Consider the following 66,660-nt stretch of genomic DNA (forward strand, 5'->3'; position numbering starts at 1 on the left):
AAATTTGTACTCAAATTGAAGCTCCTTCCAATGGATGGATTGATTTGTGTTCCAAAGAAATAGAATAGGCTATGATTTAATTGTAAGAGAATCAATTCCTTACCTTTGCAATTGAGAGATTCGTTCCTCACATAAAAATTTTTGTGCTTGTTAAGGTTGCAAATCAAGAATGCAACCAAATCACTTGAGCATATCCTCCTGCAAATTTATTTAATTAAACTAGAAAAATGTTTGAGATTGATACAGGAGGGAAAGACTCAAGGATTCATACATTCTAGCCATGCATGTAAAATTAGCAGATCATTATAATTGAACCACACCTTTACAAAAGCTCTCAAATATTGTGCAAAGGTGAGATTCCAAAATGGGCTTCATGCTACTGTACTTGGATTGCTTGTGTTGACCTACCTTTGGAATACAAAAAAGCCCTTATATATATGTGAGTAGTAGAGACAAAATGAAGAAGCGGTTTCATTTTGGAAGGGGAGCCAATGAGAGCAAGGAGGGAGGAGGGCCTTATAGGACTCGTAGAAGCTACACTTCCAAATCAATTGTAATCTAAACTTTCCAATTTATCGAGGTTAGACTCGCTACTACATAGCAACGGGCAAGAAGATTAGTGAGGTGCATCAAGCTCAATATTGTGAAAGCCAATGCGAGTGGAGGAGGAGGAGAAAGGATGTCTTCATAGTCGTAGGATTTTAGGCACTGGAACAAGGAAATCCATTAAGTAGATAACAATGGCGTACGGTAGGATGTGAAAGAATCATGGGTTTCGATCAAGAATGGTCCATGATCTCCTTGCCTTCTTCCCTCATAAGCTACATGCTTCCCTTGTGCTTGCTAGATTCATTGGCACTGCTTGCACAAATTCATATGCTTTAACGATCATTGGCCATGGAAGTTGTTGGCAAATTTTTCTCTCCAATTATGGAGATTATCAATTAAGGTATAAAAATTTGAACGCTACTTTGTGAAGCATCAAAGCACTCACATTATCACACTAAAGAAAAATAAAATCACACTAAAGTCTCACTTAACATTTAAAAAAGATAAGGGGTCCAAATACCACTAGTACTATCTTTGGTTTTCAAGCGAGACAACAAGAAAAGATTCAAAACAAAACTAGGAAAAAATAATGTAGTGTGAATAAAGGTGCAGGGAATCATGGAGCTGAAGGGGAGAGTTAACTAATCTTCAACCTAACCACAATGCCCCCTAATCCTCATCATCCCTCCTCCATGTCCTTGACTTTCACACAAAATGCTTTGAATGTAGTATTGAAGAACCATAGACCCTAGCAAGGTTAAAAGGTTAGCTTAAACCAAGAAAAAACTAAACTTTACACAACAAGGCTAAAAAAACAACATAAAAAAACCACCGTAATCCTGTGTCGAGTGTCATATCAAATCCTTCAAGTAAAGAATAAGATAAAATCTATAAAAGGTAGCGAATTTGAGGGAGCAGAGACTAGTGACAAGGAAGGAGAGAAGAAGAAATGAATGTGAAGGGAGAAGGATCCATTAAGTAGGGATTAGGGGGGAGAAGGGAAGGTCGTAGCCACACTTTTAGATACCCCTCATCACGCATAAGAATGTATTCCCAAGCTAGCAAGGAAGGCAATCCTAGCAAGGGAAGTGAAGAAGACGGTTCTTATGGCAAAAATGTAGTAATGAAAGGAAGGAAAATTTTGCACTCGCTAAGGGAAAATTTTGGGGTTGTGTTCATTTAGGGCCATTTAAGCCAATCTAAGAATACTTGAAGCTAATTTGTGCTCTAACTCGCATTGGGGAACGGGAGCCTTGGTGAAGATTCTGGCCTATTGAGGGGAACCTTCACTAAATAAAACATTAACTATGCAATCTTCTATGACCATACATCATTTGCTACTGTAGGACACCTCAAGCAGTTCTATCACTTCTTTTGGGTTGGTAACATCCTTGTTTGTCACAAAATACTAGATTGCATCTTAACAGTTGCACTGATTAGCTTCAGTCTAGATGCATCTTCTATAGAGCATCTTCACACCCTGAGAGACTTATGACATGTCTACCTTCAACATTTTTAGCATGAAATCATCTTTCAATTGACCAATATTTTTATCTAAGCAAACATCATTCTTTTTTACATACTCCCTTCTTCCCTTCATCCTATTTTTGAAGTTTTGTTCCCATGACAAAGATGACCTATAAATTCTCAAGGGGAAACACACATTTATGTATAGGATCTACTAAGTTGTACTCATTGTGCATAATTATGTTGTGTAATCATTGTGCTCACACATTAACATGCTACTTTGATTTTCCCCTTTTCTTTTCACTTTTGGTTGCATCATATGCACTAGCAAAATCTTTAAAAAAGGACCATGTACATGCACCCTCTAATTATCACATGTAATTTAGGAGGGGTTGTTAAGGATGGTGTAAATTGCAATACTATAAGGGCATAGAGACAAGCCCTAGCCCTAGCCCTAGCCCTAATCCTAATCCTAAGGTATTCATGTATATATTCATCTTTATGTTCACTAAAACATAGTGTATTCACTATCCTGTGCACTCCATTCTCTCCCCTCAATCCTCCAACAAGGAGAAAGTTGTAACACTGAGAGGGCTCAAGTGAGACTTTTCTCCATCTAGACAAGATCTCATGCATAAGGAAGGGATGTAATGCTAGCATGGATCAAGTAGACTCCAATCCCATTAGGACATGATCTTTCTTTGTTTTGAGAAGTGATGCTAGGAGGTCCGAGTAGTAGGGACCTTCACCAATGGAGCCACACAGAGTTTATCCCATCAACGACATTTTGTTCTAGCTTATTCATCAATGACATCATTTTACTTGGGTCTTGTAAATGACATAATCAATCAGCAATTGTCTAGTACTTAAACAACGATGATAACAATATGCCATTAGATGTCAAAGCAAAAATCAAATGACTATCACCAAAGTAAGTCGACATACATCTTATGACTATGTTCAACTCATTTGGCTACAGTTCTAAAAAGCTCAAAGCCCATCCATCCAAAATATCATGACGAATTTTTTTTCTTGAATGGTTTGACTCATCGAATGATGATTTTGCTCCTAGGTTACATGTCTATTTTCTCTTTAGGGAAAACATCCATCTTCATCTTAGGTTAATTTGTGACTTAGGGTAGCTAATGAATGGACGCAGATTCCTTGAACTAAGGTATGTCACAGTTCTATTTACTCTAGAATCAATATGGATTCCTTAAATCATTGGGAGGTGTCCTCTAGTACTAATTTTCTTAAAGATTATGCTTGATCTTCCTACATGGCACTTCACAAACAACTCATGTGTAGTTGTTAGTTCCATGATTTAATAGGGAAAACTTCCCTTTATGTCTTCAAGTTTTGATTTAGTATATTCTCTCGCTTATTCTTCATAGTGTCATTGATGTTGAGAATGGTGTAAATTGCACATAGAGAGAGTTCATGAAACAAACCCTTACCATAACCCTCAAGGGTAAACATGTAAATATTTTAGCGCACAACTTAGTGTAGACCTAGTCATCTTGTGTGCACCTCTCTCTCTCTCTCTCTCTCACACACACACACACACACACACACACACACACACACACACACACACGTTCTCCATCTTCTTCTACATGGTATCAAAGCCTCCTTGTGTCATGTGAGCTCCATCTTCCTTAGAATTGTAATCCCTTGCTTTTTCAAGGCAAAAGCTCTCCCCTTCAGGCATTGTGTTCCTTCTCCTTTGATGGATGTGTAGAAATGCCCTCTCTTTGATTCACTTTGAAAATCTCCCCAATTGATCAAGAGCTCAAGTTATCGTTCTTTAAATCTTTACATTTTTGTTCATTTCTTTTTGTAATATTGTTTTGAGACTTTGTGAAGAAAAGAGGGTGCCTGTAGATACAAGGCACATTATCACAAGGAACATTGTTTTCAATCTTAAAGTAGTTGCTCTAGATTGAGCCTAGTTTGAACTGAAAATCCACACACTAGAAAGAAACATCATCAAGAAACTTTTGATACCATAAAGCAATTTTTGAGCATCATTATTTATAGCAATTAGTGCAATTGTCAACAAGTTATTTTTAGCTACTTTATCTACACCTTGGTCATTCTTTGTCAATTTGAAGAGTTGTCTTCATCAAACGGTTTAGCATATCAAATGCCAGTATTTTAAGGCCATTTTGGCTATTTTTAGAACACTTTGGGAAGTATAAGTCCAATATCACTTTTGGTCACTTTTGGCAGTTTGGTCACACATGGATCAAATTTTATTCGTTTTTAGATCCATTTTCAGTAGTATCCTTTTTTTTACTAAAAGGATAATTTTTTTGCAAGAGAGGCCCATTCCCTCAATCTATGATCGCTTCTAAATCTTCTTAAGGCATGCAGCAAGGAGGGAGACCAGCAGTTGTAGGAGCCCTTCGTCATTGAGGGGGTGCAGACCCATTGGCTGCAAACATTTTGTGACACTTTTGTACTAGATTTTGACACTTCTGTATTAGACCACTCGACATTTTGTGGAGCGTGGAAATAGACTTTTGCTAGCCTATCTTACTGAGCCATGTCCAGATTTGTGCTCGCCTTCGGTAGCACTTGTGTGCACATCTTGGGAGAGAGATCTGGGAGTTTGTGTTTGATGGGAACCCATCATTTTGCTGGGGGGTAGGGAGATGTATGCTGCCATATAATATCTGACGGTGTCTGGCCCCAAATAGATTCACCTACCTCAGTCCAAAGATAGTACCATCTACATGAGATTACAATGAGCAGGTGGTAATCAGTAACTGGTCAAAGTCTTTCACCTGCTGAGGTTGGTAATGTTGTGTATCTGGTTCAGTTTGCATCCTGTTTGGTTGTCATCAGAGGAGACCACATTGGACCAATTAGTATCAATTTCCATGGGTGGAGAAAGGGCAGCAGATAGGGCAGTTATTTAGACACGTGGGGCATTTAAGAGCAAGGTTTAACTGGGCATTGGAGGATCTCAATGGACCACATTCCAGCAGGTCACTCCTCCCCTCTCTTTTTATCTTTGAATTGTATTACAACTTTTGCTTCAATTATTTTCTGATGCAAGTTAAAGAAAACAAAATGCATAAAAAGAATACAAACTCCAGATGTATCCACTATTGATGTTTCAAGGTATTTCTTGAGAATAGATCGGAGTTTGTGACATTGATTATTGTTGCTAGGCTCAATGGTGTTGTGCTTTTTAAATCCCCTACCTAGAGTGTGCGGTGTACTTCAGTTGCCAATTCATGAGCTTTTTGTTGTATTGTATTGCACCTCATGTTGTGTTATTAGAGTTTGTTTGTACATTATATGAGAAGTTGCTGCTGGGTGCACTTCGGAAATCTACTATGTGGAGGATGTTATGTGCTCTAGTTGCCAATTTGCGGGTTTTTTCTTTATATTGCTCCACCTCATGTTGTTGTCATTGGAATTTGTTTGTACATGAACTTGTTTCAAATTTCCCTTATCAGTAACTTATTCCTTCTTTGAAGGCATTATGCTTCTTTCATGTCATCTTCTTTTTTGCAAAAAGACGCATATAGCGGTACTTGCTCTCTATGATAGTTCATTGGGGTCGCATCTAATGATTTGTGGCTTCTTTACATACATCTTTGCCTTATGGTACAATGTTACTTCAGCTCGTGATAAGTTAAGTGACTTTGGTGGGATATGTACCAAACGATCGTGGATTGGCACACATCATTAGTTGAATCATCTACTAGGGCTTGGTGCAGTATGGGAAGTTTTAGTATTGAGGCACATTGCTCTAGTGGCGATGTGTTGATGAGTTAGCAGGATTCGGTTGAATAGTACAGTGGTAGTGAAAGGATTGTGAAAACTCTTGCTGTGTTGAATTTGTTGCATATTCAAGAATGTTTTTGAGTTTTTCGATGCCAACTACTACATTTGTTTGGTCTTGGTGGCATTATGAGTAATAATTTTGTGTACAATAGCTTGCACCTGCATATGTTAGTGTTTGCTCATAACAACTTGATACTATCTTGATGTGGATGATTATACATCAAGCTATCTAGACTCTATAAAATCTTTCACAATCAGATAGCTGGATGGCTGTTGCAAAAGAGACCCAGGAGTGGAGGAGGATGTGTTTCAAACTTTTATGGTATGCCGTCAAGCAGGAGAGCCTTGAGAGTGGGTTAAGGACTGCACAGGGATACAATGCAATTGTGATGTCTTCCATTGGGGTGATGTGTGGGGTATGCATTAACAAGAATGGGTAATTATTAGGGCCTTCATATTGCAGCATCTGTGGATTGCTCATAACACTTTTCAGTTTAACAGCACTAACTTTGGCTTAACAGGACAGAAACAAGGGCAAGAGTTGCAGCAGATGACCACGGAGAGTACCAGCAACTTGCTGTTCGAGGCTGCCTATGGCAGTCAGGAAATATCACTAGACTTGAAGAAATTTTAAGAGCACAGGACAATGCCCCTGGAGGTACGTAGCAGCCAACTTATGTTACTTGTTTTGCTCTTCTTTTCAGCAGATACATGTCTTGCCAGTACCAGCCAGATCAGTTTGGAAATCCCATATTGTACAGACGTTTGTTGGTGTGCTGTTGTAGCATTACAGCTCATCTATGTCATCTTTTTGAGATGATAGATAAATGTATATACACTAGTTTTTATCAATATAACTGATCATTTTCACACGCAAACAAAAAATATTTAGCTGGTACAATGCCATTTACAAATAAGGCTACCCATCTTCATAGCTTACCCTGCTGCAAAGTCATGGTAATTGCCTAACTCTATGTTCTTGCAATACTTGATGCAAGCCTCAAAGTAAACGTCCACTGCTTTTATGAAAACTACCTACCCCGACCAGGAGACATTTCTAGACATTAGGAAGGCATGTCTGCCCTCCTCACGGGCTGCACCAAACTGAGCACCCCTGCAATGACAAAAGGCTCCTACAACTGCTGGTGTCTCTCCTCTTTGCTACATTCTTTATGAGGCTTTAGTAGCTGATCCTAGATTGAAAGAATGGGCACGGGAGCCATTTATATAGAAATTAGGAGGGGCTGTCTGCCCTCTTCCCCTTTTGGAGGCCAACCAGCCCTAGAAAGGACGGACTAAGGTAAATCGAGTTGTTCCTCCAATCAGGCTGATCCTGAAGCGGCCAGTCCAAGGCTACACGCAAACATACATACCCTACTGTCTCAAGCCTTCCAGTCTTCTTTGGATGAGCCAAATCCGTCCATGTAACAGCCTGAATGCTACCCATATGACAGCCATCCGTGACCCTTACATGAGCCGACATGTGGCCGTCCTACATGGAGAGTGCACCCTAATATGGGCTGCATGCAATGCCTATATGCCACTTGCATCTAGCCCCAACCTAAACCCATATGGTGGCCCACATTGTGAGGCATTGACTCTATACTTCTGATAGACATATCTGCCTCTCTTATTAGCTTTTAGTTGGAACTCGTCATGCACCCTGAATGCTTGCACATTTGAATACACAATCGACTACTTTCAATAATATTTGCATGTGTCATTTAGCCCTGACTTAATGTTGCAACAACGTAAGACGCAGACAAAGGTAACACTATCTGCCTCCATCTTTCCTTGTTGCTTACGCTAATAGAGTTGGAGAGGCCCTTGTCCTGTGCACGCTATATTGTGCAGTCAACACATCAAAGATGATGATATGCATACCATCCCACTATCATGATAATGATGACTTATGATTCTTAGGCTATGGTCCATAGCAGAAAAGGTTTGTAATACAAAAACTCCATGTGTAAAGAGGATCATGTAAGCAACAATGATGGGATCTTGCTTGCATTAGCTTTTATGAAAGACCGTAAAGTACTAAGAGCGATATTCTTTTTGTGAAAGACTGTAAAGTACTAAGAGCGATGTTCATGTTTAGGATTCAAAAATTCCTTACATGAAAGGACATGCATAGGAGCATTCATGCTATCCAGTCAATCTTGGTTATAGAAGGCCAGTCAATCTTGGTAGTAGAAGGCCACAGGGATCAAGGCATTGTGATTATTTAGCGACATTGTCCTTATGGTACTGTTCTGGGGTGATGCGTGTAAGATTGGACCCTTCCTCGCGGCCCGTCAAATTAAAATTGGTGGTAGAGCATTGAAGTGAAGGCCAGGGAGAGAGACTATCTATCTATCCTTGTGGGAGTGTGGTCTGGACAATATATTTGTTCTTGAGGCAGTGTGATCCCTTGCTTTCGGGAGAAGGAAGGGCAAGGCTTGCCTCCCTTGGTAGGTGAGGCCTCCATACAGCCTCGTCTGCAACGCCCCCCCCGGTAGACCCCGACTGGACTGCTGCTGCTGCTGCTGCCATCTTTGTGGGAGTGTGGTCTGGACAATATATTTGTTCTTGAGGCAGTGTGATCCCTTGCTTTCGGGAGAAGGAAGGGCAAGGCTTGCCTCCCTTGGTAGGTGAGGCCTCCATACAGCCTCGTCTGCAACGCCCCCCCCGGTAGACCCCGACTGGACTGCTGCTGCTGCTGCTGCCATCTTGCCACTTGCAGCAGTCCCGAGGCACTTTGGTGGCCAGGAGGTCGGAGTAGTTATTCACCTAATTGCTTCTGTAGACATGAGAGCAACAGACGATATAGGGTGGCTGGCAAAATATAACGGCGAGCATCTTAGGCAGAAGAAGAGAAATCTGCTGGAGAGGTTTTCCCACCGGCTGAGTTTGCAGCAATCCCCTCACCCTCTTTTGCAGTCTTGCCTATGGGATCGGATCTCTCATCGCCAAGTGTCCTTTGCTTATTCGATAGCTCCTTCCTTTGATTATTGCTTAGCTTAGACGCCTTCCCTACATGTTTAGCCCCTCCAATTATCATTGTCTATTTATGTTCACCACAGGATTGGCGAAGAGACGCCTTTCCCTATGATGGCCGGGAGTGAGATTCGATATAGGGTGGCTGGCAGAATATAACGGCGGGCATCTTAGGCAGAAGAAGAGAAATCTGCTGGAGAGGTTTTCCCACCCGGCTGAGTTTGCAGCAAGGACTGGAATGCACGTGATGTGTAGGCTTTGTTCAGCGGGGCGTCATTACAGACTCAGAGCAAAAGATTGATTGCAGATTCTGCAGCTTTTTGACTCAGTGCAGCAGAGGCTTTTATCAGAGAATGACCAATGGCAGGAAATGACGCTGGTGGTGTCTTTTGGAGCAGCTAGCAGGCGAATCAGAGGATGCTGGTAATGGCGACTGGTTCTACGGAGATAGCTGATGCAGGCTGAATCGTACAAAGGAGCAGAGTAGGCCTGGCATAGGCTGGCTGATCAGAGGCGAGGCAGGAGCAGAAACAATTGCTGGGGCAGCTGACTGTGTGGGCCACACATGACCTGGAATCAGCAGCGTGGGAAGGGATGGTCTTCAGGTGGGATTACACTGGAGTGGATGTAGGTAGCTGGGCAGGCTCATGAGGCATGGGAGAGAGGGAGCAGGTGGGCAGATGACTCGCAGCCAGGAGGAAGCCAATTCAGCATGGGAGGGAATGAGGCCAGAGGCGTCTTTTATATTAGCCTCTCCATATAATTTGCTCATGATTCAACATGCAAGTGGCTTATCCAAAATCCATGTCAGCATAACTTATAGCCACACAAACATGATCATGGGAGAGGAAGGGAGGTGAAGTGAAGAGGACGGGAGGTGAAGTGAAGAGGGAGGGAGGTGAGGTGGAGGTAGGGTCCAAACATTTGTGCCACATGCTTGCGAATGTAGGACATGCGGTTCAGTTATCCCCATGCTCCCTTTTTGTAAGGCTTTTGGGCCTTCAATCTTTGATCCCAAAAAAATGTATTTTGAAATTGTGCCTCTAGTGCTCCTTCAGAATAAAATGTTCGCCTTCTCGAGCTGGAAGCCTCAACTTTTAAACGCCCCAATTTTAATCCATTATCCTATTTACTAATTATAGTAATAAGATGCAATTGAGCTCTGATGCATCACCCAAGCTCTGTTAGTGCAATTACAGCTTTGATGCATCATAGCCTGTTAGTGTAATTGAGCTTTGATGTATCACCCAAGCTACTAAAGTAAGAGAGGAATTATAAGATGCAATTGATGCATCACCGAAGCCTGTTAGTGCAATTGAGCTCAAGTGCACTAAATCTCTACATCTACCCGTGCATGTACCGATATGGCTTGCATATGCCCATGACAAGGCACACATCGAGTCAAGCCCTGTGGTTCAGCTACATGAAAGGAACTCGGAGCAAAGCCTTCATCAGTTTTCGAGGATTCCAAAGCACCAAAACGCAAGGAGGATGAGCTTGAGTATTCCCAGAGGGTTTTGATACACCGATAGCCTGAGATCTCCACACACATGGATGCAGGAGCAAACGACATCGAGGGAGTTTCATCTTTGCTGCCCTTGTAGAAACAAGCTGACTGACTGACAAGGCCTTGTTGCAATGTGTCTCTTTCAATCTCTTTCCTGTTAGTGCAATTGAGCTCAAGTGCACTAAATCTCTACATCTACCCGTGCATGTACCGATATGGCTTGCATATGCCCATGACAAGGCACACATCGAGTCAAGCCCTGTGGTTCAGCTACATGAAAGGAACTCGGAGCAAACCTTTCATCAGTTTTCGAGGATTCCAAAGCACAAAAACGCAAGGAGGATGAGCTTGAGTATTCCCAGAGGGTTTTGATACACTGATAGCCTGAGATCTCCACACACATGGACGCAGGAGCAAACGACATCGAGGGAGTTTCATCTTTGCTGCCCTTGTAGAAACAAGCTGACTGACTGACAAGGCCTTGTTGCACTCTGTCTCTTTCAATCTCTTTCCTTGAGGTGGTCCTCCATCCATGTGTCTCATGGTTTGTGTTCAGGCATTTGTTTGCATATGCGTCTCTTCTTGCAAGCAATCCATGGAATGACCATTCCATTTTCAGCAAACCCAAATCCACTCATCCAAGAAGCCTACACCAATCTCCAGGCACCAAAACATGCAGGTGTATGAACTCTAACAAAAAACCCCTTGGATGACTTGAACCAGCTTGCCTTCTTAAGGCCTTTGTTATCCCTCCTTTGATATCCCTTGCACATGCACAAGAAATGCATCCTCTCCCCCCCACCCCCCAATTATTTGCAAATGGTCCAGCATATATCATGGAGTATGTCCTCATGAAAATGATGAGGAGACACGGAAAGCATGAGATAGGGAGCTATGGGGGCTCACTTGTCTACAATTCAAGCCACCGTGCACACTCCATTCACCCCAGGGATGTGGGCTTCCAAACTCGTCATGCAACATCTCTCCCCTATTCTTCGAGCTCTCCTCCCATCTGCATGTCCAGTCTCCAATCCACGCTTACGTGCCTCATACTATTATAGGACTAGTGGCTTGAGTAGGACTAGCATAGGACTGCCTAACTAGGCTAAATTAGTTACGGTTAGCGGACCAGTTCTGTCTCAACCAGAGCTTTGGGAGTGACGACTGATGTAACCAGCAATTTTGCTTGTCTTAATCGTCTGAAAAGATCCACCAGCTCTGCATGTGTTCTAAGGGAATCAACATAGAAATTGGCCTCATCAGGGTCCAATAAATGTGGCATCTGATGCAAATCGTCAGACAATGCCCAAGTGGAAGCCTGGGAAATGAAATGCTAGAGCAAGGGCCAAGGGGACAGCTCCCACACAGGCGGCCGAAAATCTTGGTTGGTTTTAACAACTATAGAAAGGTACCAGAGGGGCAAGGCATTGTGCTGCTGAAAAAGATGGTGAAGGTGGGAGCCATACTTTGTGCGGGTGGTGCAAGATACAAGCTTACCAGCAATCCCATCATTGTTCTCGTAGAGCTCTGCTGCATTGGACAACTTCCTGGCAGTCTGTCATTATGCTACTAGAGCTTTGCTACATTCATCAGTCTGCGAGGGTTCTTCCTGAGATTCAGCATCTTGCCAGGCAGTCTGTAAAAGTTTTATTGCAACTCAGCAGCTGCAGCGAACTTCTCTGTTGGAGAGCTAGTGCTGAGATTATGCAGGTGTGAAGGTTTAAGAAGAGTTTGAAGGCAGCATTAAATCTGTTCTTAGCAAGGGCCTCCATGCCGATGGGCATGGCAAATTGCATGGACAGTGCCTGATAGTGTTTGAGATCTCTAATGCCAAATGTGAGAACTTGGGAAGAGTTTGCTTGGAAGACTAAAAGGATGGAGCATGGTGACATGGATTGTGATTATTGTAAGATATGTCCAACATGGCCAAGGTCGTGAGGCTGTTAGACTAATGTTTGCAGGAAGGTGCAAAGCCAGGCAGCATCATATCTGTGAGCATCCTCAAGCATTTTCTAGGGAGCCTTGCACATCTCTGAAGTGTTTGAGAGTGTGCTAAAGCACAATCCTACCATTGGCCAATAAAATCCTTCATGGTATTGAATGTGTGATCTCTCCCTTCCCTACTAAATTTATTGCATTAGTGGGTGTTTTGAAGACGGTGGCTCTACCACTGTTGCAAGTTGCAGATTCAATAGTAGCATTGGTCCCCCATGTCGCTAAATAATCACAATGCCATGATCCCTATGGCCTTCTACTACCAAGATTGACTGAATAGCATGAATACTCCTATGCATGTCCTTTCATGTAAGGAATTTTTGAATCCTAAACATGAACATCGCTCTTAGTACTTTACAGTCTTTCATAAAAAGAATATCGCTCTTAGTACTTTACGGTCTTTCATAAAAGCTAATGCAAGCAAGATCCCATCATTGTTGCTTACATGATCCTCTTTACACATGGAGTTTTTGTATTACAAACCTTTTCTGCTATGGACTATAGCCTAAGAATCATAAGTCATCATTATCATGATAGTGGGATGGTATGCATATCATCATCTTTGATGTGTTTACATATTTATCCTACCATTGGCCAATAAAATCCTTCATGGTATTGAATGTGTGATTCCTTTCCTTCCCTACTAAATTTATTGCATTAGTGGGTGTTTTGAAGACGGTGGCTCTACCACTGTTGCAAGTTGCAGATTCAATAGTAGCATTGGTCCCCCATTGGTCTTGGCCTAGGGATGATCTATTTTCTTGATATGTATAATTTCCTTAGGTTGAGGTGATTGTTGATTTGCATTTATTTTAGCCCCATCACATGTCGTCCTTGTTGTAATTTGGTATATTTTGTAGTCATATTTTGAGGCACACTATGCATCATGCATAGTGATTTTGATTTGATCGTAGTTATTAAACTAAATTCCAATTTTGTTAATACGTATTACCATCAAGTTTCCTCACTAATGCAAAAGTGGATGAAGGGAGGCTTGGAAAAAGTAGATGAAGTATGATTCCTTTAGATTTTAATGTGTGGCTGTAAGAGCTATTTGTCTATATGGTGGTTTGGCACTTTTTAGTAGTCGCTTTTGTGAACTTTATGATTTACGGCCATTTTATGACTTGGCCATTTTATGACTACAAATAAAAGTTATAACAAGATAGCAGATCCTTATGGATCCTAAAACTTAAAAAATCTATAACTTTATGTGCAATACTAAAACACCATGAAATGTTATAACATGAAGGGAAAATCCATTGAAAAAAAATGTAATGATACAACATGCATTAAATTTAAGCTTGCAATTGTTGAAGTATCTCTTCTATTCAATTCAAAATCTAATACTTTTTTCTTTCTTTAGTCTTCTTTATTTTCTTATTTTGTTAAATAATCTGCTAAGCATTCCTTGTGTAGCTAAAGCTCTCTCTCTTGCTAATTATTTTGTACCTTCTTATACAATATTCTCTAGATAGATCGAGAGGATCCTGTGAAAAGAAAAAGTTAAGGAAAGCCATTGCTTTCAAGGACTTTCCTAGAAAGCTTGGAATGCATACAAAGCTTTGTAGCTTTAAGCTTTGTTACATCTTAATGAAGGGAGGAAGGAGCTTAATTTGGAACCAGAATCAATCCAAATCCTATGTGTTGTAGGTCATCTCCAAAGATAATGTGATATCATTTACATATCCCTATCAACACAATAGTGGCACCTCCCATCTACATGCATTTGCTCTAGCCAAGGACCAATGGGAAACCCTCCATGGGCAACCATTCAGAAGAAATATGTAATCTTTCGTGGCCTATGATTGGTCCATAAGTGTGTCCAAAATCTCCCTAGTAGGGCGAAGACCAATGCATGTCATGTACAACAAGGAGGACACCTCCACAACCGTCTTTGTGTGACCTACATGTGAAGGCCAAAAACACTCTCTCAGATCGCACTGCAGCTCACAAAGAGGCAAACCCTCCCATATGCCACCATAGTCCCTCCTAACCTGCTATGATTGAATTGGGTCAATGGTCTAGTCTAGTGCCCCATCCATCTTTGGGTCTCCATTCTGTCTTGGTTGCAAGAGGCCTTTAAGCCCCACTCTAGACTATAGAGAAAAAGTATCCTAGGTCTCAATGCAAAAAATAGATCCTCAAAGACATCCCTATCCTCAAGAGCTGCCCATACCAGCATGATGGGGTTGACGCTCCATGAAAACTCCCACCAAGACTCAAGGATGGTGGCGTTCGTCTCTAGAATCTAAATACATGCCCCCCCTCATATAAGATAGGGGTGTCTATTGAGAAGCCCTCTCTAGACCAAGAGCTTCCAAGGCTTCAAGCCTAGAGAAAGACCCCACACTACCAACTTGCCCAAAAGGGCTCTACTTTACATCTTTAGGTCAATGATGCCAAGTCCTCCATTTGCATAGGATTGCATCATCGTCTACCAAGAAAGCCTTGCTCTAGCGTTGCTTGTGTCATCCATTCCTATTGATAAGAAGCGGCACACTATGCACTTGATTTGTCCTAATTGTCCTTGTGAAAACACTAACACACAAGGTTATATATTAGGTTATGGCCGAGAGGACCTGGTTAGCCATGAGGGCCCCTCCTGCTAAGGACGACCTCCAATACAAAAGTTTGTGCCGCACACTCTCTAGCATAGAGCAATCTTCGGCTCTACTAAGATGCCAATGCCCACCTAGTAACCTAATTATCTTGTTGTCTACCCTTGCGGAATAATCCAATGGAAGCCAATCATGCCCTCAATCTAGAATCTCCTGACCATCCTCAATCAATATGAGGAAGCCAATTGATTTAGTCCAATGGTTCCTAGCTCTAGATGCCAAACAATACTTCTCTAGGGCTTCCTAGACCCCCCTAGGTTCTCTATCATGCCCTCCACAAGGAATTCCATGTCATCTACAAACTCCAAGTCTAGTAACTCCTCTTGGAAGACCAAGAGCCATACCAAGTGAGGCTCGCTGCTTGGGATCATAAAAATAACTCAGTGCCTTTGCCACAAAGAGAAAGAGGAAAGGAGCAAGAGGGAAGCCGTACCATACTAAGTAGGAAAGGGAGAACACCTCCCCACATGATCTCTCTCTCTCTCTCTCTCTCTCTCTCTCTCTCTCTCTCTCTCTCCTAGAGAGAGTGATATCGGTGTAATGCCTAGGCTTGGAGATCCTCACTGCTCCTCTGAATCACATTTTCTACCCAAAAAGACCAAGCAACCTAGGGGTGGCTCTCTAGCTATTGCCATATCTTTGTTATGGCCAATTGCACCTCCTCCTGTAATAAAGCACCAGGAATGTAGACCCCCTTTTGTGGGAATCCACAATGAGGCTGCTTTAGGTGCATCACAATTGAGTGATCTGACATTTTTGTCCCTTTTAAAATACATGTGGCTCCCCATCTGTGCATTGCCCAATCCCCCATGTTAAATTTGTCAAGTCTCTCCAATAGACCATCATGCCATTGTTGATTGTAGGAGTATCAAAGATTACCAGGAAGTCTAAAGAACTTGGCCTCCATGTATGAGCATTTATTGAGAAATGAAATGCTCCCAAATTACTCCCCTCCAAAGGAGGACATCACAAAGAAGGACACCCCCTCAAACTATAGGTTTTTGAAGTCTCCTCCAACAACACAAGAGCCTACATCTAAGAGGCTCTTTGTAAGCCGCCTCTAGAAAGGGGGGCATCGCTACTGACAAACATGGGCATATATATTCAAAATCTTGATCTTGGAGTCTCCCATTCATAGGCCAATCCAAACCACATGCCCTCAACTAAACTCCCCTTAATCAATCACATCTAGGGCTAGAGATTGGGCTACTGAAAATCAAGCCCTCCTACTCCTACCCATTGCTAGGGACCACACCTCAAGTCCACTCCTTAGGCAGAAGCAACGCTGTTGTTTGATGTCTGCCTACTGAAAAACATGTGCTCTCAAATCAAAAAGATATCCACTGTCCATCCCACCACAACCTCTACAAATTGTAACTCTTGACTAAGTATCAATTACTGCAGTTGTTGCTACCATCCACCACAAAGCCATGGTACCATAGCATGAAGAACACTAGATGTGATCCCAGGGAAATAGGGCTCTACTACACAAGGGCTTGGGTGATATCAAGGGAGATTAGTTGGAAAAGGAAGATGCTTCTCCAATAGATGGTGACCTCTTGAATGTGGTCAACCTCCGGCATCCAACTTGCCTAGATCCAATCTCTAACTTGGCTCCTCATGGATATGAGGGAAATCTAGATGGTCATCAAAGTTTAAGGAGCTTCCATAAGATCCCCTCTAGCCAAAACAAGGGCCACCACCATGATATAATCGGCAAAGGGAGGAATGGAAAAGAAGGAAAAAGGAGGGGACTTGTGGGCGACAACTACCCAAAAAAGGCTGCTTATGTTGGCAAAAAACATTCAATAGAGACATTTAAAAGTGGGGCTAAGGGACTGAAGGATACTAGCCTCTCGCTTCTTAGTAGAAAGCAATGCAAAAAGCCTTATTACAATCTTGCAAAAATAGCCAAGGGGCTTTCTCAAAAATAGGCTATGGGAAAAAGGGCAAGAAGAGCTGGTGACTCCAATGGCAATTAGACAACCAAAAAATTGGGGTGACAGCCTCACAAGATGTTCAAATCAGAATTGAGGGAAGGGGGAAGGGGAGGAGTGGGGGTGGAGGAAAAGGAGAGAAAAGGCGGGCGGAGAAGCAAAAGAGTGAGGAGGAGAAACATAGGGGTTGGCATGAGGAGGAGGTGAGAGAGGATGGAAAGGCAAGCAAAGGAGGAGGTGAGAGTTGGAGAGGCAATTGGTGGGAGGAGGAAGAAAGAGGAATTAGAGAGGGGGTGGGCGTGAGGTCAAGGGTGAGGGTCAATGGGAGAGGTGAGGGAGCTAGTGGGAGCAGTAGGGTCAGAGGACATGGTGTTGTATTGGGATTAGTCTTCTTAAGACAATTAGGTCTACATTGGGAGAAAGCTGATTGCCAAATCTTTTGTGCCATAAACTTCCCTTTCTCTATGTTGCTCATTCTCACTCCCTTACTTTCCTACTATATTCCCCATTTTGTTACTACCTTTTTCTCAAACCTTTAGTCCCATTTGAACAAACATGTCCCATTTATCCCTCTTGTCCCTACTTTTTAGAGGACACTTGGCTCCCATTGTAACATGTAACCCTTTTTCCCTTCAATTTGATTTGGACTTAAAATATTCTACAAGGTTGGTTTTAAGGACCCTCACCTCTAAATTAGACCTTTCTCTTGCATGATCAATTGATATATAGCCCTAGGTTTAGGCTAGTGAGAGTTTTGATAGCAAAACAAATTCATTGACACACATCTTGCCCAATGGTTGCCATGGTATATTGTTTTGTCTCTCTCATGCACACACAAAGCCAACTACGAGGGGCACACTACCCATAGTCTATGCGAGTGTTCTTGCCAAGGGAATTGAATGTGGGTAGCCTGCTCAAGTGAGCTAACTCCCAAATTTGAATGTAGGCAGCCAACTTAGGTGGGCGAGCCCAAAACCTCGTCGTATTTCCCATGGGAATGGAACGCGGGCAGCCTGCTGAGGTGAGCAAAAGTCCAAATTCAAATGCAGGCAGTGGGCAATCACCCAAAACCTCTTGCTTTATTTAATTTGAGTGATTGCCCAAAACCTGTGACGACTATATTCCTGGCCATTCAGATATCACAAGCTACGGATATGGACAACTTAGGTAGGCGATTGCCCAAAACCTCGTGTCATATTTCCCATGGGAATGGAACGCAGACAGCATGTTGAGGTGAGCGAAAGTCCAAATTCAAATGTGGGCAGTGGGCAATCACCCAAAACCTCTTGCCTTATTTGACTTGAGCGGAGCGATTGCCCAAAACCTGCGACTGTATTCCTGGCCAGCGAGATATCACAAGCTGGGGACATGGACAACAAGAGTCTAATTTGAATGTAGGTAGCCAACTTAGGTGGGCGATCGCCCAAAACCTCTTGCCGTATTTCCCAAGGGAATGGAATGCGAAACATCCAAATTCAAAAACAGGCAACCATCTCAGGTGGGCGATCGCCCAAAACCTCTTGCCTTAGGGGATGATCACGTGTGTAACTTGGTTCATGAATCTGAATCTGGAGAACGAACTAGGAGAGCTGGGTCAGTTTGGTTGGAAGTTAGGGTATGCACAGTGGGAGTTCAAGATGTGCCTTTAATGCACGTAGGGGCTGAAGGCATGTGGGGGCTTTGGGCAAGGCCAGCTAGTGGTTCTATGTATACATCCACCATCCCTTCATGAGTCATCCCCTCATGCCACTCCATGCCCTTGCATTTTACTTCTTTTCACCCACATACCCTCCTTTTGCCACCCTACAAAACATGTTGTCCCCCCTCCAATGGCTCATTTCTCACATCCCACTCCACACACTCCCAAGCTTCTTTGCTCACACCTCCTTCCAATGGCTCGCCCTCCCACTGCCTAGGTGACAAACCTCATTCTTGCCATGCTTGTAGCCCTTCAAGCCTTGTTTCGTCGTCGCCATGCAACCCTAGCTACACTTCCATTTGCCTCTTCCTCTCATTTGCATGCACCGTGGTGTAGATCCCTCCGCACAACTTTGACAACCCATATTCCCCTCTTGTTGCCCATTATTCACAATCAAATGAGGGTGCAACTCATGGACCTTGTCACGCAAGGTGGTGCTATTCGCACCATTTTCGAGTTTTACATGAAGCCAAGGAGCTTGGAGTGGTAGAATCACTGCATTCCCTTCACATGTCGTGATGATGTGTGATTTTGTAAGATCTTGCGCTTGCCCATCTCTTTGTTTCAAGACCTTTGTACTCTACGTCATGATAATTTGCAACAGGGTGACATTCCTACATCGCTCACTTCCATAAGTGCTCACCTCGTCTCTGAGGAGAAGCAAGTCACTATGGGGTTATTGTGATTCGCTTGGGACACTGGGTTTTTAGTTGAGTGAGCATTTTGGGCTAGGAAAATCGACTATCATAGAGATCACACATAAGTTTTTTGATGCCGTTCTTCGCTATCGCTCACACTGCATTTTAGGGCCTACTGACACCGCCGGACTGCTCGAGTGAGTGGGGGTTCCAACAACAACAAGGATTCCCCAATTATTATGAAGCTATTGACGTGACACTCGACTTTCCCGATGGAGAGGTGGGTCCGAATTGTGGATGTGTTTTCTGGATGGCCAGGGTCTAGCAATAACAAAAGGATTTTCAAGAATTGTTCTTTTTGCCAAGCCGCGAAGCAAGGTGTGTTTCTCAATGGTGCTAACTTTGTCGATGGTGGTGACTTTTGAATTCGAGAGTACACAGTTGGTGATGGGTTACTCCTTGTGAACTTGGCTTATGATCCCATTTGAGAGCCCACGACTTCTAGCATCACTTCAACTTCAAGCTTTCCTCCACTCGCATTGTGGTGGAGCAAGCATTTAGATGCTTGAAGATGAAGTGGCAATACCTCAACAAGGGATCCCGAATCTGAATCCATGGCTTGTGGCAAAGATCATAATAGCGTGTTGCATTTTGCACAACATGCTAGTCATGGCAACTTATGTCATGGATGACGAGGATGGAGTTGATCCTCACGCACAGGTTGACCCCCTTTGACCCATGTACAGCAACAACCCTGTGGTGCTGCTACTAGAGCTCGATCATTGAGAGAGGATTTGGCTAATTATGTGGCATAGCCATACTTCTACATTGCCTTAAGCAAGGTGTTTTGTGGTCTCATGTACTCTTGAGAATTCTTTGAAGCAACTCAGGACATATTAATGTTGAAGGAAATTGTTCACATAAGGTATGCACCACACCGTTTGTGGAAATGGAGATGTTTTTTACAACAATTTGTTCCAATGCAATCACCATGTCTTCTGTCCAACAAGTGTTCTTCTTTTTTATTGGTTGCACTTTACATAGGAAGGTAAACATTTCAAAGTGTTTTCTGACAAGCTGCACTTGTTTTGGTTGTTTTGGGAGTTTCATGGGTACTAAAATACCGCAACTTATTTCATCACACAAATTATATGTTTTAAGTTTGAAACCAAAAATATTGAAGAGAATGTGTTGTAAGAATAGATCTTCCATGCAATAGTAAGAATCATCATGTAGCAATCCTTCAAAGTATTGTTTTTTATCGTTGACATGTAAGTAAAGCTACTTGAAAAGGTACGATTCAAAGAATGGTTGTCCCCATTTGTCATGTGTGAATGTAGATGTTTGTAGAAATTTCTTCCCTTATAAGTAAACCATATTTTTTAGTGCCGCAAGTGTGATATGAAATTGCAACATATAAGATATACATGTGAATACACACTTATTTTGCGGATAAAGCTCACAGAAGAAGCTGTCAATCTGTATTTCTTTAAAATTGTTGTTTGCGAGTACTGCTTTTTCATAGCTCGTGCTTGACAAGAAGTTCGATTTGAAATATAGATGTTTTATAAGTATGAATCACGTCGTAACTATATTGGGCCTCAATGTTAGTTTTAATAGGTTGCTACAGGCTATACAGTGCATGTAGCCGCTAATGTTTCTGTGCATTGTTAGTCTTTACAGCGAAATATGAAATTGCAACATGTAAGATATACATGTGAAAACTCACTTGTTCTGTCGATAAAGCTCGCAGAAGAAGCTGTCAATCTGTATTTCTTTACAATTGTTGGAGATGCTTATCTGCAAGTTTTGATTTTCCATAGCTCGTGCTTCACGAGAAGTTCAATTTGAATATATCAATGTTTTCGAAGTACGAATCACATCATAACTATCTCGAGCCTCGGTGTTAGTTTTAATAGGTTGTTGCAAGCTATAGAGTGCATGTAGCCACTAATATTTATGTGCATTGTCAGTCTTCACAACAATGAGATGTATTTGTAGTTCAAATGCTGAGGATAGTTGTTTCTCATCTCTTACATTGCACATCATGTAGAGAGTGCTCAAGGCCTGGGTGCAATTACAAAGTTGTACATGTGAACTGGTTGTGCTTGTAGGCGCAAGTTTTGAAAACATGCAACACGGTATGAGAGGATTTGATTAACAATTACTTTGTTTGCCATGACTGTGTTCAGCTGTTGTAGAATGTGCGCATGAAGGAAGAGAGTAGGTCGCAAACAGTGTGTAATGGAGGAAGAGTGTTGGTTGCAGATATTCTGTTAGAAATACGGATTTTGTGGACGTACCACGAACGTGTGCAGTACATTTTGATTCCAATATGAAGTTACTAACGTATGATGATTAATTCTATTACAGCATGCTATCTGAAGATAACATGCTAGCGAATTTAAATTTGGAGCTATTTTACAGTGGATTAAAACCGATTGGACTTACAACATTTTGTTGTACAAGAGAAAAGCAGGATGGAAAGCTGGGAAACCATTGCAAACCTCATCACACTATAGTCAAACTATGATGAAGGAATTGGCTAACCAGTGACATTCCATAAAGGAATAAATCCTGCAATCTCGTCATGCATGTTAACTCATGTTAAAAAGTTCAGACTTCAGAAACTGTGTATCGTCTTTGAGCATTTCTATAATAGGACGAGGTAAATCCAAGACCTTGTCCACCCACATGTCCTTTAGGGTAATGTCTACAGTTACACCATCTAAACTTATAATAACGCCTTTCACTTTGGGAATTTTCTTTAAAATTGTCACTTGGTTGATTGTCAAACAACGGGCCACAGTATTGTCCTTTGAAATTTTACCCTCTTTGCAAAAAGTGCATACGGGATCGTATAGTGTTGAGTTGATCCCCACAATACTAAGGACACCACTTACCTTCATACAAAATGGTGCGGAAGTGAATTAGCAATAGCATGAGTTGCACTTACAAAACACTGTGAAGGTTGCAGAGGGGCTTAAACTTACTTGGTTGCAGTATCCAATTTGTTGAATATGTCAATGGAAAACACGAGCCAACCTTGCAAAGATGGAGGGAATCCGAGCCAGGGCCAAAATGGTTAGATCCAACATATTCAGCGTAATCGGTTATGGTTGTTTTTCTTCACCCCAACATTCCTTAGTATGAAATGACAAAAACCGGCTACCTTGAATCTTTCTGCAATCCTAACGTAATCGGAACACATGTTGCTCCAAAATGTGAGCTGTAAAAAAAAATAAGAAAATTTTTTGGTTGTACAAGAATAGAAGAGAGGCCATGATTAAGTTTGTGTAGGTTGGTACAATCATAATATATCATCATCGTTATTAAGTCGTCCACATCCTCACCATCACCAACAATAAGTTTGTCCATCTGACGGATCGAGCTCCCAAGCTTGATAATCGTTACTACAATCCTAACATAATCGGAACGCATGTTGCTCCAAAACGTGAGCTGTAAAAAAAAAAAAAAGAAATTTTTTTGGTTGTACAAGAACAAAAGAGAGGCCTTGATTAAGTTTGTGTAGGTTGGTTGAAAGGGAAATAGTCATACTATATCATCATCGTAAAGTCGTCCACATCCTCGCCATCACCAACAATAAGTTTGTCCATTTGACAGATCGAGCTCCCAAGCTTGATAATCGTTACCGCAACCATCGCCAGCGGAAGGTAATTCACTTGTCATTTGTTTAGAAGGTCTTACATTCCTCCTTACACTTGCAAATGCTTGTTGTCATAACAAACATAGGATCGACCATAAACGGCTTGCATCGTTCAATCCTAGTGGAAGGATAAAAAACCAAGGTGAAATTAGCAGTCCCCCCATCGTTACAAGTGTTTCTACTGCATACAAAGAAGTTGGTTATCTTGATATTGACAAAATCTGTGTAATACACCTCGCCTATCGCGAGGGTGATACAGCCACTCCCCTCTCTGTCAGTTAGATCTAGCTTCAAACTCTTTGGATAACCGACATGTTGCCAGGGCCATGTGCCATACTTGTTGAGAACTCTCTCTTTGAATATTCCATTCTTGACAGACAAGTCAATTTCGTCGATCAGATAGGAGTTTATTAATTGGAGAGTACTCACTCTCATCACTTGCTTGGTCCGATGATTCTATGGTCAAGATGTTCGGAGATCTCTCGTCCTTTGTGGCCTCTAATTTAATTCTTTTGTCATTTCTCTCATTGACATTTTGAAAGTAGCGCTTCACAGATGACTTGTTGATGTTTACCATAGCACATCTCGATGATTTTGCATCAGCATCATCGAGGGCGATAGCTTCACTTTGCATGTAGGAATTGCTCGATTCTACGAGAACCACCGTCATTGTAAATGTTTCGCCATGCGGTAGTTATTTACAAATTTAAAGCAAACACTGCAAGACTACTATTTCAAGGTGCACTTTCAAAATTTAAATTTTAACATGCTTCTCACACAACACCACATTCCAAAGGCAAAAAGTCTTAAATATAAAAAATATATCTTTAGCTTTTAAATTTCAAGACGCTTGCCACACAACATTGTATTGCACACATAAAAGTACCAAACATTAGAAAAGACATTTGCAACTTACAATATTGACATCTCACAATGCGAAGGTTAGTCTCTCTTCCATTCCTTTCAGTGGTGCATGTGAAAGTATGTATAAAATGTGACAGTTAATCAAAATTACTTACATCAAAGTGTTAATTGTACAGGTGCATGTGCATGTGCATACTCATAAACTCTGAAAAACCTAATGCCCTTGCAGTTTCATAGTACCAGGGCTTTGCCATAGCCTTGTTTTTTGTTTTCTTACACCTCGTATCCTTCTTCTTGAGCTCCTTCCTTCTAGCTTCAATGGACTGAGTTAAAGGATTCATTAGAAGATGAGACTTTCTTAGACATTTTCACAAGCAACTGCTAAACACTAAAATTCGCTTTCAATACTTGATGTTCAAGTCCTAGGTTGTTAAGGCCATGTGCAATCACTAGAGTAGTTGCTCATCACACTCACAAGGCTTGAATGAATGTAACTGCATGACAATATGCAACTACCGTTACACCAATGCTTTCACTATGGATAGTATAACGAGTCTCTCATCATTCTATGCATGCTTCATTTGTTATATGAATTTCATGTGATGACTGCTAAGTATGATTTACCATGTAAAACAAGCACGAAGCAACTACGTGCAATCAATTCAAGTTTTCTGTGAATGGAAAAAGGCATGGATGCATGGGCAACATAGGAATCAACCAGTGACAGGTATAAAATCCAAAACATTTGAGTTACGTCCTACTCCTACGAATGAATTGCTAATAAAAGACCTAATAATAAATTAGGTCTGCCATGCCGAGCAACTACTTCAAGGAAAAAAAGAGGGTACAAACATGTACACCAATGGTTGCTCACTGCCAATGCCATAAAAAAGATGAAAAAAACTAGTTGAAAGACACAACAAGAGGAACATGGAAGCAAATAGTTTCATTGTGACGATTTGTATTCAACTTTGGCGACATAAGTCCCCATTCAGTAATAATACTATAGCGAATGAACAAAAGCAAGAAATTTGAATCTCTAATAGTACTCACTTAAAACCTTGTTACACGGTTGCTTCTCTATAATGTACATTTGAATCACTCTAATAGTACTTTCTTAAACCCTTGTTAGACGGTTACATCCCTATCATATACGAGAATGATAAGTCAAAATTAGACAACTGCATTTGCAGCGAGTAGATTTATTGCAACCGATAACAGGTCATAAGGCTCCAGATATGGAGAACAAGAACATCTAATCACTTTCAAATAGTTCATAGTCCACGTTATTTTAATAAAGGATACATGAGTTGTTTTAGGAATAAAGAACATAATAAGACATAGTAGTAAGAGCTGCTACCAAACAATGATTTGGTTCTACTTCCATGGAGACATTCTAAAAAGCCTTACTTAAGTAGCCCCCTAAATACAGCAAGTACTCGTGAACTCATAATTTCTCTTCGAAAAATAGTGTAGACTTCGAAGTCATCGGTCAAGTAGCACCCTGAATATAGCAATTACCTAAAAGTAGAGGAGGTTAAGGCCACAGTTGCAATTATGAACACGCACACGCACGTTCAGACAATTGTTGAACGCTACACTTACGAATATGGAGCTCCAGTAACTGGACATACCATTGCTATATGTCTCAAATAAGTGATATATGCAATAAATTATTGCAAATTACGAATTTGTGGATTCAATTACTAAGCATACTAGAGAAGCTAACCGAATTTCATTGAGCCAGCATAGATACGCTTTAGAAATATGGAGGTCAAGTAACTGGACATTAAACAAGCATGGAATATTCCAATCACTGCTATACGTCTCAAATAAGCAATAATTATTGCATGTCTCGATTAAGCGATAATTACAGTCACCACGAATCTGTGGATTCAATTACTAAGCATAGTACAGAAGCTGAGCGGGTTCCAATGTTTAATTCAAGGGACGTAGCTACAATTAAGAACATGCAGGTACAGTAATTGGACACTAAAAAAGCATGGAGTTCTCATATTACTAAGCATAGAATATTCGAACAATTACAATGACAACTCAAATACAATAACAAATTTCTAGATTCAATTACTAAGCATAGTAGACAAGCTGAGCGGATTCCAATGTTTAATTTAGCCACCATAGCTGCAATTAAGAATATGTAGGTAGACGAACTGACACTAAAGAAGCATGGAATTTTCATATTACTAAGCATGGGATATTCGAACATCCCATTTTGAATCAATACAAACCAATCAAATTAAAATGTCTTGTTTTTTTATGCAAATCAAATTCTCGAAACAAATTGTATAATCCAAACTACTTTCGCTTCGCAAAAGTCTTGAAGTTCAGTGACTTCACTGTACGTAGCAATTGTTGCACAACTCTCACAAGAAGCTACTCCTCCACTCTAGTTTAAGAAAAAGAAGGCACTCTTAGAACTGCCAGCTTCTACACTGTAGTTCGAGAAAAAGAAGCCCATAGTAATGGTAGGTCTCTCGCACTAAATTTTTTGGAATAGTAAAGCATGTAGGGTCTTCCAAAGACTTATCTCCCAATCATATTGGAAGATATCACTGTTGACAATATAAACAAGCATAAAAGAATGAACTACAACATGCACAGAAACAAATTCTAACGTTCATTACTAACAACGAAATAAATAGACCCAGGACCCAAAAACACAAAACTATTCATATGCAATCAGAAAAATGAGCATATAACCCAATAGCTTTTCGATGTTGCATATGGCGAGGAAGATAATCATGAGGCCAAAACAACAAATACCTAGAAGCTGTACATAATTTAAGCATCCAGAGGAACAGTGACAGTAGGGGACTGAATTCACAACAGAAGTAGACATGTCAATGCAATGAAGCTAGGACCATAGGATGCAGGACCCTTGGAAGTCACAGCCAGGAACTTAGAACTAGAGATAAGGAGATTTAGGACCAGGGACGTAAAATCGAGAATCTCACATACAGGAAGTCCTTTCAATGTGATGAGAGGGCATGTTTGTGTTTGCAGGCACTGTTATGAATCAAAGAATATCTTTGTGGTTTTGCTTCAAAAACATGGCTGGACAAAGACAAGGAAAAATGACGACCAGCTTCCAAAAGGGGTGGCACACAAGCAACTTCCAAAATGGATGTCTATTTACATAGAAACAAGCTACACTTGTTCTATGACAAAGGTGACCTGATCTACAGTAGGGATGGCTAGGCAGTCTTAGGAACACCACAACAAGCTGGAAAGGTAGAAAGGCGACCATAGATCTGAATAGATATGGGCAACAGCAACAAAGCAACCAGAAATTGGCCTATGGCAGTAATAGGTTGCCAAAAAGAACTAGAGATCAATGCAAAGATTTCCAAGTCTAAAGTGCAGCAAACTAATGCAATGTATGATCACTAATGTTGTGGGATGAGCCCACACCACACAGCTCTCATATAATTTGTTGAAAAATAGTGCTATCAGTAGAGTTATATGCATGCTAAATGTGAAGGCCCTCAAAACTATTGGTCATGGTAGGACTAGGAGGAATGAGTGATTGAGAAATTGAAGAAGCGAACAATATGTTGAGAATGAGAGACAACGGAACTGGATAGAGTTATTGCTATTAGTATAGATTCGTAGCAATAGTTCACTCTGATGCACCCTCTACATGCATCGAGAGCAACGAAAAGCGTAATGCCAGGTGAAATATTCAATGACATTTCTTAGGATGAATGGAACACATAGCCAACAAAAGTAAAGAATCACCTCCTCCAATTTCGACCGACTCCATCACGACAACCTCACCAGTGCTAGCCATCACGAACACCGCTTCACACTACAGATATCGATACTTCGACCTCACTTCGATGGTATCACAGGTCAAAGTAAAACCCAAATGTACGATGCGACTTTACCTACCCCTCTTTTTATAAGCAAATGTGAACTCGAGCCAAACACAATAATAGAACATGCTTTAACCGCGCATTCTATCCTACTGTTCTTGAACCATCTCGTCCGCCTCTCCTCTACCCTTAAAGGCAACCACATGCAACCCACACACGACAATGCTCTGGAAGACCCTATTACTATTCCCAGTAGCAATCGACATGCAGCACATATGCCTTACAGATCCAGCAGAACATAACAACACCAAAGCCGCAAGCGCAAAACAAAGAGCCTACACGTAGAGGCTTCACGAAGAGACGGAAGAAAGCGTCGCAACAAACACAGGGAAGACAACAAACAAACATGACGGTGATTTGAAAGACCCTATTGCTATTCCCAGTAGCATCGAGATGCTGCACTAGAAACAAAGCAATTTGAATTTCGCCCATAGCAATTTGAATTTGGCACATAACAATTTGCATTTGCCTTATAGTACTTTGTATTTAGAACATAACACACATTTGTGTGGAGGGAGAGTTTGGCACATTTCCTCTCCAAAAATTATAAGAATTGGTTTCAATTTAATTTGCATTTAGCACAAAGCAATTTGAATTTTGCACATAGCAATTTGCATTTGGCACATAGCACTTTGCATTTGGCTTATAGTACTTTGCATTTAGCACATAACCACACAATTGTGTGGGGGGTGAGTTGGCACACTTCCTCTCCAAAAATTATAAGACCAAGGAACGTGCCCTTCCTTGGGTTTCATATAGATTTACATTTAGCACATAGCAATTTGCATATAGCATATAGCAATTTGAATTTGGCACATTGCACTTTGCAGTTGGCAATCACCATATAGAATTTTGCATTTGTATTCAACAAATAGCACTTTGCATTCGTAGTATATGCAATTGACTAGTCTACTCAATTAAAAGAAAAACCAATATGGAAGAAAAAAATTAGCTTTTTGAGCAATCGAGAATGACGGGAAGATGAGGATCACAATTTAATGTGAATTTTATAATGTGCTCACATCCTCCAACATTTGTTCAGGCAGCACATTTGTTTGACATTTATCAACCAAGAGGGTAGGACCTCTAGTAAAAACATTTGCAGCCTTACCTGAAAGAATCTGGGAGATGGCATTCTTTAGAGCCCGAGGGTCAGCGTGAGTTTTACATGCCTCCATGACTTGTTCCCCAATTGAAGGAGAGAGAGTGCCTTGCTTCCCACACGATCTTTGAAAAAATCAAAATTTTGAAAAAATCAGTCGAAAAGTGGTTAGCCCAATCCATCACATCAAACGAATCCTTTCTGTTGATACACAAGCAGGTATCAGCGAGGGTCCTCAACATTGGCAAGCCATGCCCTCGCAAATTGGAACAAGCCTTACGGTCAAGCATGCTATCACGAGAGCCCGACTTGTGCCTCGTAGAGAATCTTGTAGGATGCAGTTCAGCTTTCTATCTCGATTGGCACTCAACTTTCGTTAGAATTAAAGCGGTGATAATTTTAAAGAGAGATTGATTGATGCAAGCACTTTTGGCAAGACGGACTCCAACGTTGCCTGTTCTTCGATTGTCTTTGTTCCCTGCAATCACGAGTTGTGAGCTTAACGTTAACCAATTCCCTGCGATGACGAGATGTGAGCGTAAACATCAACCAAATTTGTTAAGTTGGGAGAGACAAAAGATAACACAAAAAATCTGTGCTCCTTGGAAGTCTGGCTTCAAACACACCTACAAGGTCTATGAGATTAAGCTTTCCAACCACGGGGAAACCAGTAGTCTTTTCATTGCTTGTGATAGTCACCATTAACACTTCATGGCTCCGGCTTGGAGCATCGTTTAATCCGGTTTGTCCCAATTTGCGCAGCAAGCACCCGCTTAGAAATACCTTGCCGAATTTTGCAAGATCAATTCTTACATTCACTTGAAAGTATGCCAGGAAAATGTGCTTTACAAGCTTGAGTCAAAAAGCAAGGCAAAAGTGAAAAGCAACAGCACTCTCCCAAATTTCATTTCTGATGCTCCAGTGTAAAATTCTTCCTCAAAATTCGGCTCAGGAAAACATCTCTAAGTTTGAATTTGCACAAGAAACCTGGAAAGCCCGCACAGCTAAATCTTGCCATTGCTGTCCTAAAAAACAGAGACCTCCATTGCCTTCGCTTCTAGCAAATCATAGCACCGATCCATATAAACCTCGTAATAAGAGATGTTTATGTGGAAATCAGTGTTTTCATACATGGCAACGTTGCTTGTCAACGCCGAAGGCATTAAGCTGGGATGATTTTCTAAGCCCTGCTAGTAGCGATCATGCAAACAAGACCGACTCTTAGACCATAGCTTTGTCCTTTTCAAAATCCTATGCTAACATCATGAAAGATACATGGATTTTGATGGAGATCAACTGCATTGTGTATGTTTTGCCGCTACAGGTTGCACCATAAGCAAAGACTATTGTGTTGTAACCCCTCAGTAAGGTCGACAGGAGGGTGAGACAAATATCATCTTTTTCATCGTAACAAAAGTCAAACTTGTAGGATCCCTGCCAGCTGCAGAAGAAGATGCATTTTTTACTCCCCTTCTCTCTCATTGGTGTCTGAGAATGCTGAATTATTCCTTTTTGCTAACCAAATTTTGGCACAAAACTCCAATAAATTTGTAGCACACATTCCAAAAAACTTGCGACCATCGCGCGCTCACAATAGTACAAAATTCTCACAGCAAGAAGGGCGAATTCGGGCAACGACACGAACTTTGTTGGGGTTGGTGCTAAGGACATGAGAGCAATGAGGAGGGTGAGGTGTATAAGAAGAGGGAGCGAAGTGAGACTTACCGACAGGCTTGTGGATGCAAGGGTGGAGCATGGTGGATAGCAATGATACGGATTGGCTTTCAAGCAAGCTGTGCACACAACACCATAGCCAAGAAAAGCAACAACAGATGAAGAAATGAAGACGATGCGAAGCTTTTTTGCAGGCATAAGAAGAAATGCGGTGATAGATGAAGCTCATGAGAAAAGAAATGCGGTTATATGAATGGAAAAGAGGAGTTACATGGCTACAGCATTTTCTTGCCCTTCATTTAAAAACAAGATGAATGATATGTATCATTCAATAGGCCTGCCCAACAGGAGGAAGAAAGAGAGAGAAAGGAAGAGAGGGAGTCCGGACTCCGGAGGGAGGGGGGCGGGGGGGGGGTGAGAGAGAGAGAGAGAAGAGGAGAGGAGGGGGCTAAAAATGTGGAGAGAGAGAAGATCTCTAGATTTCTACCAAGTGTCGCCAATCCCACCAGAAAATGAGCTTTCAGGAGCCCCATCGGGTTTACTTAGGCCTCCACCTCTGGCAAGCCAAAAATAAAACTATTGAGATTCTAAAATTTCAAATGTGATATGTGGGCTCAACGAGGAGCTAGAATTTCTTTTCATTCCACAATGCTACCTGCCTTCAAAAAAAGGGATTAGAAATTATATACCCACCGTGAATACGCAGGCCAAAAAGAAGAGTTCGAGCGCCGTGGAATGTCAATTCACACATGCGAAGCGAAGTGGCTCCACGTGGCAGTGCATATCCACGCGTGTGACAGTCCGACAGTTCGCGAATCCGTGATTTCACGTGATTAGCGATCGACCACAAGAGTCAGCACATATGTAGGCTGCTCAGACTCGGACATGGCGCTGCCTTCTGCGGAGCCTCCATGGATGGGCAGCCAGATGCGCAGTGGAGCTTTCTCGGAGGACTGTACCCGAAATACCTCAAAAAATTCGAACTCAGGTACCGCAGAACAGACCTCCACTTTCAGTCTCGAGCAGCGACATACTTGTGGCAATTGGTTTTTATTGTTATCATGCCTCCCAGGTAGGTTAATGACAGAAATCTTATGGCAAGAGGACTTCATGGATCCGTCCCAGTGGTGGGACAACCGAAAGAGCAAAGTAAGTGTGCGGCAGAATGGTTTGCATAGGTAAAGCTGTAGAAATGCTCGGTCATATTGGCTAGTGTGACGAGTCGGCCTGATGTGAGTTTTAACAGGCAAACCCAAGGGCTCCACATTTCAAGCATAAAATGTCTCAGGGTCCAGAGTCCAGAAGCAAGGGAATGCATGGGGCCAACGCATCCATTGGTCAGGCACGGTCAAATTCTGAAGACCACGGCTTCATGGAGATTGTCAGAAATTGCAATGACGACGTTAGATATGGAGTACCTATGACCGCACAAGAACTGCGAGAGAACCTTGGCTTGGAGATGCTGAGCTTAGACGAGGCACTCTTTTGTTTGGAAGGGATGCCTCAGCTGCCTTCTGTTGAGACTTCTATATTTGTCTTACAAAAGTGCAGAAAAGAGAAAAACCTAGCGCATGCTAAGCGCTTGCATGCCTACATGTGCAAAAGTGGGCTGGAAGCTCATCGATGTCTTGGGAACCACCTTGTCCCAATGTTGGTGGAATGTGGGAGCTTGTACGAGGCTCTGCAGGTTTTTAATGGGTTGGTTGATCCCAACGAGTATTCATGGACTTCTCTCATCGGGGGGCATATTGAATGTGAGGAATCACAGCACGCCTTCAATCTATACCAGAAAATGCAAGAGGGTTGTATACATCCTAGCAAATATACTTTTGTGACCCTGCTGAAGGCTTGTGCCAGGCTGAAAGATGCAGAAAGAGGCCAGGAAATGCACGCTGAGATTACCAGAAAGGGGTTGGAAATAGATCCTTTTATTGGCAACACCTTGGTTGGTATGTATGCTAAATGTGGCTGCCTTATGAAAGCACGGGAAGTATTGGACAAGCTTCCAGTTCGAGATGTAGTATCATGGAATGCACTAATAGCAGGGTATGCCCAACACGGGCTTGGTGAGGAAGCACTGAACTCTATAGAACAGATGCAACTGGAGGGAATCTCTCCAGATGTCGTCACATGGAATGCACTAATCGCAGGGTATGCCCTGCATAGATGTGTTGAGGAAGCGCTGCACTGTTTTCAACAGATGCAAGTTGATGGTGTCTGCCCAGATACTGTCACATTTGTTTGCAGCTTGAAGGCTTGTGGTAGCAGAGGAGTCGTTGACAAGGGAAGCCAAATACATGTAGAGATTGTCAGAAAGGGGTTAGAAAGAGATATCTGTGTTGGGAACACCTTGGTTGATATGTATGCCAAATGTAGCTCACTAGCAAAAGCACATGAAGTGTTTGACAAGCTTCCAAATCGAGATGTAGTCTCGTGGACTGCCTTAATCACAGGATATGTGGAGCAGGGTTTTGGTGAAGAAGCGCTGAATTGTTTTGAACAGATGCAACTGGAGGGGGTGTGTCCAAATGCTGTCACGTTTGTATGCAGCTTGAAAGCTTGTGGCAGTCTAAGAGCAATAGATAAGGCCTGTGAAATACATGCTCAGATTGCCGGGAAGGGGTTAGAAAGAGATCCTTGTATTGGCAGCACCTTGGTCGATATGTATGCCAAATGTGGATTGCTTGCAAAAGCACAAGAAGCATTTGACAAGCTTCCATCCCGAGATGTTGTCATGTGGACTGCACTTATCGCAGGGTATGGGCAACATGGGCTTAGTGAGGAGGCACTGAACTGCTTCCAACAGATGCAACGAGAGGGTGTGTCTCCAGATGTAGTATCATGGGATGCAGTAATTGCAGGATATGCCCAGCTAGGAGAAAGTGAAATTGTTATCGATATGCTTGAGAGAATGAGAAGAGAAGGTATAAAGCCAGACGGGGTCACGTTCCTCAGTCTTCTTACTGTATGCAGTCATGCAGGTCTAGTGGATAAGGGTCAGAAGTACTTTGAGGCTATGAGCAAAGACTACGGTATCATTCCAACTATTGAGCACTACACTTGCATGATTGACCTCCTTGGCCGTGCAGGCCAATTAGAGAAGACCGTAGCAATGGTGGAGACGATGCCTTTCCAACCTGATCTTAGAGTGTGGCTTACTGTATTGGGTGCTTGTCGAAAATGGGGTAATGTGGAGCTTGGAAGACGGGCCTTTGGACATGCAGTAAGATTGGATGAAAAGGATGCTGTAGCATATGTCTTGATGTCTAACATATATGCAGGTGCGCATATGCATGAGGAGGAGAAGAAGGTCGAGGCAATGAGGGTGAAAAAACAAGCATGGAAGAAGCCAGGACAGAGTTGGACTGAAATTGATGGGATTGTGCATACGTTCATAGTGGGGGATACAAGGCATTACCAACACAAAGATATATATGCAAGGTTAGAAGACCTCTCCCTCAAAATGCGGAAGGAAGGTTATGTCTCAGATTTACATTTTTTGTCCCAAGACATATCTGACGATGCAAAAAATGATGGGTTATGCGGGCACAGTGAGAAGCTAGCTATCGGGTGTGCCCTGCTCAATACACCGAAAAGGACACCCATACGCGTTGTAAAAAATCTTGGGATTTGTGACAACTGTCATGCAGCCACTATACTTATATCAAAGATAGAGCAGCGAACTATTCTTGTTAGAGATGCAACCCGTGTTCATGTCTTTAAGGAAGGGAAGTGTACTTGTGGGGAATACTGGTGACACTAGTGTATTTACATGAGTTTGAGTGTTCCTCTTAAACACCATGTCGCCCTACCTTTACAAAGTGAGTTGGATGAGTTATTGAATGAGTGGAGGAAAGGGGGAGGAGGAAGAAAGTATAATGGCCAAAGCACACTGTTCCTTTCTGGCTTTGGGACAAAAGGTCAATTTTTCTGGGAATTTGGGTTTTATGTTGGGGACGTTGCACAAAGAGTGCAGTTGTTTTAAATGTTCAGCTAGAATAATGGAAAGTCTGGTGAGGCATGTTCAAGAGTCGGATCATGGTTGGTGATACACGAGTTTCCTTCGTAACTTTTGAGTTTGTTGCTTTAAACAAGCCTACATGATTTCAGAATCTGCAATGTCTAAAACCCAAGTCTATCTTTCTATAATTCTGAAACGTGCTCTCTTAAAACGGAAGTGGAACGATTGCTTTGTATAAAATTGTGGAATATTGCTTTACTTCATAGATTTGAAAGACAGAAAAACAACTTCAAATGTGTGCTTCTAGATCTCTGATGCAACTTCAAAACTCATGCAGAAAACAATGTAAATCTACTACAGATTTGCCTCAAATTTGAGTATAGCTGTTGTGAGGGTGTAGGATTTGCATAGGGAAATGTGCTACCGCAGGACTTGTGTGGGAAATAACTTGCAAAAGGGCTGCTGCAAAGGTTACTATAGGAGAAGCAGAAGGGGTCGCTGCTGCAAAGGTTCCTGCAGGAGCAGGAGAAGGGGTTGTTGCAGAGACTGCTGCAGGAGGAGGAGAAGGGGCTGCTGCAGGAGGCACAAAAGGATGCAGAAGGGGCTGCTGTAGAGGCTGCTGCATGAGGAGCAGAAGGTGCTGTTGCAGAGGCTGCTGCAGGAGCAACGGAAGGTGCTGCTGTAGAGGTTGCGTGGAGAAGGGACTGCTGCAGAAAGCTGGAAGAGAGTTTACGCTATCAAGGGGGTGAGAGAGTGTGTCCAAAGGGGGTGAGGGTTTGTTTTATAGGGATAGGAGGAGGCAGCTTCAAATGTGGGAGTCTGTGCTCATTTTGGCATTGGGGACTGGCTCCCTTGAAATTAGCTGGGTTTCATGGAGTCTGGAGTTCCTGCAGTGATAAGTAGTACCACCATTCATGCATGGCCCTCCACATGTTGCCATGTGTCCTACGCCACCTCATGGGCTGCCATGTGTCCCTCAGTAAGCCACATCAGCCTGCCACGAGTCATATTGAAATTCTGGACTAAGGTAATTTTAAGCACTCTTTATTTGCATGACTAAAATTTCAGTTTGGGTGATCAACACTACTCTGGTTTTACTTCTGTTTTGATTTTTATGTTTCTGGCAGTTTTTTTGTATTGCAGTGCCGCCAAGGCCTTGCCAGGGGTTGAACTCACACATACTCACACACCCACCCGCCTTAACCACCAGGCTAGGACCCCATTGGCTATGTTTCTGGCAGTTAGCTCTATTTCAAGGGCTAATCTAGGGTTAGTTTGAGTTGGTTGGCCTTCTTGCATAACCTATTAGGCCTATAAGTTTGTCATCTCATCCTCTATTTCTTTGACTCTTTCATGTTCACAGGCCCACTCCCAAGGCTATTGCAACGTTCCCTTTATTATTGGTTGGGTTCGGTATGCATTCTATCTGCATTCGATTGGTCCCATGTTGGGTACTCGGGTGGGGTGTTGTCTCTACATTTCTGCCACAGAGATATGTCTTAACTTGTGGGAGGCTAATGTTTGTAACCCCTTTGTTCCTATAGTGAGCAAGTGGTGCCACGGTTCATTCAAGGCCGTCTACATGTCCCTACAGGATGCCATACGTCCTATGCCACCTCTTGGGCTGCTATGTGTCCCATGCCACATCTCTCGGTTGCCACCTAAGTGAATCACATCAACCCCCACATCACCATGCCACGTCACCTTGCCAGATTACCCTACCACTTCATCCTACCATGTTAGGTTGCCACATCAGCCTATCATGTCAACCTACCACATCAGCATGCAACAGTATCATGCCACATCAACACGCCACATGTCATGCTAAAATTTTGGCATAAGGTTATTTTAAACACTCTCTATTCGCCTCACTAAAATCTTAGTTTGGGTGATCAATACTATTCTAGTTTTACTTCTATTTTCACCTTTAGGTTTCTAGCATTCCAAGGGCTAGTCTACGGTTAGTTTGATTTGGTTGGCCTTCTCACATAACCTATTAGGCCTATTAGTTTATCATCTTGTCATGTATCTCTTACTCTTTCGCATTCGCAGGCCCACAACCAACGCTACTACAACATTCTCTTTAATAGTGGTTGGGTCAATATGCATTTTATGCATTCCCTTCTCACATAACCTATTAGGCCTATTAATTTATCATCTTGTCATGTATCTCTTTGACTCTACTGCAACGTTCCCTTTAATAGTGGTTGGGACAATATTATTCTATGCATTTGATTGGTCCCAAATTGGGTACTTTGGTGGGGCATAGCCTTTGTGTCTCACAGAGATACATCTCAACTTGTGGGACACTAATGCCCGTAACTCCTTTGATGTGGGTCCATCCTCGATTGCTAGACCCTAGCCAACTAGTACTTATCTTGAATAGTAGGAAAACGTATGCATTATTTTGGCAAACATCCTAGTCTAAGAATGAATTACCAAGCAATTGGATAAGAGAAGTAACGAAATCAAATTGTGTGATTTTTGCAATCCCATATGACAATTAATGTAATGATAACACAACTCGACCTTACAATGCATTCATATAGTATTCCCCTTTTGGACACGAAAATGTTGGGGTGTTAAGTAACTAGAATATGTGTATCAACTTTGTCTCTTAATGTAGTCAGGTCCCTTTCACGCTGGGACCATTTGATCAATTGTTAGACTCATATAAAATTTGGATTTTGAAACATGTCAAGTCGTCAATATAAAGCCTAGTATATAATTTCAACGTTAATTGAAACTCACCAGCCACTTTTTAACACACCTTGCACTAGAAAGAGATATAAGGTATTCCACCATGATCTATCTTGTACAAGAATGGTAGAAGGGTAGCCTTCTAAGGTAATGCCATCTAAGAGTAGCTACCTGTTCATTTGAACCCAATTTGCTATTACATAGCCTTACAAAAGCTAGGAGTCTACCAATCTCGTTTTTTTTTTCATGATTCACATCTACCCATAATCCCTTTGGGTTATGAGCCTAAACACTAGAATCACCTAACCTCTTTGTAGTTATTTGTTAATTGCAAATCAGACATAGATGCCTTGTACATTCCTTCCTTTAGATATTCATGTCCCAAGCAAGGAACTATCTAAGTTCCTTTAATTTCGTCTACTCTCTCTTAAGTTGATTGACAAATGCTTTAGGTTATGAGCCTAACCACTTGAATGTCCCTAATTTTTCGCTACCTATTTGGCAATTGGAGGTTAAACATTCACATAACATACCTCCCTTCTATCAAATAATCTCCTTAATTTAGCTACACTCTTTTGAGTCAAATATTCATATCATTCCAATTGATAAAATACTTGTTTGTTTTGATGTTCGTAAAGTTCCTTTCCCAAGACTGTGGAGTAAAGGGTAGGCTCTCCACTCAATTAAGCTCTACAAGGACACCCAAAAGGTTTCTTTCATTAGGATGGCTGACGTCAAACACTATATAGATTCTCTATTTGGTGGGATTTGTAACTTGTAACGTTGCCTACCTAAATCTTAGATGTTGTCATTGCAAAAAAATTGGAGTCCTTTAGATTTCGAATGTTAACATATGGTCCCACCCCCATGCCGACTACACCTTAGATGGGATCTGCATCATGTGTGGCTCTAACTTGAGCACTTGATGGAAACTACCATTTTCCATCTAGAAGTTGGAAGCATATGTGATGCTCATAAGGTTTTAACATTCAGTTCATTAGCACGACTATTTTTGAACATCTCTTTATCTTGTGCCAAAATTAGCTATGTGACTTTTTTGAAGACTTTTTTGTCATCTGTTGGCACATATGTCTGAGATGATAAAGCCTTACCTTCCAAGTGATCTTCACTAATGGAGATGGTATAATTTAACCGTACGACAAACCTATAAATAGTCAAATTTAGAATCTCTTCCATTGGAGCTTCCAGATGATCTTCACTTATGCAGATGGTAACAATTTAATGGTACAACAAACCTTTAAATACTTGCATTAGAATTTCTTATATTGGAGCTTCCATATCATTTGTCATTTGATTATGTATTTGAGATTCCAGTCGACATGTCATTCTAGCTCTATTTCTTGAATCTCTTCTTTGTACTTGTCATGCAATGACTTATATGCCTCTTGGGATTTTGTTTTGCCTTTGGCTGTGGCTGTGATCCAGTGGTACCCATGTATTTGACATTTGCATCCATTTGTTCTTGTCGTTCTCTACTTTGACTTTTTATTGCAATGAATCCACTAATTGGGCTTTTGTTGCATTTAGTTCGTGTAACATCTGTGTCATCTGACTACCTTTGCCCTTTGAGATTTTTTTAAATTTTAAATTTTATCTATTGCTTGCCTTATTTCCTCCATGTTGGCTATGGCCTCCTTCACTCGGATGGGTTTTGCTTTCGAAGCCATACAAGCTTTGTAACTCTTGTCAAGATGATTCTACCATTTTCTTAGTGGTTGCAATTTATAACTTGCCATGTGCTTCTAGCATACTTACCGTACCTATCTTTGCGTTTTTTTTGCTTTTGTCCTAGTAAATTTTGCATACACATTCTTTCCAAATCATGGCCTACCAACTTGGCCTTTGATTTTCAAATTTTTGCTTCAGCCATATAAAGTCTTTCTTGGGCCATTGGAATTATTTGTGTTTCTTCTTCCCTTTGTTATTTTTTGAAGGCTTAGACTATCGAAAATTCCTACCATTAACTACATTTATGAAGCATAATGTTGAAGGATTTGAAAGGGTGGGTGTCTCTTTTGATCATTTTCATTAAAATGTGTTCCAATGGTTCATGTTGCTTGTGCCTATAATGTGCATTGAGCATCTTTTGTCTAGGTTAGCTTAGTTTCTTGCTATGCATACTACTATCAGGTTAAGACATAAGCACTAGTTGTTTCTATACCTATAGGGATTGTTGGGGTACTTGAATCTAACATTGTATCAATCTTCATTTTTCCTATTATGGAACCCTATGGTTGTTCTTGTTATTCATTTTTCTTAGACTTTGTGCCCTGTGATTGTTCCTCTCCAATTGGATTGAAATTATATGCTCTATGGGAACCTTAGCTATCCTTTGTTCATTATACTCATACCTTGCAGTTCATTAGTCCCAATTCTTGAGTGATCCAGGTGAATTTTTTAAAGGATTTTCCTGAGTGGGGTAAGATTTTGGCCAGGTTTGTCTAGTGTCGTTGCTTGTTTGGTGATTACTCTAGCAATGTGTTGTGACCAAGCTTGTACCTTTTCCTTTGCTAGGACCCACATGGAATAGACCTTGACAAATTGATAGTTGCTTGCCAGCATACTAGTTGCGTGGCCATGAATTGTTGTGCCATCTCACAAGACTTTTATCATTGAGGTTCATAAAGTGTACGCCATCAGTTCTAAATTGAAACAAGTTATGAATTTTTGTAATCCTTGTCTCATTTTGTTATGACATGGTACCTTCCCTCTGTTGGGGAATCTAAAGCCCCATTTACAATTGATGCATTATCTGTATAAGATTTATGCTTTTTTTTAAAAACATAAGTAGCTCCATATAATTATTGTCGACCTTCACAATTACAATAAGACTTCTTGGCTGGCCTTCCCAATTACAATAAGAGTGAATAAAGTCTTTGACATGCTCTTTCAATTCCCAGATTGGACTTTGATTCTTTAGCTTCATGATGAAGGATCCCTGACCCCTTTCATTTATGTATTTATACGCAAAATTAGAGAATTTTTAACTTGTATAGGATGGCCCAAGATCTTGAATTAGTTTGTCATATGAAAAAATTCCAGCCTTTGAAATGGTGCAATTTTCTTTGATTGTATGGATGGTGTGTTAAGAAGGGTATAAATTGCACCATAGACTAAGGTCTAGGGAGGACCCTAAAGGGGGACATGGGAAAACCCTAATCCTAACCTTAAGGGGTAAGTTGTGTGAACAAATTGCACCCAAATTAGAATTCTTATAATTCAAAATAGCTGACTATAGACTACCCATTTGCGACAACAAAATGCTATTCTAGCTTGCAAAGTTCCCACGCAAACCTACTTTGCTTTGATTTGTCCGTAGCCGAACATGGGAATGTGTCCAAATGTGAGTCTTTTTCCATTAGAAGATGCCCATAATATGGGATTATGTTGTGGTATCTCTCTCAACTAAGAGAGAGGTACCTTGGGGGAGAGATACCTTAAGTTAGAGGAAAAGCCATGGGGAGGTTTCTCCTAAGGTATCTTTCTCCACGGCATAATCAAATGAGCATGACATATGGCCATCAAAATTCAAAAAGCAATTGTGATGGGGATTTTGACTCTAGCGCTAGTGGGAAACTATTTTCCCAATCAATCAAAATAAAGACTCTTAGTGAGTTTGTAGCTCAAAACATACACATTTGCTAGACTTTACACAAAATTACTAAAAAACCTTAAACATTATTCTAAATACTTGGAGAAATCTAACCTGATTCAATTTGTGCAAAACACAAAAAGAGCCAAAACCTATGGTTTACCATCGAAAGGTTCACGTGCATAATATTTTGCAAACTACAAAACAATAAGTTGCCCGATGGACCCCTCCTTCCAAGTAGGGGCTCATGAAAAATCAAGAAGCAATCATTGGTTTGGACTATTTTTAGGCACTTGTGGGACTGACACATCATAATTTCTATGCACATAGCTTGAATGCCTACCTCTAATCTCGAAAAATGAGTTGGCCCATGAACCAACAAGAATCTAGAGCTTGGTTTTTGTTGGGCAACCAGATTTTAAACCAAGCCCTCCGCATGAACAAGATCTAAAAGGTGGGTAGGACTAACTAAGTATTTGTTTGACTATTCAGAAGCGAAAACAAAAAAACTTGTATTTTTTTGGAATTTTGAAGGTTTTTTATTTTTAATTTTTTGGTTGTGGTTCGGAGAGTCAAGTTTCCAATTATAGCATTGATCAAAGAATGCTTGTCGCATTTATCGCTCCCCATTATATGAGAGATCGCTGTCAGAAATCTGTTCGCATTTTAGAAGACGTATCTTATGCATGCCACTAAAATGAAGATGTATCTTATGTATGCCACTAAAATCTTGTAGGTCTTTTGGCTCCATTCAAGAGCAACGTAGTTTGTGCTTCTTGCTTCTAACCGATTCATCAAGCTAGCCTACATACTCAACAACACCTATCTTGGTTTCTGCTAGTCCCAAAGCAAACAAAGACATATCATTGCTCAAGAACTCACCTATCAAAAGAGTCCAAACAAACCTCTCCGTAGTGCCTTTCAAGCAGATGTCCAAGAGGAGGTAGTCATTTCCTTAAATTATCAGTCTGTACTTGAGGCTCATCGATAGATAATTTGGAATTTTTAGATGGAGATCAATCAGTGGAAAGATACTTCATTAAACAAAACAACTACCTTTGTGATTTTATATCATTGTGCAACATTATGGTGACAATGTTTCATCGCATGTGATCAGCTCGTCCTGCATCCTTATGTTTATTTCTAAGTGGTGTGATCAGTTTCCCTGGCATTCGTATCTAATGTTTGCTGATCACGATTGTGTTTTGCACTATAACAATCAACCCTATCAATCAATAGATGCGGTGTATGAATGTTGACTACTCTATCATCAAGAATGTAAATATTAGTTGCTTTCAAATTGGAGCATCAAACAGTTTCAGTTCTAAATATTTCAACAATGTTACTTGTAGGTTTTATGTTTGCTTTCAGGTTTTCAAGTGTATTGATTATGATTTTGTTGCTTTTAATCTTATACTTTCCCAAAAGCTTGATTGAACGATGAAAAACCATTCAATTGCTATAAAATCTCTATAATTTTTCTTTTATGCATGCAAACGGAGCATTTTGTTAAAGACTCGATTTTTCATAGTGTATTCCAGGACTAGTTTAGTTTCAATCATAAGAAGATGCCTTGATCTTCTTTTGATTAGGATCAAATTCGGGAGGTCCTCCTTCTCAAACTAGTGCAATCTATGCTCCATCTCAATATTTTCTACTGTTTTCTCACACAAGATAGAATCTTCTTGAAATAGTACAATCTATGCTCCCTCTCACTGTTTTGTACTCTTTTCTCAAATGAGATAGAATCTTTGATGTGCAACACCCAAGTTTACATTTTTGCATGCTATGCACTTCCATTCAATGTGATTTAACTGTCACCATGGTAAAAGATGAGATATTTGCTATAAAAGATTCCCAAGTTAAGTTGTTAAATTCTCTCATTTAAAGTAGCTATTTCAAGAGTCCCCTATTCTTCAATCGTAACCTTTACAACACAGGTCTCTTTTGAGAGTCCATTCAACTTGATAGAAGCCTAATACCTGATTCCTCTTGTTTCGAGATAAAGAATGTTTTATTGCTTGGGTTGTATTGACATAAGTGACTACAAAAGGAAGGACATGATTATATTTTTTGTGTAAATTTTTGAAAAGCAGGTTTGTGACTAGTTTGGTAGAAGGGCATAAAAATGTCCCATGACACTTTTATGTTCTATTAATTGAGTGACTTCTGAGAATTATTCAAAGGTGTTAATATGGTATTTTGGCATTTTTATTATTTTCCATAATAGCTTATATGCTGAAAAAAACTTGGAATTATTATGGATTGGAACTCACACCTGTTACTTTGAGTTCTATCTAAAGTTTTAAGGTTGACCTAGCATCGAAATTTTGAGCCGTTTTCTCAGTTTTTAGATAAAATAGCCATACTTCTTAATTGGAATGAGTTTTTTAAGAGGTTGTAAGTCCTAAAGTCCAAGGATAACTATGACACATATATTTACACTACTTTGGAGCTAGTTAATCATACTCATATGTAATTTTAGTGGATGTTGACCGTAAGGCAAGATTTGATATTTTGCAAATTCTTTGACATTTCTAACAAGTTTCTAACTAAACCATACTTTGTATATGTCTTCAGTTGGACATTTTGAAGTTGCACTTCTAAATTCTTCAAGCCTACTATCTCGGAGCTCCTTGATGCGCTTCTCTACTTCTTCTCTTCTATGCCTTTCCATGTCAACCATTTTTACAGCGGCCTAAGCTTACTCTCGTGCCTAAAAGGCCCTCGCTTCTTCCTCCTCTACCTTTGCTTCTGTACCCTCCCTGAGAATTTTCTCAAGTTGCGCTGCCTTTGTTGCATCGGTGGCTTTCTCTTGTAGAAAAGTCACCTTGTGAGACATCTTCTTATTGTATTGCTCAAAAAGCCCTTTGAGGGTAGATGTCATTAGGTGCATTGCAACTCCAGCGGCTGAGATGACAATTGGGATTTGCCATCCATGCAATTCTTAAGGTTGGTTATCATGCTCTTAGAGATCGCCCTTGAGAAAGAGACATCACGTCCTTTCAGTTGCTCTACTGCTGCTTGAACCTGCCAGAACTTCATGGTTCCTCTCGTATCAAGAAAGGAGTGCATTGTCTTCTTCAACACATCTTGGAGGTCTATTGGCAAGATAGAAAGCTTGACTCCACCATCTTTACTAATCTAAGCGTTGGGGTATACATCTAGAATATCCTTTCTCTTCCACTGCTAGTTAAAGAATTGTGCTTGCAAATTGCTTCCAGGAATGCCTAGCACATTTTCAATCACGCTTTCAATCTTCTGACCTTGATAGACTATTTGTCCCTCCTTCATGTTCACCTCCTGTACCAACCTGGTGAAGTTGTTGAGAGAATCCAAATTGGGCTTTTGAAGAGCGAGTGAGGAGCTCCTAGATGTCACGATTTCAAGATTAGGGGAGGAGAGGCTCTTGCACTGTGTTGTAGAGGGGCAGGAAAGATTGTGTGAGGAGCTCCCGGACTGTGCAAGGGAGGAGGAAAGATCATGTGAGAAGATTTCAATCTGTGTAGAAATGTTTTGGAGCTCGATGTGTCCAGGGGGATCTATTATGAGAGGGGATAGAAGTTGCAGGAAGAGTGCAAGGGAGATAGAAACCGTTGAGAGGGATAGAAGATGAAACAGTGAAGGAAATGGAATAGTGGAGGCTTAAGTTTGCAGTCCGAGTGCAAGGGAGAAAGAAATGGTTGAGAGAGTAGAAGACAAAATAGTGAAGGAAATGGAATAGAGGAAACTTAAGTTTGTAGCCTGACTACAAGGAACTGTCAAGGTGAGAGCCACCGTGGCGGTGGTTGGCCCGAATTTCAATGAATTTAAGGTGGTAGTACTACCTTGCATGATACTGAGTGATTAGAGGTGGTGGTGTCTAAGATTACCAACTACGTCTGTTGTGGCAACGGCTAAGATTCCAATGGGCTGGCAGTTAATTACCAATGGTGGTGGCTAAGATTCAAATGGGTTGCCAGTTAATTATTAGCAACCGCAGTGGCCCACAATTACTCACCTGCCAGTTACCACCACTAGGCTTGCATGCATGATTACTACGAGTGTAGTAAATTACCAGTCACTTGGCTTGCATGCTCAGTAGAGTAGAGTACATGGTAATGAGTGATTAGAGGTGATTAGGCTTCATGATTTACTTTTGTGGTAATTACTGTCCGATGGTGGTGGCTCTCATTAGCCACGTCTGTGGTGGCTAAGATTCCACCGGGTTGGTAGTTAATTACCAGCCACCGCAGTGGCCCATAATTACTCACCTTCAGCTACCACCACTGGGCTTGCATGATTACTATGAGTGCAATAAATTACTAGTCACTGGGCTTGCATGCTTAGTAGAGTACTAGAGTGCATGGTAATGAGTGATTAGAGGTGATTAGGCTTCGTGATTTTCTTTTGTGCTAATTATTTCCCAGTGGTGGTGGTTCTCATTAGTCACCTCTGTTGTGGCTAAGATTCCACTAGGCTAGCAGTTAATTACCAGCCAACGCAGTGGCCTAGTCACCTGCCAGTTACCACCACCGGGTGTCTGCTTCATGATTACCAGCCCACCTGGGGTGGTGCATAAGATTCCACCCTGCAGTGGCCTGCAATTAATATGGATGGAAGCCCGGGTCTCCAGCCATCACAGTGGCTCGAACTTTATATATATAAGATCCGTGGCATTTGGCATTTTACTACGTTGCTCTCATCCGCCCCTGATGTGCTACTTTGCTCCTCATGCTCTGGTACTTTACTCCACACACCCTCCTCCAACTCTCTTCCGCACCTGCTCTACTTTGCTCCACGCTCCCTCCTCCAACTCTAATCACTCATTTTCTCCCTTGCTCGTCTGCTCCACTACTCACTTACTCATCTTCACCATGCCTACTACCACCCCTCAATGCAATGTGATCCTAATGTTATCTACCTTCTCGTATAAGGTGATTGCATTGCACTCACCTGGAGTGGAATGCTAGCTCTACTGGACACCCTTTGTTCCCATGCTCGATTCCCCCCATATCTGCATGTTACCACCTTGGATGACATGGTCATAGAGGGCCTCTTTATGGCTATGCTATATGGGCTTCCCCTAGACGTCAATGAAGGCCTCATGATTTTCACAGCAGAGTAATCTCGTCTTGTTGGGGGGGCGCATAATCTAAGTCTTGGCAATGTGCATGGTCCTTGGCCTCATTATCATCTCCTCCATTGGCTCCCTAAAAAATTTTAATGCAACAAGCTGGACTAGCAGCAATACTAAGTTGTACAAATTTTATCTTGCTCAATGAGGCTCATAACCACTCAACAATGGCTGGATGTAATCTTTTGGCCTCTAAGGCTCTCCGCGATCTTTTGGCTCACTGGATGTAATTATTGGTCTCTAAGGCTCTCAGCAATTGCTGAGTTTTTATTACTTTTATGTAATCTCTTTTGTTCAATTTAAGGCTCTCAATATGCATTGTTGTTAACTTTTATATTTGAGTGGTTATGCTTGCTAGATGTAATCTTTTGGGCTCTAAGGCTCTCAGCAATTGCTGAGTTTTTATAAATGTAAGATCATCTATTCAATTTTTGTTCTCAGTATAAGTTGTTTATTTTTATATAACTTGTTATTGGATGTAGATGTACATTGTAATCTCTTTTGCTCAAATTTCACTTGATGAATTGTAGTTGATTATCTAGATGGCACCACCAGGCCTCTAGTCACCGTTGTGGCTTGGAATATTTTTGCCCTCATTTAGGATTTACTGAAATAAAGACTAAAATGCGAGTAAAGTAGGACTACGATTTCCTTGTTTTAGGACCAAAATAGTACTAAAATAGCTCCAACCACCATTGTGGTTGCATGGAGATACATCTAGAAAAATACAACTAAACTTTTAGAAAATGCAATTGATGATATGGCCCTTGAGGGGTCCCCTCTAGGTGCAAGGGCCATATCAAAATTCATTATACAACATCCAGGATACCACTAGATACATATGGCATGTTGATATGGACCTTACCCCTAAAGGGGACCCCTCAAGGGCCATATTGTCAATTGCATTTTCCTTGGTTGCACAAGGAAATACATTTTCCTTGGTACACAAATATATAACTCCAAGAACTAGGGCGGTGGCTATCATAGATCTCCTTCTGTTTGCCAGTGCGGTGGTTGTCATAGATCTCCTCCTGTAATATGTAAAATAGGTAATGGAGCCATAACTCCAAGAACTAGCGCGGTGGTCGCTCCAAGTTAACCTTGAATTTCGGGCAATGACAGGTCTTCAGGACAAAGACTGCGCTACGGTGACGATGCTCAAAATGATAGATTGTGTCTCATTATTATGCCAAAAACCAGTGCGGTGGTCTCTCCAAGCCAACCTATGATCTGATACATGGGCGCTCTGCCTATTGACAGGTGGCAAAGCTGCAACACCAAAAGGCTGCGCGATGATAGGTGGTCAGGCTGCCTACGGTGGTATTCAGAATGATAGATTGTGTCTCATTATTATGCCAAGAACCAGTGCGGTGGTCTCTCCAAGCCAACCTTGAATTTTCATGATCTGGATCGGCGCGTTGTCCAGTGACAGGTGGAAAAGCTGTGGTAAAAGGCTGCATGATGATAGGTGGTCAAGGCCAGAGATTACGCTGCATGAAGCAGTGCAGAGATGCACGATGTACTGGAGAGATACACGATGTAGTGCAGAGCTGCTGTGTGTCGAGCTCTGTGGTGTTCAAAATAAATAGATTACGTCTCATTATTACGCCAGTGTGGCATCATGACGTCGGGAAATTTTTTGGCGAGAGTGCGAGTCTGCATAAAATTTAAAATCTCACCCAGGAGCGTGTTGCTCGCAGCCCCAAAAATAGTTCCACGATTGGCTACACCCAAGCAAACGTTGACCCTTTAAGCTATGATTGTCGCTTCAATAATAAAGTCTGTTCTTTTGTGGAGCTTGCGTTAATGTATCTAAATTCATGGGTGGTGCTTGTAAGTGGCAATGAGAGGCATTAGTAAATAGCTTCTATGCGATTATGTGTTGTGTTTAGTATTGTGTTGCCAACCTTGCATAGATGCTCATTTGCAGGTGCATTTGTTTGTACTCTTTGAGAGAGATGAGCTTGACTCCTTGGTTGTTTCTTTGTCAACTTTGGTGATATAAGAAGTATAGTAATAAGTAGTTGCTCTATGTGGGCTCAACATGAATTGCACGTCAGAGTTGGCTCCCCATAGTTTTAACAAGGTTGGATTGAATTGTTGGTGAACATGTTTTTGGAGTGTCATTGAGGAATGTTTGCACATATTATCCATATGTACTCGTTTTTCGTCAACCCAAGCTGTTAAAAGAAGGTGTTAGAGTCTAGTAGTGATATTGAGGATGCTGATAGGAATGAAGAGATTTTCTTCAAGTTTTTTTTCGTATGCTCGAGCGGGAGGAGGATTTGTGTTTGGCGCATATGGGATCATGAGAAGCACAATTTATATTCCATTTGCGGTATGTCTTTCTATGTTCATGGATTTGCAACTCTTGTGTGCTTTGCCAAGTAGTGAGATGTTTGTTGTGATGTACTTATCAACAAAATCTTGGATTTGCTCAAGAGGAGAAAGATTGTAGGCTAGTGAATCTTCGATGCAAAGCAAGCCATGGTCATACTGGCTTCCTCTATTTTGGAACTCAATGAACAAAGAAGTAGTCAAGATCTTGCCCAAGACAGAGGGGTCTTGCCTCAAGAGGGTTTTAAGATCTTGAAATTTGTGAATGTAATACTTAGCAAGAGTGACAAGGCCTAATCTAATAAGGTTTTAAGTGCTTGAAATCTATGGATCTGATAAGGTGTGATCTGATAAGGTTTTAAGAGCTTGAAATCTGTGGACGTAGTACTGAGCAATAGTGAAAAGGTCTGATCTGATAAAGTTCCAATGTAGATGTTAAAGTTGTCAAACTCCATGGCCATCACATTGCTTTGGAAGGTTTTCAAGTAGCCACAAGCAAGGGTTCCCATAGCCTCTCAATAGCAGAGCTGAGAACATGATGAAGAACATGGTGGGCCATACATGCCAAACCATTGTAAACATATTTGTTTTAGTCTTGCTTGTAGTCTAGCTTGTAGTCTGCAAATGTTTGGAGTGCATCGAAGTCACAAAACCCTATCTTAGAATCAAAAAAAATTTCCACGGTTGAGTCCAAGAGGGCGTCTTTAACATGTAGAGTTCTTCCTCTCATTTGAGCCTTTCACAATCAAACCTAGGTGGATGAGAGTGCTTGGTGAACCAAAATTCTTTTTGTTTTGGAGAATTTTTTTTCTATTGATATAGCATATCATCATCCTTATTGGTCACATCCCATTGAACTATTTCTTGATAGAAAGTGCATATAGGGGTGTTGTAAATACATGCATACCTATAGAACAATGTAGGGAATGGAAACTCTTCACACAAAAGGAGCAACAACAATGGGCATGTCTTTAAAGTTGGCTATGTGCTGGCTGGTATATATCCCATGCACCAAAATGTCTATTTGGACATCTTTTTGCAACGTGTTGTTTAGGTTGTCTTTAGTCTCAAGATCTTGTGTTGCTTCCAATGCTTGCAAATTGCGTGTGTGTTGTATCCAAAGTAGGTTTAGTTGTTCTTTCTTTTTCTTGAATAAAGGGCTTTCAAGAAATTAGGCTTAATAAGGCCAATCGTGTAGTTATGTGTATATTACAGTCTTCACTTTGTTGTAACCATGGCAATGCATCATGCAACCAAAAATCTAGGGAGCAACTGTTGCACTTACCAATGTCTACTAGAGCATTTGTAATGCTTCTCCATAGTCTTTATGGCCCTTCATATGCCACCTCATGAATTTGGGAAAAGGGAATTCAAATTGCAACAAATCAAGCCTCAATATCATTCACCATGGATGTATAATTGATGTTGGGTGCCAAAGGCACATTTTGGGTGCAAAATTTGGGGACTTTGTTTTGTTTCAATTGTTTCCTATAGGAAGAGCATACAATATTTTGTTTCAAGGGTACGTGGTTAATGATTACACCATGTTTTTGTAAATTATATTTTTTGTTAGAATTTAATGTCTTTCTTTTGCAAGAAAATGTTAAAGACCCTCAAGAAACACAAGGGTACTCAAGAAAGCTCTCAATTTTTCTGGCATACAATGACTGTTGTTTGTTAAGTCGTTTTTCATTTCTTGGACCCACTTTTTGGTTGCACATGATGGGTTGTTGCTTTCAATTAGATTTTGAATTTGATGCACTACAAGAAGCAGGAAAGGAGAACAAAGCATCTCGAGCACATTCACTTTGTTTATAATAGCTTACAATGTGTACCACTTGTGAAGATACTTGGCATTGTATTTACTTGCAATCTCTCTTGATGTCAACGTAGGGAAAGTTTTGACTATATCAAGTTGTTCATTGTCTTCTATTGGCCACATAATGTATGTGAGCTTTTATTGACTGCAACTAAGGGAGCTATAATCAAAGATGCACAAGTTTTGACTAGCGAAAGGTTGTGAATAGGCTGCATTGCACTAGGCCCCACCTTAAAGAATTTGCAAATGTCGAGTGTGATTGAATTCAACTTAAATAATTTGTTGTTGAATGTAGATGAGAACTTACTAAAACAATTAAAAAGCAAGGCCCTAGAAGTTGAACTTGTAGCTACCAAGCATGTTATCTCTTCTCATGGTAGAGGTTGCAAATGTGCACAATCTAATTGGTTAGAAAGCACATTCCAAGGAGTAGTGTATTGGTGTGAGGCAACCATGATATCATGGTAAAGAATATCAAGAAATGAATCATAAATAGTTGTTGCGAGAAATTCTAGCAAGCATATTAGAACATCCATATTGGATGGATTGTTTTTGTTGAATCCTTGTTTTATTTGAAGACCATAAGCATGAAGGTCATATTTAAATCCATACATGTCAAAGAAAACTCCACCTTAGGAAAAACACTATCTTCTTTCATGCTTTTGATTTTATTACTTCTTCGAGCTTTGAAAAAGAGTTCATGGTGCAAGCTTTTTATTTCATTTAAAACTTGAGAAATAACTACTTCTGAAGGAAAGCCATACTTTGATATCATTGCAAAATACCAAGGCAAAGTTGTACTTTAAATGAAGTCTTCTCATCAAGCATTTTCTTTAAAGGCTATCACAAAACTCAAAATATTAATTGTTAAACTACCACTTGGCTTTCTGTCCAAGAGAATTTTGTGAGTTCCAATGAGACTGTATGCATGGAAATGCAGAATTACGGACTCGAGCTTCAAAAGGTTGTCGATATGCACACCCCATCTCTAAACAGATATCTCATTGCCCTCCTTCAATAAGATTTTCCCAAGAGGAGACTTGCACAATACTTTGCACAGTGTCACAAGAGCAGCAATATGGTCATGCATGGCCATGGTTGACAAGCGAACCTCCACGTGTCACAAAGATTCTCGATGAGCTGAGCATTAAAAACAGTAAAGTGCAGGATACTTGAAACTTGTTGACAAAGAAAATATTTTGCAATAAGTAAGATAACACCAAAGTTGTTTGAAAAAAAGAAGAAAAGGCAAGTACCTTGGGCCTGTAGCCAAAGCTTGAAAACTGGGCTCACGAATGTATTCTTTAAGTCTTCCCTTCCGGTTCCTCCTCAAGGACGTCCTCAAGAATGATAAAGTCGAATAGGCCAAGTGTATTCTTTGCATGCATGAATGATACATTCTTCAAGACATACATGACAATGCCATTGTCTATGTACTTTTGAGTCGATCCACATAACTATTTTTTCATTTATTCATGACCAAAAGATACACGCAAAACAAATTGGAGTAAACATTTCAATGGAGAAGTGGCAAAAAATGTTGGTTTCTTGTGAACTTGTACTCACTGCAGCTCGATCTTCATTTCATGGGCCATCAATAATGATGATCTGGTAAGAAGAAGGGTCATTTGTGTCAACTTTGATTATTACAAATGCTATGGTGCGCATTAATAAAGAAATTGACTTAATTGACGATGTGGCCAATGGAACATAGCAAACTAATAGTTGTTTTGCAATGAAAGACAATGGGTGCCCTAAAAGGCTCTGCCTTTATGATGGTTTCCATTGTGTCTAAATGCAACAAGAATTTTCATGTCCCACCTTCTCCTACTCCTTTTTTAGCAACAATGCCACCCTGTACTCTCTAAAAAGAATCCAATTGCAAGGCACCTTTGAATTGGTGAATGTACCCTTGCAGAATAACTAGTGTGATAGTTTCGTAATACCCTTTGTCTGTCACATCAACTCGACTGTATGTTGGGTAACATGGGTCACAACCTTGTATGTGTTGTACTTTACAAGGTGCTTACCCTCAAATGCAAAGTGGTGGCGAATGAAGTCAAACAAGTCTTTGATACCAACCAAGGGGAGATAATTTGGGTTAAAAAACTTATTGTTGGCTAGTACCAAAATATTAAATTGAGTTGTAGGCCACATTGTGCAAAGGGGTTTCTTCAATGTTTCTTTTAGGTGATGCCCCTATCAAGGCACTTTCCTCATTTCCTTCTTTTGTTATAGATGTACTTTTACTTGCTACAATGCAAGGTTGCAAGTGAAATGAGAAAATATCCACTACTTGCAATGCATATGCTTATCTTATTGAGTAGAACAAACAAATGCAAATTTCTAAAATTTTCACTCCTCAATCCAATTGAAATACAAAGGAAATCCTATCTACCCTCTTTCTCTCTCTCTCTCTCTCTCTCTCTCTCTCTCTCTTTTCCTTTTTCAAGGAAGAAAAAACTAAACCCTTCTTCTAATTTCCTAGGTAAAGGATAGATACAACTACTTTTCTATGATGTCCTTCCATTATTTCACTAGTGTGGTAGCATAACAGGACATAAAAGTGTCCTTTTGATTTTTTGGCAAAAAAATCACTTCTTCAGGTAATGTTTTTTTTGACAAGTCCCTCTCTTGAGCATAAGGTAGACTCATGTTACTTTTTAATTTTAGTAGGAGCACAAAAAACCATACATATGATTACAAAATGCTCACAAATATATGGTAGCACAGCTTTTTATGTAGGCAATATTCAAATTTAAAACTTTGTCTAGCATGCTTGAAAATAAAAATGATTCCAATGAGCTAGCATTTTTTACAAAGTGTTTATAATTATATCAAACACCTAAGGGTGAAAAACGTTTGTTAAAAAATAATTTTGGCAAGATTGATTTAGCAAATAACAAGAGTGGTTAGCCTAATGGGTTGCATCGTGAGTCGTATTCATAAATAAGCATTTCTTTATATACTACACATAATACCCAAACTTTGTCATATCTTAACAATACTAGCATAGAAAAAAGTCACCACATCATAATAGAGGCTACAATTCAAAGAGCTTAAGTACTCTTAATCTCAATGATTTGCGACTTAAGTCTTGCTTTTATAGTTTTAAGGTATCCTATATGTAAGTGCTATACATATAAGTATTTCTTATTTGTATAACTCCTTCTTGATTAGAGTGACTCTATAAGTATAATTTACACATTTGAAGGTTCTTGTAATATTAGTTAACCCTTACATCTTGAAAATAATATAAATTACAACACAATGAACAATAAAAATAAGGTTCTAATTTGGTGTTCTACATGATATTAGGTCCCCTATCATGGACAAGGAACTAGCAATGATGCTAAAGGAGCTTGAAGATCAAAGAGCCAAAAGGGACAAATGGCTCTGCAGCATGCAGAACGCATTGAACATTGAAAAAGACCAGATGATGGAGGAACTAAAAGGGAGAATGCAGAAACCAAAGCGGTGATGCAGGAGCTGCGATAGAGCTTTAAGGCCAGGAAGGATGGGACAGAGAGCAGTCGGGGTGGAGAAGACAATGAGCCAGCTCTCTAGGCCAGGAAGGATGCAGAGAGTAGCCACAGTGGAGCAAGTTGCAGCAGCCACAGTGGGGGTTGTTATTTTGAAACACTGTTGGAAGTTCAAAGAGTAAGCTACAAGGCCTTGCAACAAGATTACGATAGGTTGTGGACGAGCTTGCAATGGCTTTTGAAAGTTTTAAAAGGTAGTCCGTCATTGTGAGAGATTTCCAAACTAGAGTGGAAGTCTTGGAAATAGCCCATGTTGATGTTTTTGAGCAATTTAAGCAGCTTCAACACATGCTAAGGGATTTAGATGAAGCTATTGCACAGAGCAAGCAAAGAGTGGAGGAGATGAAGGAGAACATCTACAGCCTTAGGATGAGGGAGGAAAGAAGCAACTTCATCATGTACAGAGCAAGACTATGGTATTGATGGCCTTAATAGTTAAATTGGATACCTATCCTGCTACTGCTATGCAGTAGGATCTAAAATGCATGATCTGCCATACCCCCATCATAGATGACTACATGATCCGATCGCTTGTGTGCTACCACCCTGTGAAGGTTTTTTGCTTTGGGGTGTTTGTGCATGCAAGATCTGATTCAAGGTCCAGCACAAAGCAGGACTAAAGACCGACCAATAAAGGATGTATCATGGATTGACTATGAGCATGGAACATAATCAACAAGGGCCTAGAGGCCACTTAGTGTGGGCTTTAGTAGAGAGTAGCAGGACAGTCGGGCTTCATATCATTTTGGCATAGCAAGGTTATCAAGATAGCAATCATTGAGCAAAATTGGCATAACATATCCAGGCAAGCAGCAATCGTTGATGGGCTCGAAGCATGCCAACGACCAACATAAAAAACTTGATGGAGATGTTTAGTTGGCTGATGATGACGGCAGTCTCATTCGAAAAATGTGATGAGACCATGTGGAAAAAACTTATGCATAGACAAACGTATGAAATGATAATTTGTATGATTTACATATAGATTGTACTCCCAATCACATTGTGTAAGAGTTGGGGAGCATTTGCTTCAATGCTGGAGTTGTTGGAGATTACTCGACGTTTTCTAGCCCAAGCTCTTCTTCTTCTTCTTGGCATCTTGGGATTGTTCCTCCCTTGTAAAAACTACTCTTGTTCTTCTTCTGCTTCAGTGCATGGAGGAAATACGCATAACTTAAAGCTTGGATTGGACATAGCAAATTGTTATGTAATAGGATTGCGTGGATGACATAAGGCCCTAAGCACATGTTTCTGGTAGGACGATTGAGAAAAAGTTGGACCTTGGAGTGCAGGTAATGAAATGATTGCTCGTCAAATAAGGTATAGGCGTTCACAAACTGCTCGTCAATGAAGGTCCCTGTGACATGAGAATAAGATTATACATCTCCAACCTAAAAATCTTGGTTCCATGATGCTAAGCCACTGATTGTTGATGTAAATGGTTGCTCAAGAAGAAGCATATCCATGGGATGACCAAAGCTTTTCCAACTATCGAGATCAAGAGAAGCCAATCCATTACACAAAGTGAAGGTATCTCATCAAATCTTGCTTGGGGATGAAAACAATTCTATGTGCCAAATTAAAAGTGGAATCCAATTATGTAGCATACAATTTAAGGCTCACTTTCCAATGCAATATACAAAGTGCTATGTTCAAAGTACAAAGTGCAAATGCAAAATGCTATGTGTCAAGTGCAATGTGCAATGCGCAATCTACCCAAGGAAGGGCACGTTCTTTAGTCTTATAATTTTTGGAGAGAAAATGTGCCGACTCTCCCCCCACATGAATGTGTGGTTAAGTTTATTTGTTTATGGGTTGGATACAAAGTGCTATGTGCTAAATGAAAAGTGTTCTGTGCTCAATGCTAAGTGCAAATTCTAAATGCAAAGTGCTATGTACAAAATTCAAAGTGCTATATGCAGATTCCCAACTATAATGCGCTTAGTTGATCAATGCATGTTCAATGTGCTACAGTTTTACTAAATCTTCAACTCCTTTCTCGACCTAGCTGCCTGCCCGGATCTAGTTAATTTTCTCCATAGTTTACTTGTTTGGAAATGTATCTATTTTACGACAACACTTTGCAGCAATGCAATTCATTCTAGTATAATAGCACTGGTTGGTTGCAGCTCAGAGGTTGGTTGTGCACTAGGATATTAACTGCCACCACTAGTGCGGTAGTTTGCTTCTATTATTACAAGGATATTAACTTAACTCCACCACCAATGCAGTGGTTTGCCACCAATTGGTTGCATACTAGGAATATAACTACCACCAACGTAGTGGTTTGCTTCTATTATTATTATTACAAGACAAGATGAATGGCCATCCAATTCATTTGTTAGGAATTGTGGATAAGTTATGGGATTTCATATTTCTCAATGTAAGTGCAATTGTTAAGATATATATATATATATATATATATATATATATATACATATAATAACATTTGTATATGTATATATACGCAATATTATAATATTTCCAAAGTGATTAAAGTGATGTTTCTCAGCTATGTGACTAGATACAGGCCAAGGATCATAATGTGAGACGAAAGATTTCGATTAAATGGAGTTGAAGATTTGAAATAAAGTGGTTGGATAATGCTAATGAGAGAGGAAAAGATGTCGCTATGCTGACGATCACTTAGCATGGTAGGAGAACGCTTTGAGTCTAGAAAGTGTACAGGCATGCCAAGGACCGTAATGTCAAATCAAATATCTACATATATCTATATGTCTGTATATATCCAATTTTATGGATGAAGTGATGTCATTATGAAGCTCTAAAGTGATCAAAGTGATGTTGTACAAAGCTCCAAAGTGGTCAAAGTGATCCTTTTCCAAGACAAGGACCATAATGTTAGACAAAACATTTTGAATATCTATATACATCTATATTAAGTAGGATATTAACTACCACCAGCGCGAAGGTTTGCTTCAGTCTACTCGCAGATTATCTCTGCATATCTTTGCTAGGTTTCCAACATGCTGATAGAGAAGACTACCCACCTCAGTCGAATGATCAAAAGTGGACATGTTAGATTATATGAAAGAAGAATGAGAAGGCTGGGCTCAATGAACTCTCTCCCTATTTAAGTGCAGTGCAGACACAACTAAGAGCCCATTATGAAATCTACTCCCAAAACTCTGTACACCAATCCACCTACTGCAAATCTATGGCATACCCAAAAGACTTTAGAATGCTCATTTCTATCTGATAATAATGTTGGATGACCTCCTCGTAGAAACAGACCCGGAGATGAGGGAGGAGGACATGCTTTGTAACTGGCTATTTAATATGGAGGCAGCAAATACGTTGAATATTCATTTCCATGGCTATCATTTTTCCTATTTCTTTAAGGTACTTGTCAAGCTCATGATGTATGTTTCTTTTGGTAGGACATGGCTACAAGCAGGCATAGAGTAGCCAGCAATTGGTAAGAAGAGTGTGTGGCGAGGTCTGCAATAGTGCATCATACTGGCCTAAAGAGTTGGGAGATGCTTGCTATAGAGAGGTTGATAAGATAGTTGGGAGTTTGAAATTTCCTTGAGCCGCAAAACACTGTCATATTTTTGAAAAAGTAAAAATCTTCCAAGCATTTCTTGGACTTGTGGACTTTCTCGAACTGCCATCATCCATGATCTATGGTGCTTGTAATACTTGATTTTGTGTCAACCTGCTTCCATGTTAATACTTAAATGTTTTAAGTAGCCCGATGGTTGAATTCTGGGAGTTAAAAAGAGGACATTTCCACATCCCTGTATTTTGGCAAGATGTCAACATATGATTTTTCTGGCCCAAAAGATGAGTTTTTAACATCCCTACATCTTTTTATTGTCAAATATAAATGGCATAATGTTACAAATCAAATCAAATGACAAGGCATGATTTAGATCAATATCATGCCTTTTTGCACCATCTAAAAAAATTGTGCGCATCAGAATATGAATTTTGTGAAATTCTGTCCAATTTTTTGCACCAAGTTTAAAGCAAGGTTTCCCATAATGGGGAGCGAGAAGACACTGTCTATTTTGGCAAAAAAAAAACCAAAATTTAAAATCCTCTACCTCTTTTAATTGCACTCTGGGGATGACTCTTCATAAACCCATAAAGCATGTGCAAGCAAGCATGTATTAAAAATTACCCCTATTCTTGCAATTTACATTTTGTCATGTAAATGGTTGAACTCATGTATGTGTTTACATTTTAAAATATATACATATATAAATTACATTCAGTTGCTATTTTATAAATCCCCTCATGCACACAAACAACATGTAAGCCCCCCCACTCAAAAATACCCCTCAATGCACAAAAGTGGTATGTTACATGTTTATGAGTGACCCCCTAGGATAATTGCCAACCCCAAATGGGGTCATGTTACAATAGTTCTTAACTTTAGACTACTCAATTTTAAAAAATGTGACACATAACCACTCTTTTGAATACTTTATACTTCAAGCAATTATTTTATAAAAAACTTAGATTCTTTCTTTCCTTGCTTGATTTTCCAATCACTTCAACTGATTGTCGGTCGCTTTTTTGGGCTTGCTCGCTTTTTCTCGCTTGCTCTATTGACTGCCTCCACTCACTTCATGGAACAGTTTCAACCATCATGCCACTTCCACTTTCACTTCGCTTGTGGAGAGCCATGTTACAGCATCATAGGCATCATTGAGTTTTTCTTGAGGCCATGTTAATTGGTGTTTAAACAAAGCTTGCTCAATAATAGCACCACATCCATCATGTTCACCCTTGCAATGGCTAGACCCTAAGAAATTCCACATCATGTTTAGACCAGTCAAGGATTTGAACCTTGAGACAAAGTAGAATCCATGGGCTGATTTAATTGAGAGGCACCACCATCTGACCACACCCAATGTTGTTTTATATTTTCTTCATGGGGATTTTTCTTTTTCAGCCATTTCCAATGCAGTAGAAAAGCATGCTGCACAAATAAGGTGTCATGTTCCCTATCATCTGAAATGTAGAAATGGTATATGCGTTGCATTGACCTGGACTCCTGTGAGTCAGTAATAAGCAGATTGGCATGAGTCATAGAAGAATCAAGCAAATGATTGTACGTGATATGCACAAGAATTGTTATCTGCTTCTTGTAAGAGTGAGCACTTTGTATCTCATCTTGTTCTTGAAATGAATAATTTTCAGCAAAATCTATGACAAAGACTATAGTGTCATGGGGAAAAGTGGCAAGGCACGTCTTGAACGGCTTATCTTGCCAGTTGGCCATGAGATTGTAAAGCATATATTTTAGGATGGATTGAACCACGTGACCTATAAGCTGACCTATAAGCTCCCTCGACTGAGTGCTCTTATGCGATAGTAGCCAAATCTTTTAATCGGATCCTTTAACATTAACATTTTCAAATCTCCTCCCTTTTAGAGCAACATGGTGGTCTTCCCTCATTTCATTTGGATAGACATGAAATTCTTCTTTTTCAGCTTCAGACTACATTGCTTGCATTTGCCACGAATGCATTCAATGTGGTGCCACTCACTGTCTCCCTTTGGACAAACCATTGGCTCCCATAGAGACCTTAGGCTACAAAACCTGCTCTCCCTTGCAACACATGATGAGGATCCAAGTGGCCTACAGACCGAACATTCATCGGGGAGACATGGGCATCGATCCCCATGGAGCAATGCTCCAACACAACCAGATATCAAGTCATTCATAGCTTGCCAGGCCAAGTCAAATTCTATGTGTGTTTTGCAATAACAAACATTCCTGTCTTTGAGTTTCCTGATGTACCGGGGCTTACAATACTCAAAGCTCCTCTGCCCAATTGAAATGTGAGGATTCTAATCCATAAACTTGAGATACAACTCCTTTTGTTGACCCAACATACAGGAACAATAGAACAGTGAGCCCTCTTTTAAATGGAACAACAGTATAGTGAGCCTCCCTTTTGCACTACTTAAACAAGACAAAACACAGTATGCAAAAAACGCAGTCTAATTAAAGTATATAATGAAGCAAAATAATTTTCAACCACTATGTTGGTTTAGGACAGTCACAATTTCAATCACCGAGTTGGTTTAGGACAGTCAACCACTGGGCTGGCTTAGGACACATTTAGGACAGTCACAATTTCAACTACCGGGCGGGTTTAGGACAGTCATAGTTTAGACCATCGGGCTGGTTTAGGACAGTCATAGTTTCAACCATCGGGCTGGTTTAGGATAGTCACAAATTCAATCCCTGGGCTGGTTTAGGACACGTTTAGGACAGCCAACCACCAGGCTAGTTTAGGACACATGTATGATAGTCACAATTTCAACTACCGGGCTGGTTTAGAACAGTCACAATTTCAACCTAACGGTCTCAACTTCACATATTAGACAATAACAAGTATATTTCTTTTCATTTTTGAATTTCAAAATTAGAAAATAACAATATATTGGTTTTCATTTTTGAATTTCACAATTTCAATCAATAACTGATGTTTGTCTTGAACTAGCACCGGGCTAGTTTAGGACAATCACATTAAGTCCAAGCCATCCCGGTCTAGAAATTAAGTGGTATATGACCCGAATAGCAGGAAATTAAATTTCAGTGGGACCATCAACAACTACTGTCTGTTCAACCACGTTGGTTCAGGTGGACAATCACATAATTGGTGATTGAGATGAAGCAGCCACGGTTGCATGATGTTCCAACCATTGGGCTGGTTTAGTAAAATAATAATATACTGCTTTTCTGTTGCGAAATATATTGATGTTAATTTTTGCTCAACCACGCCATCGGGCTGGTCAACAACTAATATCTATTCAACCATGCTAGTTCACGACAGTCACATAACTGGTGATTGAACTAAACCAGCCACGATTTAACTAATGTGTGTTCAACCATGTTGGTTTAGGACAATCACATAACTGGTGATATGAGCTGAAGCAGCCACGATTGCATGATGTTCCAACCATCGGGCCGGTTTAGTAAAATAACAATATATTGCTTTTCTGTTGCAAAATATATTGCTGTTAATTTCTACTCAACCATGCCACCGGGCTGATCAACAACTATTGTTTGTTCAACCACGCCGGTTTAAGACAATCACATAATGGTGATTGAGCTAAACCAGCCACGGTTTAACTAATGTCTGTTCAACCACGATGGTTCAAGACAAGCACATAACTGGTGATTGAGCTGAACACGCCACCGGGCTGGTCTCAACAACTAATGTCTATTCAACCATGCTGATTCAAGACAATCACATAACTGGTGATTGAGCTAAATCAGCCTATGGTTGCATGATGTTCCAACCATCGGGCTAGTTTAGGACAATCACATTTAGTCCAAGCCTGGTTTAAGAAATGAAACAAGTAAGCTATCCCAAATCTCAATCACAAACAACCACCGGGCTGGTTTAGGCACCACTAACCTACGTTGTATCAAGCATATGTGTATGATGCGCCCTCAAACACCATGCGTCCCATCCGCTTTTTAGAGATGTCCTTTCTATTTGGAGAAACTCTCATATTTTTGTGCCAAAACATATTTTTGGGATCGAGATGATCGTGCACTGCTGGAGCCCCATTGGTCCTTCTGATTGACAACATTTTCAACATTGTATGCCCAAGACGTTTTTCCTTTGTTTCAAGGGACACCAACATAGCTAATGCCACCCTCTTTACGACTAGTTGATCTAAGCTGTGCACCCCTTTCACTTTCTGTAGGCCATTTCTCAAGTTAGAGAGCATCGCCACTTGGGTATGCATCTCCCGAGGTGTTGGTAGGGTTGTTACCCTATAAACTTTAGGATGAGCTTGTGAAGACTCGAGATTGGTATTAACGTAAATGGCCTGATGTTGCTGCCTCAAATGCTCCCACCAATCGTGACACTAGAGCTCGTGTTCTTCGCTCCGATGGCAATGATCGAATGCATACATCTACAACCGCTTCCTGTTGTTGCTCTACAAGGAGTCTTCTTTCTTCTCGTTGTTTCTCCCTTCGTAAATGTTGCAAAAGTGTCTTCCGTTGCCGTTTCGATACCGTGCCATTGCTTTCCTCGACCCGCAATTTGTTCCTTGTGCCTTGACCAGGCTTTTCATATTGTCTGTCTCACATCGTCTATTTGCTTCTCTTGCAAGCCTAAATTTTCAATCCGTTTTGGTTTTCAACCAAAAAAGAAGAAGTTATGAAGCGTGCCCTCAAATGGGTGTGCATCACTTTAGCACAACATTGGAGGCCCGTTAATCCATGCCTAATGTTCTCATTTAGGTGTGTCCTTGGGTTGAGGAGAAGCTCGCGTAGTGTACTCTTGAATGATTACTTGGTTGCATGTATGTACAAAACAACAATTTGATGTTTTGGAATAAATTGCTATATCCTTTAGTCTTTAGGATGCATGCTTCACATGCAACATAGCACTTGTAATGCTTTAACGGTCTCATTCCAAATCCTTATTCCATAATTTTTTGGTCTCATGTTCAAGTTTGGAACGTATACTACAACTTGAAGACAAAGTTTACCGAATTTTATTGAGTAATGCATAAGTTATGGGTCATGCAAGATGCCTATATACAAAAAATTCCCTAAACCTCACCAAAAATGGCTACACCCGAGCAAACAATGGACCCATCAAGCACTGACATCTTGTTTGCTAATATTATCAGCAAATATGCACAGTGCAAACCATCACTTGCACCCATATTCCTCACATGCTTCGCTAGTGAACATGCACACAATCCAAAATAAGAAATCACCCAAGATTTTTCATTTGAACAACTACGACCAAGAGAACCAGCTATGTCTCCTTTACTTACTATATGACATGACTTCTACATCCACGAACAATAGAATTAAGCAAACTAGAAAACAATTCAACAAAGGCATGCCTGCTAACATCTCCATCAAACACTGCAAGCAACTTGGCTTCAACATCATAGTGTGATTCACCGATAAGAAAGAGTGCTCATGTATTTAACCTTGGAAAAGAGATGGAGCAACACATCCAAACCAACTGATTTCACCAACCTCTACAACTGACGTACAAAATTATACCAAACAAACAATACATCTCATCATCAATAAGGAAGATAAACTCTGAATAATGCATGCTACTAGAAGACATATTGCTCAAAATATGTACAACATCTGCATGTTGTCTGCATTTGTTCTTGTATGGTAGTGTAGGCACATGCAAAACCTTCACCTATATTGCTCCTAGTCCAAGCTCTCCTTTGTCGGTACTCCCATTGTCAAGCATTGGATGCAAACTTGCTAAGAGCATTGCTAGCATACATTGGAAAAGAAGCCTACAACATAGGAGGCACAACCTTACACTTAGCCCTACATTTGCCTCTCATGACGCCTAATTACAGAAGTCTCTCACTTAAAAAATTGCAAACACTATCCACCATGTATAGAAACTTGGAACTATTAGTGTTTGACAAAGTTTCATTGATTGGCCAAAACACATTCAATGTTGCAGTCATGCGTATGCATGAAATCAAACACAACCATCTATTATAGATGTTCTTCTTTGTAGTGACTTGTGTTAAGCTAGCCCAACCAAGGACTCTTGGATCTTCTTGGAGCATCCAGCAATGCCACCTTCTTTTTGGAGAAACCATGTGTGATACTATGAACTCAAACAACTAATGAGCCAAACCAATAGTGTTTCTTGGAAATTTTGAACTCAAACAACTAATACTATGAACTCAAAACAACTAATGAGCCGATGTTTCTTCGAACTTTTGAACAAGATTTACATTGGTGAACACACAAAACAATGACATCGCTCGCCATTGTCGCGGGTGCACCCCCCTTTTTGCACGTCAAATGATGCCCCTCCATGCGGACACACTAGCGGACTCCCCTTCCCTAACTTGGGCGGGCGGCAGTGTGTAACCACCCTAATATTCAGCAAGCCTAAAAAATATTCATCAAGGCTATATGAAAAAAACAAAAAAAAATCACCTTTTTGCTTGCTATGCATAGAAAGCCACTTTCATCTATTATGGGATTGCATTGCAACACGCTCTTTATTGAGGAGTATTCGACACTAGCTCCATAAGGCACAAATTTTCATTCGATTCAAGTGGAAGCATGCATTACTTACTAACAAAGGCAATATTACGGAGCTCCATGTCCAAGTGTGGCAACTTATTAGAACCACTGTCATACACCTTATTTGGAAGCAGAGGAACTTGATTGTATTTCATCATGTCAAACTACCAGGCAATTTCCACTTGCTTGTTAAACCTAAGCTTAGCCTAAGTTGTTAGAAATTCTAGAGTTCTTAGTCTTAGATCTAGTGAATTGAAAATTGCATCTAGGGCGCTAACCTTAGCTGAAACAATTATATTTTCTTCTTTTTATGAATTTCTTTCTTAATATAAATTTCCATCTTTTCCCCAAAAAAGAAAAGGGAAATTTTGCATCAATTTATATGCTTTTGTTGTTTTGTTGGCCTCAATGTTTGAGAGGCATTTTGTGTCATCACAAATTTGAGTGGCTATTATCAAGCATAGTATATAGCAGTGAATGATCTGACCAATGTATGAAGTTCATTTTGCATGCTCTATTGTCAATCGATAGGACCATTATCGTGTTCTAGAATTGCCTCCCGTGGTGAATTCACGGATGTTGAGGGTGCGTGGGAGAAGCGTAAGCATTTTTAATCTTTATCGTGATCTTGATTTTGAAGTGTGATTTGTGGGCAGCTGAGCATTGTAAGTTGTGGTGTGATTGGAAAAACGAGTAGCATGACCCGTCTACGACGGGTTAAAGACCCGCTCCGCTGGGTCTCAAAGTGAGATTTTAAAATGTTTGTAATTTCTAGCAATAGAATTTCAAGTTTCAAAATCCTCCAGCATAGGCACCACTTGGCTTGGCTCTATGCTCAGTTTTACTGAACTATTCAGTTAGAAGAGAGGCAAAGCATTCGCACAACACCCACCCCCCTTCTTGCACACACACAAATGCGCTCTCTCTCTGTCTCTCTCTCTCTCTCTCTCTTTCTCTCTCTTCCTTTGATTGTGTCCCTCATGATGCACATGCACATGCACTAATCTCTCTCTCTCTCTCTCTCTCTCTCTCTCTCTCTCTCTCTATCTATCTATCTATCTATATATATATATATATATCTCCATTGTAAGTTTGCTAGAATTCTCGGTCAAAGCAAGCAACATCTCAGTTTGTCAAAGGAAAATAAGAGTTCTATGTTGGCAATAATCCATGCACTATCTTAGAACATAATAACGATTGACGCAAAGGAATGACAACCAAAAAGAGAAATAGCAATTCTATGTTTCTCAACTCGATGGAGCCCATAGCAATAGAATAAGACAACCGTTAGGCTGCTAGGCTCCCTATCTCCCCCCCCCTCTCTCTCTCTCTCTCTCTATCTCCCCCCCCCTCTCTCTCTCTCTCTCTCTCTCTCTCTCCCTCCCTCCCCCCTCTCTCTCTCTCTCTCTCTCTCTATCCCATCTCCCCCCTCTCTCTCTCTCTATCCCTATCTCTCTCTCTATCCCTCTCTCTCTCTCTCTCTTTCTCTCTCCTCCCTCCCCCCTCTCTCTCTATCCCTCTCTCTCTCTCTCTCTCTCTCTCTCTCTCTCTCTCTCCCCTCCCCCCCCCTCTCTCTCTCTCTCTCTCTCCTCCCTCCCCCCTCTCTCTCTATCCCTCTCTCTCTCTCTCTCTCTCTTCTCCCCTCCCCCCTCTCTCTCTATCCCTATCTCCCCTTCTCTCTCTCTCTCTCTCTCCTCCCTCCCCCCCCTCTCTCTCTCTCTCCTCCCTCTCTCTCCTCTCTCTCCCTCTCTCTCTCTCTCTCCCTCTCTCTCTCTCTCTCTCTCTCTCTCTCCTCCCTCCCTCTCTCTCTCTCTCTCTCTCTCCTCCCTCCTCCTCTCTCCTCCCTCTCTCCTCTCTCTCCTCCCTCCCCCCCCCTCTCTCTCTCTCTCTCTCTCTCTCTCTCTCTCTCTCCTCCCCCCCTCTCTCTCTCTCTCTCTCTCTCTCTCTCTGTGTCTCCTCCCTCCCCCCCCCTCTCTCTCTCTCTCTCTCTCTCTCTCTCTCTCTCCTCCCTCCCCCCCCCTCTATCCCTATCTCCCCCCCCGCTCTCTCTCTCTCCCTCTCTCCTCCCCCCCCTCTCTCTCTCTCTCTCCCTCCCTCTCCTCTCTCTCCTCCCTCTCTCTCTCTCTCCTCCTCTCTCTCCTCTCTCTCCCTCCCTCTCTCTCCCTCCCTCTCTCTCTCTCTCTCTCTCTCTCTCTCCTCTCTCTCTCTCTTCCCTCTCTCCTCCCTCTCTTTCCTCTCTCTCTTCCCTCTCTCTCCTCCCTCTCTCTCCCTCCCTCTCTCCTCCCTTCCTCTTCCCAATCATGGTGCCTTTTACATGAAGTAATCTACACTAAACATTTTTTTCAACCCAAAGAATGGCCAAGGGAACCTTGGTATGAAGTTGCTGCATGCTAACATTATGCTGCCACACCAACAGATATTTACCTGAAAGAGGGCGTGTTTGTAAATTCACAACTTCCCTCTCTCTCTCTCTCTCTCTCTCCTCTCTCTCTCTCTTCCCTCTCTCTCCTCTCTCTCTCCTCTCTCTCTCTCTCTCTCTCTCCTCCCCCTCTCTCTCTCTCTCTCTCTCCTCCCTCCCTCTCTCTCTCCTCCCTCTCTCCTCTCTCTCTCCCCCTCTCTCCTCCCTCTCTCTCTCTCTCCTCCTCCCTCTCTCTCCTCTCTCTCTCTCTCCTCTTTCTCTCTCTCTCTCTCTCCTCCCCCTCTCTCTCTCTCTCTCTCTATCTCTCCTCTCTCTCTCTCTCTCTCTCTCCTCCCTCTCTATCTCTCTCTCTCCTTCTCTCTCTCTCCTCCCTCTCTCTCTCCTCCCTCTCTCTCCTCTCTCTCTCTCTCTTCCCTCTCTCTCTCTCTCTCTCTCCTCTCCCTCTCTCTCTCTCCTCCCTCTCTCTTCCCTCCCTCTCTCTCTCCTCCCTCTCTCTCTCCTCTCCCTCTCTCTCTCTCTCTCTCTCTCCTCCCTCCCTCTCTCTCTCCTCCCTCCCTCTCTCTCTCCTCCCTCTCTCTCTATCTCTCTCTCTCCTCTCCTTCTCTCTCTCTCCTCCCTCTCTCTCTCCTCCCTCTCCCTCTCTCTCTCTCCTCCCTCTCTCTCTCACTCTCTCTCTCCTCCCTCCCTCTCTCTCTCCTCCCTCTCTCTCTCTCTCTCTCCC

The 66,660-nt window shown here is 41.0% G+C and overlaps 1 protein-coding gene and 1 pseudogene across 3 annotated transcripts; one reads left to right on the forward strand and one right to left on the reverse strand.

Moving 5' to 3' along the window:
- Nucleotides 1–29,072: 29,072 nt before the first annotated feature.
- LOC147898719 (kinesin-like protein KIN-10B pseudogene) lies at nucleotides 29,073–29,885 on the reverse strand (annotated as a pseudogene).
- A 1,227-nt stretch (nucleotides 29,886–31,112) lies between these two features.
- On the forward strand, nucleotides 31,113–34,586 carry LOC147898720 (pentatricopeptide repeat-containing protein At3g12770-like). 3 transcript variants are annotated; one of them, XM_087379587.1, is made up of 3 exons: nucleotides 31,114–31,384; nucleotides 31,469–31,545; nucleotides 31,643–34,586. In XM_087379587.1, exons 1-3 carry the CDS (start codon nucleotides 31,282–31,284, stop codon nucleotides 34,151–34,153), a joined length of 2,691 nt encoding a protein of 896 aa, XP_087235713.1. In that variant the 5' UTR covers nucleotides 31,114–31,281; the 3' UTR covers nucleotides 34,154–34,586. The 3 variants fall into 3 exon arrangements, with proteins under 3 accessions (XP_087235712.1, XP_087235713.1, XP_087235714.1); XM_087379588.1 differs by having other exon boundaries at nucleotides 31,473–31,545; XM_087379586.1 differs by having other exon boundaries at nucleotides 31,113–31,545.
- Nucleotides 34,587–66,660: the final 32,074 nt, after the last annotated feature.

The sequence above is a fragment of the Dipteris shenzhenensis genome, chromosome 9 (genome assembly GCF_047967505.1).
Source record: "Dipteris shenzhenensis isolate YYH24624 ecotype China chromosome 9, Dip_SZ_1.0, whole genome shotgun sequence".
In the NCBI taxonomy this organism is placed as follows: Eukaryota; Viridiplantae; Streptophyta; class Polypodiopsida; order Gleicheniales; family Dipteridaceae; genus Dipteris; species Dipteris shenzhenensis.

Excerpts from the sequence above, each read along its gene's own strand:
- LOC147898720 (XM_087379586.1), top strand. The coding sequence starts at position 31,282 with ATGGCGCTGCCTTCTGCGGAGCCTCCATGGATGGGCAGCCAGATGCGC. Across the intron at positions 31,546-31,642 it reads GGGACAACCGAAAGAGCAAA|GCAAACCCAAGGGCTCCACA; the intron begins GTAAGTGTGCGG and ends GAGTTTTAACAG.